This window comes from Psittacula echo (assembly GCF_963264785.1).
Source record: "Psittacula echo genome assembly, chromosome: 2".
NCBI lineage: Eukaryota > Metazoa > Chordata > Aves > Psittaciformes > Psittacidae > Psittacula > Psittacula echo.
The window spans coordinates 58,257,956-58,329,707 of NC_137737.1; the positions used below are offsets into that span (position 1 = coordinate 58,257,956).

The 71,752-nt window shown below is 44.9% G+C and overlaps 1 protein-coding gene across 1 annotated transcript; it reads left to right on the forward strand.

Annotated features, from left to right (window-relative positions):
- Nucleotides 1-2,184: 2,184 nt before the first annotated feature.
- On the forward strand, nt 2,185-54,125 carry WNT9A (Wnt family member 9A; the record flags this gene model as incomplete). The annotated part of the gene is made up of 4 exons (XM_080610759.1): nt 2,185-2,279; nt 36,960-37,219; nt 41,053-41,315; nt 53,652-54,125. 4 exons carry the CDS (start codon nt 2,185-2,187, stop codon nt 54,123-54,125), a joined length of 1,092 nt encoding a protein of 363 aa, XP_080466885.1.
- Between the last annotated feature and the right edge of the window lie 17,627 nt (nt 54,126-71,752).

Sequence of the window (71,752 nt, forward strand, 5' to 3'; positions counted from 1 at the left end):
CTTTGACACTTCCCTCCCGGGTGTGTGCATGTGGATGTGCACACAGTGCTTTTCCACAAGGCTGTTTTGCAAAGGTTCCGTCAGGGATTGGGCTGAGATATTTTACATAGTAAAAATTAAAGCAGCCCCTCCCCCCCATCCCCCCCCATTTTCCCCTGGGTTTTATTTTGCAATAATAATAAATAAGCGGAACCCAAATAGTTTGCATGGTTCTGGGAATGCTGGAAATGCCCCAGCTCATGGTCAGTGGTGAGCATAAATGTACCGAGCTCTCAGTGTCACTCCAGGGGCTATTCCAAGACAAAAGGTTCATCCGCATTAACCCAACCACTGCGTGCTTTCTTCCATAGAGTATGGGGATCAGAAACATAAACAGCCTTGCCAGGATTGTCCAAGAGTCCCTCTGTCTCATCATGCACCCAGCTGTCACCTTTGCAGAGCTGACTACCTTAAACTCCTGGGGACAGTGGCTTTTGATTCCAGTGACACATACCTACGTGTCCTCCTGTTTCTGTCCCTGTGGGGAACACGGGCAATTCAGCAGCGTCACACGCACACACACACACACATGCTTAGGAGGGAAACCTTTTTGTTCTTGGGTGGCAGTGGGTGCACAAATTACCTGCAGGATGACGATGAGTGACGTCAGCTGACCTGGAACAACACACTAGCCCCAAAGGGCTGACATTTAGGCATTTAGGGCATTAACTACTTCCCAGCTGGAGTGCTCATTGTCCTATCTGTGCTTTGGGGTCTCTGTGCTCCCCTCCACTGCGCTGGTCATTGTTGGGATGTGTCATTCTCACACACGGCTGGGAGTGTGTGTGTACTTGGAGTGCATGATGCCAGTGCCTTTTCACATCCAGCCTTTGGATTACTTGTGTGCTGGGATCAGCCCTTGCCCACCTTGCCTTTGCACAGCTGTCTAGCCCTTGAAACATTGAGTGGCATGTTTAACCCTTGGACAACCATCCAGCCCTTGCACAACTGCCCCGTTCTTGTATAATGGATCAGCACTTCCACCTGCAGCCCTTATGTGACCACCCAGCCACTGCACATTTAATGTTTGCCTGACTGATTGGTGCTTGCACATCTGGTCCATGCACAGCTGATGAGCCCTTGCTTACCCAACCCTTGCACAACTTTGCAGCTGCCCAGATGTGGCACATCTACCCTTTGCACAACTGCCTGACTCCAGCAAAACTGCCCATCTCTGGCACATTCAGGCCCTGCACAGTTGTACTGCTCTGGCATGTCCAGCCCTTGCATTCCCAGCACTGGCATGACCACTTCTTTCACATTCAGTCCTTGCACAACTGCTCATCTCAGGCATATCCAGCCCTTTGTATGATTGCCCTACTCTGGCACACCTGGCCCTTGCACACCCAACTCTTGCACGACAGCCCAACTCTCCAGATGTGGCACATCTGCACCTTACACAAATGTTTGACCTTTGCATGGCTACGCTCCCCTGGCAGATCCAACCCAACCCTTGTCAGCACAGAGCTGACACAGCCAAAAATTCCGTATGTGGCCGTTTCACACCTGGCTTCCCTAGCATATCCAGCCCTTGCACACCCAATGCTTGCACAACTGCCAAACCCTTGCACAGCTTCCTATCCCTGGCACATCCAGTCCTTATATGAATGCTCTGCCCTTGCACATCCAGATTTTGCAAAAGCATCCCTTTCACCACTGCCCAATCCTTCCCAGCTGCCCATTTGTGGCATAAGCAGCCCTTTCACATCTGGCCCTTACACGACTGCCCAGCTGTGGCACATGCATCCCTTGCACATCGGGCCCATGCAGGACTACCCAGCTGCCCCGCTGTGGTACACCTCTGTCACGCCCAGCCTGTGCACGTCCGGCCCTTGCCCTCCAGGCAATGTCACGCTCGCAGCCGGGGACGCCAGTGCCGGTCCCAGTCCTGATTCTGATCCCGCTCCCGGTGCCGGTCCCGGTCCACTCCCGTCCCGCTCTCCCCGCCCCTCCGGGCCGCACTGCACCGCCTCCCGGGGGCGTGTCCCCGCCTCCCGCCCCGCCTTCCTGCCGCGGCTCCGCCCCGCTCCGCCCGCCGCCGGCCGGGCGCTCGGGGCCGGCCGCGCTATAAGAAGCGGCGCGGGCGGCGGGGCCGTAGCGGGCGCGGCGGGGAAACGAGATGAGCAGCGCCGGCGCCGCTGCAAGATGCTGGATGGACACGTCCTGCTGGGATGGCTCTCCTCCTGCGCGCTCCTAGGGCTGCTCGCCTGCGCCCCGCGGCCCTCCGCCGCCTACTTCGGGTAGGTGCCCCGCGCCCGCAGCCCTGCTCTTGCTTCCCAACTTTGCGTTTGGTGGATTTTGTCTGTTTCTTTGCACCTTGCCCGTCCTGCCCGAGGTGGGGATGCTGCTGCGCGCCTGCTGACAGCCCCCCTCTCTCGGTGGGTGCGGGCATCCCCTCCTGCCGACGCTGACAACCGCTCTGGGTGAGGCACGAGGCAGCTCCGTCCCCCCGCCGTCCCGGGCTGTCCTGCCGCTGACGGTCTCCAGGGCTCCAGCCTGCCCGGGGCTGCCGAGCTCTGCCCTGGGGCCGCGGGTACAAGCCGCTAAGGGCAGGGAACGGACTGTCTCGTTCGGCCCTTTCTCAGCGGCAGCTCGCAGGAGGAGACCCGTGGTGAGGTGGCTGGGGAGCTCTGACCTCCACCGTAATGGAACAGCCCCGAAAAAACTTTTTCCCTCAAATTTAAGCGCGTACTTCAGCATCAGGTGCTAGGAAGCGAATCCCGACATTATCCCGGCGGCTTTATTAGTTGTTTGGGTGTTTTTTGGAGGGGTGTGCATGATGCTGTCACCAGCCCGGGAGGGGACAAAGCTTATTCCCAAAGGAGATAAGGGTCCCGTCCTGTTTGGGCGCGGAGCTGGGCATCCCGCCGTGCTCACCTGTGCGCGAGGCAGGAGCGCGGCCGGCAGGGTGCGCTACCAGTCCGGCCCGCGCCGCGCAGGTGAATGCCGCTCCTTCCCCATCGCCCCTGCCGGGACCCCCCTATCCCCATTCCTTGAGCTGTAGGAAGCCAGATAAACGCCTTCACCCACCCTCTTTTAAGCTCCCTGCAACCAGAGCCTCATTGAGAAGCCGCAGCCTTGTGAAGGGTCTGCTGATTTCCTTCTGTGCAGCCCCGCTCTGCTTGGGTGTCAGTGTAGCTGCATCTTCGCCCGTCCCCCTTTTGTTAAAAAAATAAACAAACAAAAACCCACCAAAAAAACCCCCCCAAAACTTGTTCCAAAATAGGGTCCGTTTGCCAGTGGAGTGGGATGCGAGCACCTGGTGAAGAGCTTTCAGTGTAAGTTCACTCAAGAGTGATGGTTCTTGCTGCTTTTTGGGATGCTGTGCTGTGACCGCTGGAAGGAGCCACTGAATCGGCCCTGGAGAACGCTTTACCAGACCTGAGGTTTTCCCCCCCTCTTTCCAGTAAAACAAATCCTGGTGTTGAGGCTTGTCCATCACTTGTGGTCTGGCAAAGTTTTCCAAACAGTGCTACTTACATCTTCTGTTTCCAACTCAAGAACCATTGAACTTCCTGCTGCTGGGGCTGGTTTTCTGAGGAAACAGCCTCTCCTATGCGTAGGTTTTCAGGAAAAGCCCTCTTTTCCCCCAGCAGCACACAGGGCTGTGCTGAGCCCGTTAGCTCGTGTGTCTGCCGGAGACCACCAGCACTGCAGTTGTACTGTGCCTCAGGGACTGGCAGGGCTTGTAAGGAGCTTGGCTGTAGCTTTCCTGTTAATCCATGTGGTGCTCGTATCTGCTGTAAGGCAGCAGGTAACTCATTCCAGTTGCTCCTGGGATTTCTCTTCTGGCCTTGTGTGGCTGGTGTAGGTATCAACTTAAGAGCAAACAGGTCGAGCCAAGGGAGTTGTACTGCTAAGTCTGTTCTGACTGCTTTGGGTTATTCTCTTGGTCTCAATACAACTGCTGTTTCTGATTTGAGACTCCCTATCTGGCAATAAGGAGGGGAGAAGAGATGCTGCCAGAAGTGCATCCAGCCAGATGTGCAGTCCAACTGTCCAGGGCTGCTGTGGTGCACAGTGAAGTTTGCTTATGCAAAGCATCCTGCTGTCTGGTAAGAGCCACAGTTGAAGGAGCAGCATCTGTGCTAATCTCCTCTTTGTTCTTCGAAAAGGCCTAAAGCAGAGATTGCACTTGCTGAGCTGCTGAGGTCCCAGGGGAATGGGTGCTGCTGAGGTCCAGGGGGAGTGGGCAGTGCTGAGGTCCAGGGTCCCTGCTAATCCCTGGTGATATGTGATTAAGTGTGTGTGGAAGAGCAGGGCCCTTCTTGCTGTGGGCTTCTGTATATAAGGAAAGAAAACTTACCTGCTAAAAGCTGTATGTTCCTGCAAGTGCCCTTTGAAGGTGGGTATTAACCCTTCATGCTATGCTTGGAAAGGTAGGAAAAACTGTTCCATATGAGGAATCATATCTGTTCATTCTAATACAAATCTTTCCTAAAAACCTGGAGGCACCACCCTTTGTTCAGGGACTGAGCTGAAATACTGAAGTGGGCTCAGTTAATGTGGCACACTTTCTAGGCAGGGGAAGATGTGCTCCTTCAGGTCCAAGGCATCATCAAAGCCATCCTGATGCCTTTTTGTGGCCTGCTAGACCCTCTGCTCTCAGTGTTAATATCCCTGTTGCAGGAGGTGGTGGGGTACAGAGTGTGATGGGCAGCTGTGCTAAACAGATGTCACACTGTAGCTGTAGCTTATCTGCTCTGTTCCGCAGTCTGGTAGGGGATAGGGACAGCTGTGGATGATCCCTTCCCTCTTCATCCCTAACGTCTTATTTCAGGGAAAGAATTTGGTGTCTCTAAATGTGTGGCCTGGTGGGGAATTAATACATGGGGACAGGAGTCGGGCATGGTTACATGATAACAAGATTGTGTCAGCATGTAGTTATGTCTGTGTCTGTCCCACTGGGGCAGCTAGTGAGCGGCAGGGATGCTGGGGTAGGAAGGCCATGGCTGGAGGCTGCTGCTTCTCTATATGTCTGGATCTGGGGTTCGGGGCAGGGGTGGGGTGGGGGGATGCACAAGCAACCAAAAATGAAAAATACCCTCTGGTAGTGGAGCTTGTTACATGTGCCAGGAAGTGTTGGTGCAGGTGGGGCTCTTGCTGCTTTCTTGTTCCATCCCTAAGCTGCCTGGTTAGGATGTATGATGAGGGTAACAGTTCACTGTCTGGGGTAAAGGGAGGGATGGGCTTGTCCCTTGAAAAGGGTTACACTGCCTACCTCAGTGCTGCTCCCTGTGTGTTGCTTTCTTCCTGCCTGGTGCAGGAGGGAAGCAGGTGCCAGCGTGACCTGAAGCTGGTACACAGTGAAGGACCCAAAGTGATGCTGATGATTAGGGACTCAGCTCTGCTCACTCCTATAGGCAGCTGCCCAGGGGGTTTGCTAGCCCTAATAACTGGAAGGCAGCTGAAAGAGCCTGGCTTCAGGGATGTAGTGGTGGTACAGCTCATAAACCTTGTCTGATATGGGACTTTTTGATGCTGAAGAGGAGAAAGCATGCTTGCAAATCTGAGCAGGACCATGTGGCTTGTGGTAGGTTTGGAGTTGACCATCAAGATGCCTGATGATGACTTTTTTTAGGGTGGGAGTGTGTAAGGGAGACTGTTACTGGCTCAGTCTACACCAGAGGGGGAAGCATTGCCTTAAGATAAACGTTAGCTGAGCCTGGCTTGTAGGAGATACACTGGCTGCTCTGAAAGTGATCCCGCTTTCATGTTCAGCCATCTCCTCTGCAGCTGGGCTGTCTGAAAATTAATTTGCACCATATTATAACTGGCTGATGGGGTAGCTTGGAGCAGCCCCAGACTGATGGGATCCCTGAGAAAGCATTGCATTTCACTTCTCCTCCCTGCTCTGCTTTTCTTGTGCCTTAGGCTTTTGGTGTGAGTACCTCCCCTCCCTCCCTTTCCTCTCACAAATGTGGGTAGAAAATGGGTGGTGGAAATGCTGTAGCAGCTTCTGGGGACTGTATTGGGTCTTGCACTACTGGTCTTTAGAAGTGGCAGATGACAGGATTAGCTGTGCTGGGGTGACAGGAGATTCAGTCCTGCTGTGCCCTGGTGCTAGTGGTAAGGCAAACTGTCCTGGAGGAGCTTGCTGCTTTCCTGAGCTTCCTGGTCTGTGGATCTGAGCTTGCAACATGTCCAGCCTATAAATCAAACCCCCCCCTCTATCTTTCTATGTGTTCTGATTTATAGCCTGATTTAGTTTTAATGTACCCCTCCTTTTCCTTGCTGGAAGAAGTGCTGCTTTCTGCAGATTGGGGTTTGCTCTGCTTCCCTCCAGGCAGCAGGAGCCCCCTCTGCAAACACTTGTCAAGACAGTAGTAAGGTTACAAGTGGCTCATGCTTACATAGTGTTTATATTGACAGATTGCAATGTTCTTCATAAATGTAACTGATCTGTACACTGCACGCAGGCAACAGGAACCCTTAAATGCTCGCGTGGGGGAGAGGGAGGGAGGGGAAGCATAGTTTGCCCTAATTTACCAACACATCACTATTGAGAGCAGGTTGCTCATTGCACAGTGGGTTTTTTTTTTTTGGTGTGGGAAGTGCAGGGTATTTTTGTTCACATTGGCATGTGCAGAATAGGTACCCTGCTATGCTTTAGGTGCTGTTGGGGTAGAAACCCTGCAATTCAGGGTGTGATTTATTGATAAAATTACTTAGAAAACATCTGAATACTGGACTTGAAGGGGTATTCAGGGGTTGAGGGCTCTTGGGGGGGGGGGCGGGGCAGTTAACATGAGTTTCTGAACTCTGTTTCTACGAGTGTGTGGCATCAGCTTGCATGTCATCTCCATTAAAAGCAAGCCCAGTAGCAGGCTGTGCTGCCTGTTTTCTCCAGCCTGTGGGCTATGCTAGGTGCTAACATGGCTGTTGCATATCATGCATTTCTGTACCTGTCACTTGATGGTAGTGTGGGGCCATGCGCTCGTGCCTGCGGCTCCGACGAAAGCCGTGTGAACTTCCCAGGAAGCTGTTGCGTAGCCAGGCCGCAGCGTGCTGGCTTTGCAGACGCGCCGGTCGTCTCTGGCGTGTGTGAGATGGAGCAGCTGGTTCTCAGTGCAACCCAAAAAAACAAAACCTGGGCTCGGGTGGCGAGGGAGGAATGTGGCACACAGGCAAACACAGCTGGAGCGTGAGAAGGCAGCTCCTGGGGCTGGGAGGGTGGCTTTGCCATCCCACTCGGTGGCGTTCTGCCTTCTCTAGGCAGCGATGCTGGATTTCTGCTGTTCTTTGGAATAAGAAGGGTGTGCCTGGTGTGGATATTTTCCTCCCATGATTCTTTTGAGCTGGGTGAATTGTCACGTAGAGACTGATCTGTCTGAGTCCTGACTGGCGCTTCTCCCAGAGTTGGCTCTCTGGGTCAGTTCAAACCAATGTTTAACCTCCATTCATTTGTGAAGGAGACCCCCATGCCCAGAAGCAGCATTTCCTCTGTAGATGCTTGAAGATGGCACTGGATTTGAAGTGCCTAAGGGTGGTGACAAACCCAGGAGCATTGTGAAAAGAGCTGTACATGCAGCTAAGACCTTCCAGACCTGAATCTTCAGCCTTGGTGACCAGGATCTGTCCAAAATCGGGCAGGAAGTACCCAAAAGCCCCTTCCACCTGCAGTGTACTTAGAGGATGGAGCAAAACAGGGGTTAGTACGTCTCAGACTTATCTCTATTGATCATGTTGCTTGAGATGGGGGACCAGCTACCTCCTGCCTCTGTTTCCCTTATTTGCAATGATGCAGGGACTTCTTTCTGAACCTGACTTAATGGTGAGCATTGCATGCAGCCTCTGTGTCCCAATATTGCATGGTTTCTGTTGTTTTCTTTTATTGCAGAGGTTATGAGTGCTACAGATGACTTCCTAGGGGGAGAAGATGGCTTTTTAGGAGAATGCTGAGTGTATACTTGGCAGAGCAGGAGGCTAGTGGCTAGCTTTAGTGTGACTGTTGATGCAGAACTAGAGATCAGGAATCTATAGGACTCTGGTCTCTTGGTGAAAGGTTTGGTCAATTATTAACTTGCTTTCTGGAAGCTGCTAACAACAGTAAGAGGGAGTCCAGCCCCACAACCCTAACACAAGAAGCCCAGGAGTGTTTAATAATTAAAGGTCTTGTGCTTTATTGTGGAGTAATGAGAATCACCTTAAGGCATATTCAGTGGTGGGTAATTGAATTAGGTTGTGGGATTGAGCAGGGTGAGAATTATATGGAAGATCTGGAAAACTGCACAGATAAGCCAATGTGATGCTTCTTAGTTTGAATCTTTCTGTCTGTACTGGATTTTGTCACACTCTCACTGCTTTCTTCATTTTTCTGTTTGTTTAATCCACTGTGGTGGCAGACTTGGTGTAATTGTCTCCTAAGGATGTTCGTGCCCTAGGGATGCTCCATTCCTCCACTGAGGGAGATGCTGACTGTAGTTTTTATTCCTAATGTTTTCCTTAGTGATATGCTGCTATTTAAAGGCTCCTTAAGACTTTTTCTGGTGGAAAAGCCAAGCCAGAAGACACTGCTGAGCTAAGCAATTGTGGAAGTGTCTGAGTAGCCAGGGGAGGTGCTGGACCATCAAGCATCACCAGAGTGTCCACTGCATGAGGCAGTTTCTGGTGCAGAGCTGATCAGAGCTGCAAAGGGGTGGCTTGTGGAGCTGAAGGCCAGACTTGCCTGCCCTGTCTCACTATTACATCCCTGTGCATAGTTTACCTGTTGGAAAGGGATCTTGAAGCTTTTTTTGAGATGCTACATTAGAATATTTCCACTGGGGAGACAGTCTTGAATATGGTCTCAGGTCACCAGAGGTGTAGTGACTTCTGCTGCCAGAAGTTCCATATCATGGAGTGGTTTGGGTTGGAAGGGACCTTGAAACTCATCCAGTCCTAAACCCCTGCCATGGGCAGGGACACCTTCCACTAGATCAGGTTGCTTCAGGCCCCGTCCAACCTGAACTTGAACACTGCCAGGGATGGGGCAGCCACAGCTGCTCTTGGTAACCTGTGCCTGTGCCTCATGACTCACTCCAGCTACCTTGGGCGATTTGACACCTTTAGGCCTTGGATTCTCTGGTGACTTGGGTTTTGTAGAATACAAATGGGTCAACTATTATCCTAATGTGTGTCTGAGGCATTTAAGGAGAGGGCTCAATGCACTAAAACTGTCCTAATGTGCTGTATGTGAAGGCATGCTCTCTATGCCCAGTCATTTGGCTACAGCTGCCTCCTGAAGAGGAGTGCTATTAGGTGGGATGGCACTTGCTTAGTTCATACTAAAAGCCTATGTTAAACATGAACTTCTTTACCTCAAGTTCCCTGGCTGGCCAGGTAGCAACATGTCATCTTTCCTGAGGATGTGTGCTGAAGCAATTCAAGAAGCCCCATGTACCTGGCTTTCCAGACTTGCAAACAGGCTGAGCCTTTGGCTTCCCTCTATAATGAAGAAGCCTTTCTCCCTGCAGCCAGAATAGCTCTCTAGTGGCTTGTAGCATGTTAATGTAATTGGTTTCTCAATCTGAGCAGTCCTCAAGCAGAGGGCCTTTTGCTTGCAGGGAGACTGGTGCTGCAGTTCCTGAACCAGCACATGTCTGGCTGCAGGCTGAACAGGCAGGATGCATTTTCCTGATTTACTGGACCGAGAGCTGGCTCTGGTCAAGTTAAATAGGAGCTAGAAATTATTATGGTGCTGAATGGAAAGGGTTAACCGTTTTGAAGCTTTTTTTGACATCTAGTGGCAATTTTTCTTCTGTTTTTAACTGTGCTTTTTAAGGTTCCCTCAGATTGTGGCTGTAAGTGCTAATGAGTCTTATCTCTGGAGATATTGTCATAAAATACATTTATGAAGTTTATCAGCTCAGTAAGCTTTACATTTTATTGTAATGCATGTTTGCACTGTGCTAAGTGGAACAGGGAGTATTTTGACTACATGGATAAACATAGCAGTTATGGGATTTGCTTTAGCTGATAGAAGAATCTATTCTGACTTTTCCCTTAGCTGTTGCAAAGAACTCTATTTCAAATGGATCAAGCAGCTCCTGCATGTGCTATGTGGTCCTTCAGTCTGCTTGTGACCTTAAATCATTCTTCTGTATGGTGCGAGGAGTATTTTTTTAATTCAGTTGCTGAAGGATTTCTTTTAGGGAAAGAGGAAATGACAGGTTAACAAAACTTGAACTCTTCCTTTGGAAGGAACACAGAGCAAAACAGCTCTTCTATACATCAATCTAGAACATGCAAACTCAACACTATCTGACATTAATGCTGAGTCTGTGCTGGCTTCGAAGGCACCATGGAGTGTGATTCATGTTGATGGCCTGTCAGGCTGTATGGGAGTTGATGTGAGTTTTATAAGCAGATTCATTTGGCCTAGCTCATTAAAATAGTATTAATTGGATAGCCGGATGCTCATGGAGTTTGGGTTGAAAAACTAGCTTGCTCTGACTTCTGTGTTTGTTGTGCACTGGGTGGACAAGTTTCACAATTGTAGCAAAAGCTTCCTTTCTTGGAAAGACTGCTGAGTCTTCCAGAGACTGAAGTAGCATAATTGGCCATTTACTGTGCATGGTAGGAGGTAGCTGCTTATGTTGTGGAGCAGCATGTGTTTCCCCTAGATGTGAATGAATACTAGATGCTCATAGGAATATCTGAGCTTAGCTTAATCTTTTAAATGGCCCTGTTTGGCTAGGGCAATCCTGGGAGGAATGGGTGTAAGTCTAGTCAGAACCTTGGTCTGCTGTTGAACTTCTCTGAAACCAAATTGTAAAGCAGCCTCCTAAAGCAACTCTTGCTTTCAAGACCAAGTCCTCTTTGAAGAAGTCAGATGAGCAAAAGGATTAACCTCCCTCTGCTCTTGGTCTACCTATTTTTTTTCATCTCTAATAGAGTCCAGAAAAATTAAGCTTACTTTGAGGTACACAAGGGCGTCTATCTTGAGTCTGATCCCTGGGTGATGCTTTCATGTGTAACATACAGATAGGTGAGACAGGTTGCCAAGGTGAATTGCTTTGAAGCCCAGTGTCAAACTGCTGCTTTATCTTAAGCACCTTTTAACTTCTTCCCAAAAGGAACTGGTCATGACTCTGCTCCAAAAGCATCAGTGCTGCCAGATGAGCACCTACTAGGGTGGGCTTACGTATGTCTTCAATAATACCTGTTCCAGCTTCCAGTCAGAGCAAGTTGCTACCCGTTAAATTCCACCTCCACAAAGTTCTTTATTTATGTTCCCTCTTGTTATCAATCAGCTGTATGTGACAGCTTCCCCAGCTCTGCATGTGGGAGCATGTTGTGTGTTGCCACAGCATGTGCAGGAGTGTTCCGGTGCTAGCTGACCCATCTGTAGGCTTGGCCAGTGGTGGGGGACTTCAGGATCGCCAAGTGCTGGTGTTAAGAGGAGTGCCTGTCTGCTGAGCTGTAGCACACACAGCCTGGCAGGCTGCTGTCATGGCTTGCTGCGATCTTCGTAGACTTCCCCACTTGACTGCTTAAACTGCACAGAGGCATTGCTATGCCCTAGTCCTCATGGTTTGCCCAGAGCTAGTTCTCAGTGCTGTGTGAACCCCTGCTGAGTTGGGTACGTTGACTGGCTTTCACTGTTAGGGTGAGCTCAGATCTCTAAATATCCTCATTGTAATGTCTTCTCTGCTGGTTGATGATTAAAGATTGGTGATCTCATGGTTGGTATTGCAACAAAACAAAGCTAGGCAGCCCTGGGGAGGGGGGGGGGGGCATAACTGCAGTTCTGTTAGATTGCAAATGAAGATTGTGGGTGAAGCTGGTTCTACATGTTGCAGGGGACCTCTTGTAGGGCTTCCCAGCTCCATGTGTTATGATTACTGTCACTAAACACCTTGCTCTCTGAAGTTGCTAAGGCGGAGTGTTTAGTCTTCTTGGTGTTGAGATAGGGTTCCTTGGCTATGCCTGAAGCTGAGCTTACGGGAGCTTCATTTTACCATGGTGACCAATGCAATGCCTCACTTTGAATCAGAGCAAAGACCTCTGGTCACTGACTGCTTGTAGGATGTAGGTTTTGTGGGGTTGTTTTGTTTGTTTGTTTATTTTATTTTTTTTTTTTTAGGTTTTTTTTTTTTTTTTTTTTAGGTTTTTTTGGGGCTTTTTTTTGGGGGGGGAGATCAACCCTGCTTGGCCTTAACACTGATTGCCCCAATTTCCATGAAAAATCAGTCAGTCATGACTCCTGTGGGAGCACAGCCTCTTCTAAGGCAGTGCCTTTCAGTGTTACGAAGTGTGGGTGAGGGCACATGAGTCAAAGCATTGCAATACTCAGGCAAGCAAAGAAAATGTGTTTCCACTTGGGCTTAGCATAGGAAGGACACTGTGTTATTTTAGCGGTTCGCAGCTTCTTTGCATCCTACTGCTCTTTAGCCTCAAGCACAGGTATCCCAAAACACCCAGGTCTGAGCAGGCCCAGGTATCACCTTCAGTAATCTCAAAGGAGGCTTCTAGTATGAGGTATTGGAGCATCTATACCCCACTGATGTGGGGCATGTTGCAGCGCTGCATGCTCCTGCCTTTTGCAGCAGCACTGCTTGTACAGATGGGCTTTTCCAGTGTGTGGAACCAGCTTTAGTCTTGCTCAGGTATATGCTGTGAATGAATAACCAATGACATGCTAGGACATCAAAGTGTCCAGGAGTCAAGTCCAGCTCAGAATGCGGTATTCACCTGGGAGCTGGGGTAGCTGATGGGATTGGGTACCTGGAAGACAGCTGAACACTTAGGATAAGGACTCAACTTGGGCCAGTCGTTTGGAGCTGGCTCCATTGGCATTGGCTACTGGTACCTCTCCCAGTGCAATCAATGACTCAGTGGAGCTTGTGCTTCTTGGGGATGCAAGTTTAGCTTACTACTCTGCTGTAAGCCCTGCTGTGCCACAGCTCTCCATCTCCTCTGATGAGAAACCCTATCCTGGAGGCCAAACCCCTCTGGGGACAGTTCACCAGCACTGATACTTTATTTAAAAGAACTGGCTTGTTTTGCTTAATCTTGACAAAGTTCTTTTCTAGCCCTAATCCTCTTCCAGTGTAAGGTGAGATCTTGAAATACCTGGCAAACTTATAGCATAGCTCTCTGTGTCTCTGGGCCCCTCTGTAATCAAAGGTGTGTGTTGGGGGGGGTAGGGATGCCAAAGATAAATCTCCTGCTGGGAGCTATCGGGGAGCTATTTCCCAGTCTGCGGTTAGCAAGTTGACCTGACAGGCCAGAGGTGAAACAGCCAAGTGAGCTGAATTACAGGATCCAACCAAAGATCCAGCACTTCATTTGGCTCATTAGCTCAGCTGTGTTGCATCCCTGGTGACTATTTCTATCTTCTGGCTTGTCCCATTTTGACTCTGGTAATCCAGAGTCTTAGTGTGAGTTTGAAGAGAAGACTGAAGTTGAAGAGCTGCTCTTGGGAAAGTGGACTGGACTACACAAGGCTTTGAGCAGTTGCTGTGGTCAGTGTTACAAGCCATCATATCCATGCTGGTTTCTGTAGCTGATGAAAATGTGTTTATAAGCAGTGACCTGTCTCTGCAAGGTGCAGGACAGAAGATGGGCTAATGAGGAGGAGAGTGGGACCAGGCATGATTCTGCATTTTCCTCTTAAGCTTGCAGAGGGATCAACATCCATGCAGAAATGAATCTCACTTGATGCAGTGGAGATGCCTTAAAACTAACTGCAGTTTGTCTTTGTGAAGCCTGTGGTACCAGTATTCCCCAGTGCAAGGACAAGGCTCTGTGTGGGATGTCCCAAACACCCTGGTACATCCCACAAGGCAGTAAGAGCATCATCCTTCAGTGATGCATCCCTTGAGGCACTTACTTGGCCTGCTGCAAGACTGATGGGAAACCTAAGAGCTGGAGCAGGCACTGTGAGCAGGAAGGTAAGCTTGGCCTTTTCTGATTCATTGTAGTTTGGGACCATGTCAGGCTTCATGATCCTGTTATGTGGTGACAGCATATTTTTATCATGTCCTCTCACAACTGGCTGGGGTTGGGTGCCCTCCCTTGCTGTGGTAGGGAGGACCCTTGTGATGTGGAGGTGGGTGGTGACCCCATCTGCTCCCAGAAGCGAACTGCTCCAGCACTGAGTGTAGTGTGAGGCTGAAGCTTCCCTTGGGGATGCTGTGCTTCAGCTGCTGTTGGACAGATCAGCAGCACAGGGTCAGAGGCAGGGCTAGTTGAGTAGCCTAGTCCAAACAAGATGCTCTTGCCTGCTTGCATGGGGTATTTTACCAGATTATTACCAGATATTTACCAGTATATTACCAGAGCTCTTTGGAGCTCTCCTTTCAAGTGCTTTCAATTCAAGTGGCTCCAGAGCTGGAGTCTCCTCTGTCTCAATGTGTTCAGAGGCCTGGAGCAAGTTTTACCTTTTTGCTCCATAGGGGGTAAAGGGAGCAGAGATTGCCAAGCATTCTGCATGGCTTTGGGCATATTTTTTAACCTCAGAATACTTCAGCTGGTAAAACAGAGCTGTTTTCACAGGAAGCAGGCTGTAAGCTGAGTCAGGGACTTGATGCATATCCTTTTGCTCTTCTTAGGACCCCAGAGGGCTGTTGGACTATGGACCATATCTGAATGGTCTTCTATGATGAAGCAGAATCATCTGAGTTGGAGTTACTTCTCCTATTGCAGCAAAAAAGGGGGGTCAAAGACACATGTACAGGGGATCTACTGATGGCTTAGTGAATGCTGAAATCCTAATAAGAGGGAAACACCTATCTTCAGCCTGCAAGATCTGATGGCAAAGCAAGCTGAGCAATTGACGCTTCATTTTAGGGGTGCACTGTTGCACCTGCTATCCTTTTCCAGAGCCTTGCTGGGAGATACATGGCTGGATTTTCAGTGCAGCTGCTGCCTTTGCTTAAAGCACCATCCACGCATTGCTTTTGCTACTGTCAGCTGCCTGAGCGCCTCTGTTTATGTTTCTAAGACTTGAAGGCTAGAGAAGGAAGAAACCTGACCAGTGCAATGGAAACCTTCAATTCCCTGCAGTCCCAGGAGAAGAGTAGCTTCAGGCTGGGGCTAGGAATGAACTTCATTTGTACACTGCCTTGCCTCTCCAGGAGGATCAGCCAGGAAAAATATCAACAGTTCCATTAAAAAGTCTGCTGGTTTGCTAAAGTAGTGGAATAAACATACCTGTAGGCATAATGTCTTGAACCACACAGGAAACATTAACCAGAATGAACACACGCAGACTTGCTCCCTCTCCCCCTGTATATCTACCAGATAAAAAACACTGTGTCCATGGTAATGTGTAAATCAAACAGCAGCTGGGGGGATTATTCTTAGCTGGGGAAGAAGTGGCTTGGATCAGAGGGGCTTGGTGCTTTCCTAGAAAGGCAAAACCTTTGCTGAGCCTGGTCTGAGGAGGGACCTGCAATAGAAACTGAGGCAGGATGGGGGTTAGTGGGGTTGTTATTCCTCTCTTTGATTTCTGTTGTTCTTTCTTAGCTTCTTTTCCCCTGTTTCTCTGGGACTGGATTGCTTTTGCTCTAACCACTTGCATCCAGTTGAAAAGCTGGGGTGGAAATTGTGAGAAGTGGATAAACACCCTTGGAACTTGAAGAGTGGGATGGGTCTGATAACACTAAATAGGGAAACCAGCCACCCCAGCCATTAATGTACGATGGAGATGATCCCTTCAGTCTGCCACTGAGCCCACAAATGTCTCCTGACATCTCTGGGATGGTTGAGTGGAAACCTGCAAACTTGCATTTCCCATTTCAGTGAGGGAGTGTGAGCTTCAAGCATGGCTTGAATGAGAAATGTTTGCCAGCACTCCTTGGACAAGTAGCTTGGTCCCTGAGCTGCCCATAAAAACAGCTTCCCCATGGCTATATCCAGCACATGTTAGGTATAGAAAATACATGAGGAAAATGCTTTCAGTTTCAACCAGATGGCACCTGTCAAGCACAAGTAGACATTTCTATTAGTGTTTATATTTGAGTGTCTTGGACCACTCCCAGCCTCTGGATTGAAAACTAGTCCTGCTATGGCTGTCCTCCCAGAGCAGCCCCAGGGGTAGACTGATGTGTTATTGCATGCTAGTGACAGTCCCTGTGCTCCCAGGCCTCATCTGCACAGCCACTTAACACAACTAATCTGAATTGACTTTTAAAGTGGATTAGTTCAATTATTCTTAACTAGCCCCAGTGGAAACACTCTCCTTGGGGATTAAGCATCCTTAATTCACTTTAGCATACTTGATTTCAATGCAAATCAGGCTAAACTGAATTAAGGGCTCTTTAGAGTCTTGTACAGAGGTGCTTCTTCAAAACTGATGTGGTCTAACCACCCCACTTTGCATTCCTGTGCTCAGTTCATTCCAGTTAGCATTGCTGAAGTGTCCCCTTACAGATGACTAATATAGGCAGCCTCTCAGATATAAAGCTGCAAGCACATTGCCTAGGCTAATGTGTGAACCAGCTTCTGTGAAGAGCTCTGGTATCTGCTGATTCAGTGCTTAAAAGTGCCCAAACAGGGTGTTTTAGAGGTGTTTTCTCTGCTTTGTTTTTTAACTCTTTTTTTTCTTCTTCTTTTTTTCTTTTGTTTTAGTTCTTCAAACCAAGCTCTTTGCTTTTGCACTAAAAATGCATGAAAATGAGTCACACACCAGTTTTTCTCTACTGCCCTTAACTCACTGGATGAAATGGCAGTACTTTACCAACACTGCATTCATCCTCTTAGCTCAGTAATTTAACTTTCCAGTTGAAGATGAGCTGTGGTTGTAAAAGATTGGCCTCTGTTTTCCTTAAGCTTAAGTGAAAACAGTCACTACACGCAATGCCCTGGGCAAGCAGGCAGGGTAACTCTTGCTTTGGAGAGAGTGGGATGGGACAAGGTTTTCTTCTGTTTTAAGCATCATATGATGTGTGTGCTGGGAAGAAGAGGGGAATCCTGACATCACCATATGCAGGGAACATCATTGAGGGGTTTGTGTATGTAATATCACAACATAGAGTATTTTTTAGTGTTTTTTTTCCTTCATACTGACCCTTGGGTGGTCACAGGAGCAGCTGGCAGCTATATGAGGGTTTATTTTTTTGAGGGATGGTGGGTAACAAACCTTCAGTTTCTTTAGCTTGGGTTTTTCATGGCTCTCACAGGGTCCCCTGGTGCTCTGCAGGCTACAGAGAAGGGAACAGATGTTGCACACAAGCAGGACACGGATGCTGCTGCTATGCTGTTCCAGGGCTGTGAAACTGCTCTGTGTTGTAATGCTGCATCTCTGAAATCCCTCAAAAGGACCCTCTGTGCTGCTGTGCAAAGTCTGCATCTCACTTACAGCTCTGGCTGAACCATAAGCCAATTTAATCTTATTTTCTTAATGCCAAGGAACCCGTTCCCTCTCTGGAGCAGCTTGTGCATGGCTGAAAAACGTCACCACACTGCTCTTCATTCACTGGCCTCCAGACTTGGTCATGAGGTGGGCACAAACCATGACAACATGGATGTTGGATGTGTAGTTATGCATTAAATCTGGTTTCTCTGGCAAAGTTTCCTGGAGCAGTAATGTAAATTAGAGGCCAGGTTTTGGGAGGTCTTTTTCCTCTTTTGCTTGCTCAAAGAATACCCTCAAAAAAGAATACTTGGAATATTCTGTACCAGCATGGGCAAGAAGCAGTCTTATGTATTATAATCTTAGGTTTTTGATTACCTGAGCCAAGACCTCTGTCTTGCTATGTTTTGGTGGTAAGCTCTAATGAGTTTAGCACCACAAGGGTTGGTGTTTCTGCTTTTAAGATATGGGGTCATTAACTTAATCTTTAGTATCTGTTAAATGTTTCTGGGGGCTCTTGCTCTGGGCAGTACTGAAACAATGCCTACTGAGAACACATGTTTTACGTGAGTAGCTAGTTCATGATTTCACTCTTGAACACCAAGGTCTTCCTAAATGGCCAGGTTTCATCTAGGTGCAATTTTTTACTTGGGGATGATGCTTTTTATCAATCTCATAGTCTATGAAGAGCTGTGTTAATATATCCTGCCAAACTGTCCTATCTGCAGAACCTCCTCCTCTCCTAGGAACGCCTGGACAAGCCTGGGCAATCTTTTCAGGGTAGTTCTTTGGAGGTGTCTCAGAGGCTATACTTGGAGGCTTCAATAGAATAATTCTCAATAGAAGGCAACAAATAGGTTTTCAGGAGCTGGCAGAAATGTTACCCTAATAGAAAAGAGAGGCCAGGTCCCTGGAGGAATTGCCAACCCTCCATGCAGCAAGTTGGAGGTGAGGATCTGCTCTGTTTTAGCTAATTAGTTCTCTGCCTCTAATGTGAGGGTGTCACCTTCCTCAAAGCTTATGGCCAAAAGGTCTCAGACTTCATGATGGCAGGCAGCTGGCATTTTAGTTTGTAACCATTGTCTAAAAGAGGGAGGCTAACAAGCTGCCTTTGAAGTGGGGATGGCTCACATGTAAAAGCAACCCAGAATGTGGCTTTGCATCTCTTGTGACTTCCTGGAGTGGTGGCAGGGGCTCATTGTTCAGTCAGGAGTGCTGGGAACTGTGTCTACTTGTGTAGACCTGCAAGCTGTGTTTTAGACCCATATGAGCTGCTTGAGGTGGGACTTCTTCTGTTGTGTATTGCTATGACCATTAGGCAAAATGGTAAAGGATCTGCTGGAGTGGCCCTTATAATGGGCTTTCATTAGGTGGAAGAGATCTGGCAATATCTAAATGGAATTCTCCCTTCTGTGAGCCTTCACTCTGAGGTATGCTGTCTGGTGGCATTCATGGGGTCTGTGGGGTTTCCTTGCTTTGTTTTCAGGCTTTGTAAATTGACCTTTTGTTTCTACTCCTGCAACTTGTCCATGAGGTTAGAAAGTATCTGCTGCCAAAGATGCCCAACTTCCATCTACAAAAATGAACTAAGCAGTGTCAAAATTGGGAGTAATGGATCAAGTTAGATACTAGTGTAAGGGTTTTATGGCTTTCTGTGATTTCAGGTTGGTAAGTACAAACCTCAGAAGCTAAATTCTTGTTTTAATCAAGTGATGAATAGAAGGGTTGGGTGGAGCAGCTGACAAGAATAAATCTGGGGTAGTATTTAGGCTGCTACCATGGTCTGTTTCTGTGGCTATGAGGACTGGTTTATAGGATACCCAAAGGGCAGGTTTCTTTGCAGACTAAGCTCTTGCACAGTTAGGTGATGCCAGCATCATTTTTGGTACTTAAAAATGTACCTTTAACAGAAATGGTGTTCTCAAAATAATTCAAAACTTTTAAAATCAATAAAAATGTTGTGGAATTTTTACATCTTGCTTAAGGGGTTCAGACTGGAATATTTCTTGATCTTTTGCTGCCCTGTTTTTAGCAGCCTCTGGACACCCTGTAGGCCACTGCACTTAGATGCCAGTATAATTTGGTAGGGATTTGTCCTTTTTAATGGTTTCTTTCCCACCTCACTTCTTAAAGCTGCTCTAATTCCATATTGCCCTAATTGTGATATGCAAACTTTAAAAGGAAAATTGCAGCCAGTGTATTTTAAGATTCTTATGGGCAAGCAGCCCCTGCTTAACCTGGCAAATTTGGACAGCTTTTCTCACTAAGGCAGATAAAAAACCTTCCAAATCAAGAAAATTATATAAGCAAATCCAATGAGTGTGCTCTAAAATTAAACCTGCCTTACAAGTTCTGGGGCTTTCATTGTGAAACCAATGAAGATTATTCTGGGAAGGCTGTAAAGCCTTGCCTGGGTTGAATGTTCAGTGGCATCCTGAAACTCTCCCCCTCTGATCAGCTTGCCCCTTTGTTGTGACCAAATGACTAGGAATGTAAAATTGCCAGGGACCGTCCTTGCCCAGGACCAGCTCCCTGTTGTCCTAACTGAGCCACAATAGTTATTGTGCCCAGAAACTTCACAGAAGAACTGGGTAAGTTGTCCTCTGTCATCATGCAGCACCCAACTCAAAGGCAAGACTCTGTAGCACAGTTGTAGCTTGGTGTGGCTTTGCCGTGGTGGTGCGAAGCAATGTCTCATCTGTGACCAAAGATGCCTGCTGTGAGCTTCTGAACCCTGGAATTTGCAAGCTGTGCTATGTGCACTCTGCAAAGGAGAGTTATTCTGGAGTGAAGGTGACAAGCTGAGTTAGGCTTTTACTTGTTGTCTTGCCGTAAAATCCTGTCCTCACTTGATGTTCATTGTGAGGAATGCTCTGTTCTTCCTGCTGTCTTCTCACCATCTCTCCTGATGTATTACCTAAACTTTCCTCCGCTTTGCCATCATATAAAGCATGTTTTTCTGTGGTACATGACCAAACCTTCTTTAGAGACCCTCACGCCCATGCTGCAAGCTGTGCTTGGAAAAGGTCAGCATTATCCTCCAGGGATTTGAGTATTCTGAGCTTTCCTGTGGGGACATTGGTGCCTAATTCCCTTCCAGTTTGTGATGGGAGAAGGGAAGACCCTTGTCTCTGCTTGTTGCTAGCACAGTGTCTCCAGCCACAGTGAGAATTAATTGACCTCTTAGCATTTGTGCTGATACAGCTTTGGGCTGTTGATAGGCTGGGGTGATCTTGAGGGGTTCATGGCACTTCTGGCTGAAGCCAGATATAAACAAGTGGAAAATTTTAGCAGGGAGCACCTGTTTAGTTATACCCAATACAGCTGTCAACTCAGCTGTACAAGGTATTTCCATTTGGGAAAACATCCCCCCTGATTTTGTTTTACTGTTATTTGCAGACTGATGAAAGTTTTGGTTTTTTTTTAAAAAACATACCAAGCATCTGTTAGTGTTGCTATGATTTCCCTTTCTCTGAATTGTTCTTTCTTTCTTGGCCCTTGGTCCTCTGGAGCTCTTGCAGCCAAAAGATACTGAAATCTCAAATGTGCAAAATACAAGATGGATAAACATCTTAATCTCATGGATAATTCAACCTAAATGTTTTCTGAAGCCCTCCTTCAAGGAGGATTAGCCACTAAAGCATTTGAAAGGTCGTAGCCTTGCTTTGACTTGTGCTGCTGCTCAAGATGCTAAATGCGTGTGAAAGCTTCAGCAAAAGGCCTGAGATGCCATCACCGTTTTCTAAGGCTCCGGGGAGCATCTCTGTCCTCTTGGGCTTTGGACATTCATCTTGGAGCTCTGCCTGCCTGTATTAGCCATTGTGATAGTGTTGCCTGGAGCACTTAAATGTGACATGTATCAACTGGCATTTTGGCTGCACTAAGTGTAAGATTTTTGCAGTGTAGGTTTATATCTGGTTTTTTTTTTTTTTCCTTTTTGTTTTGTTTTCTCAAGTGTGTGCATATTACTGTTATGATTTATTTTCAGGCTGTAACTTTGGTTTTGTCACTTGAAATACTTTGGAAACTTTGAGGGCTTTTTCAATTAGTTACAAGCCCTCTAACTTGGAGGAAAATTCCAGTGTGAAGCATGCTTTTGATTCACAAAGAAATTGATACAGAGCTCTGGTAGAAAGGTTTCCTCCCATTTTTGTTATTTGGGCCTTACTTTCCTCTCTGAAGCTGCCTTTGGTTCTTGGCAGCTTCAGAACAGATCAGAGGTTGTTATTGAAATGTCAAGACTTACAATGCTGATATCCTTCAACAGAAAGCTGGGTGAGAAATGATGAGTCCAGGAAACTAGTTTTGACTACTTAAACTTTTTGACACAGTATAGAAGACATTAATACAAATAGTGGTTTTGATAAATCATAGTAATATTTGTGTGCTAGGATGTTATTCTTGCTCCCTTCTGTAATGAGACCTGCTAGTCAGCCTTGTAACAAAAAAAGCATGAAAGTCTCATGGGTGTTTCTTTGCTATAAAATGTGTTTCCCTGATTTTTAGTTTCAGTATTGCTTATTGCTCCAGCTGTGTATGTAAGTTATATGCTGTTGGGGCACTTTCAACCGCTGCTATTTTGGGGCTGGAGAGGGGTAAACTAAAGGGATTCCTTTCTCCACCACCAAGAAAATGAATGTCACTCTGGGGATTGTGGTGGACAGAAAGCTGGCAAGGCAAGTGAGATCCTGCCACTCTTGTTCCTGTGGGTTCAGCCTGCAGAATTGCAAAGTGTAACCCATGCTCGCAGGGTTTCAAGGAAGTGAGGTGTGAGACTTGTGGTTTAGCATCCCTTGGGGATGCAGGTCAGGAGATGCTGGATGCCTCTGTAACCTCAGGAGCCAGGGAGGTTGGTGCAAGGCTTGGCAGAAGGCATGTGCTTTTGCAGGGATGGGAGACCAAGGCTGGGGGTGGGACAGCTTCCTTGACATGGAGCCAACTGAAAAGTCTCAAGTGCAGATGAAGAAAAAGGGATGGGAATTCGATACTGTCTACCAGGGAAGATGTAAAACCTAAGAGAAGGACATAGCCAAGTTTTGTTGCAGTGCTATAAGGTTTCAGCTGCTGCTTCAGCAATGCTGTTGTGCAGTGATTTGCTTAGTGCTGTGAATTCTAGTTCAGTTTGTACAAGAAGCCAAGGAGATCTCATTTTGGTGTACGTATCTATTTAAGCTTAAATGTCTTGAACCACCTCGTTATTTCCCTTCAACTTGCATTCATATCGTTCATTTCAAATACGCTTTACCGCAGGATTCAAGGGAAAGGTAACTCATGCTAAACTGGAGTGCAAGCAGGGTACGGTTGGTGGTTCAGACAGCTTTTAACTTCTTTTGCTATGATTTTTGTCTTCTGCATGTTATCTAGTATTGGATGGACAGCTTTGCTGCTGCTTATCCCCTGTGGTGAGAGAACCTGCTGGGAAGGCTTCTTCACCAACAGTTGTTTCTTTTCTTGGGAACATAAGCCTACTCTTGCTCCAGTATCATTATCCATAGGTTTTAGGGATTTTGCTGTAGAGCTGAGCACCTTTGTGACGCTTGGAAATAAGTTAGATCCTTCTGCTTTAATTTTCTGGGTTTTTTTGGTTTTTTTTTTTTTTTTTTTTTTTTGTTGTTTTTGGTTTTTTTTTCGTCCTATTGGCTCGAATTCTGACAGACTCCATGTAGTTGTGCCCTGTATTAACCTGGGAATGATGACTCAGTCTCCAGACCTGCTGAAAGAGGTGGGATGTGGGAATTGTAAAGCAATCCCACATGTGTTTTGAAGACAGATTGGAAACTCCATTTCAGGCTGCTCTGGGTGTGATTAGCTCTAATGAGCATCTGTTGATGGAGTAATCCAGGGAGAGGGTTCTTGGTGTTCTTTATCACTGATCACATTAGGTTATGAAGGGCTAAGCAGAAAAGGAAGATACAGGTTGTTTGTGCAAGCTTACAGCAAAGATATTTTGCTTACAGAGTGTTCAATGTGTTCATTTTTCTTTTCCTTTTTGTAGTACTTCAGTGTTGGACAAATTTCATCAGCACTAAAGCATTGTCAGAAATAAACTTATCTGATTGTTTATACATGCCACAGGACTTCCCTAATGTGTATATAGCCCCACAGGTATAGGCTAGAGTCCTTGGAATTTGCTTGTCCCTTGCAGTAGTGAACACAGTTTCTGACAATCCAGCCCTGGACTCCACACAATTAATGTTGTAAGTGCAGAAAGTGCACTGAAAGTGCACTGTTTTTTTGTTCTTCCCTGTTTTTTTCCAAATGTGTAGATTAATGGGAAACTTCTGAAGCTTCTGATCTTGCTATAGTTTCTACAATCAGCTCAAACCTTAAACCATTCATTCAACTATAACTTGATAATATTTTTAAAGAAAAATACTCAAAATACTGCACTGTAGGTTTGTTGGAGAATGGACCCAGTGACACTTCTGGGGTCTAAGGAGTAGAACTGTTAAGACAAAGGGGAATAGGAAATATTTTCCTTTCTCCTCAAGTTCTTTGGATCTTTATGCTGCATTAGACACATGGCCACCATTTTCCCTCTCAGTCCTTGGAAATGGCTGTTATATGGCATCTTGATGGGGCATGCTCAGTGTTATGCCATGGCAGTTTTACATATCTCTTAATGCTAGTCAGTAGGTATGGATAGGGAATTATGAAATGTGCACCCATACAGCTCACAGCTTAGTTCCACAGGCTTTTTTGGGTAACTAATGATTTAAGGACTGTCTTTCAGCTCTGCTTGTTTTGCTAATTGTTGGTGTGTGATTTAGGAAATGGGAACTTGCACGAATTGGTTGATGGTGTCTTGGATAGGGTTTGCATGCTGGGATAACTCTGAGCATGTGGATTCTCTTCCCATGAGACAGTTTTTCCTCAAAATGCTTTCTAGCATGTTTTCTTGCACTTTTTACTTAGAATGGAAAATGTTTCTCCCTTTAGAAGTCTGCAGGCCCTGGGAAAGATTGGTGTAAGACTTGGCATATAAATAATATTGTAGCATTTGTTGGGACTTCCATGTCAAACATGAGCAACTTGCAAATCAAATGGTTTCCTTACCTGATTTGCTGCTTCTGAGGCCTTATTTTATAGGCTGAGGTTGTAACTCAAGGCTTGCTCTGAGCTACTTCTTGGAAACGAGGTGGAACAGTCCCAGCTTCATGAAGCATGTGTATCATGGAGCTGGAGACCAGTTCTCTGCTAAATGAATATGGATACAGATGTGGCATTCCACAGTGCTACATCTTTATGTCCAGTCTTAGTGAGGCTCTATCGCCCCCAGAGTGACTTCAAATATGTCAAAATGCTGTGGACAGCTTCCACATTCAGTGAGGATTGGTCTGGTTTGAGGTACAGTGTGACATAATGTCTTTCCCCTCTGTAATCTTTTACCCCTTCTAACATCCAGGCACACAAGAGCCGATTCAATTCTTAATCTTGGTGTAACAAAACCACCTCGTGGTTTCTGTATTTGAGTTGATCTAAATTGGGATGGCAGGAGTTCTTGAATCCAACAGCTTTAGGCTATTTTAGGTGGTGAAAATCTGCCATTGGCACTATGGAGGGCATTTATGAGTAACAAGCTAATTACGTAAAATGCACACTGTCCGCTTGTTAAGATCTTAAAGTTTCATAATATAATCAGAATTTGCTATGTATAACACTTGGCTTGTTGTCCTCCCCTCTGCCTTTTTAATGCAGCTTGATTAGATGGATAGATGAATGATCAATACAGGAAGGAAACTATTTCCTTAATACTAGTTGATTGAGTGTGCCCCCACATGCCCTTTAATGCAATGCAGAAATGATTTTTCTTTTAATTGCTGAGCACAAATGCATTGCTTTGAAGATGGATAATATGCAGTCCTGTCTGCTCAACAGCACTCATAAAACAAAGCTTTGGCTCTGCCTTGGATATAGTATTTTGGTTAATATGGCTCTTTATTCATATAGACTTTATATAGTATGATAAACAAGATGTGTATGCTGAAGTCACCAGGGCTTCTGAGGGTATTTACCTGAAGCATTGGCAGAGATGTGTCTGGCTGAGGTCATACCAAAATTCTGTAGTTCAGTCACTTTCAAAAGGCGAAGGTCCTGCTAGCAGCACAGGTCTGTTAAAGACATCTTGGCTATGAATAGCAATTTATCCATCACCTGTGTTTAATTGGCTTATGGTTTAGCCAGAGCTGTAAGTGAGATGCAGACTTTGCACAGCAGCACAGAGGGTCCTTTTGAGGGATTTCAGAGATGCAGCATTACAACACAGAGCAGTTTCACAGCCCTGGAACAGCATGGCAGCAGCATCTGTGTCCTGCTTGTGTGCAACATCTGTTCCCTTCTCTGTAGCCTGTTACAGCATCTGCTTCCCTTCCAGAAAACTGCATGGATTCAATCCTTTCAGGAAGCGTTGCACCATTCGTATAATGGTGTGGGACCTGGGCCTTTCTTGATGATGGTGAATGGACATTGGGAGATTGATGGCAGATGTTTGCATTGCTTGTTCAATCTTCCTTTTGGTGGGACAAACTGAGATGTGGAGGAGCAGTGTTTTGGAGTGCTGGGGGAGATGAAGGGAAAGAGGATGCCATCAGTGGATGGCAGTGAGGGAAAGACAATGCAGTGCCCTTGCATCTGCAGCAGAAGACCAGTAAGATTTATGATGTTGGCTGGCTCCATGGGAACCTGTTCTAGAATACTTCAAGAGCATAGTCTCCTGCACTGGTAGTTTACTCTAACGTGATGCTTTTAAAACCTTAGCCAGATCTATTTTCCTTAGCTGGAGATCTGACCATTGAGGCTTCATCGGAGGCTTGCAAAACCTCAGGACTGCAAAATGCCTTCAGATAGACATTTGTGAAACACCTTTTGTCAGGGGAGGACCTTTATGCAAGAGCCTTTGGTTATCCTTCTGTTGAGTTTTGTAAGGAACCAGCCTATGTTCACAGTTCATTCCCACAATCTCTGTTGGGGTCTCAGAATGAGGATAAACTTCTACCTTCCCATCACCAGAATATCTCTTGTATCCTGCTCTCTCCAGTGCCCAGAAAGTTTGTTTTTTCACCTGTTTAGTTTTTAAACCTGCCACGAGGATAATATGACATTAGAGTGGAAAAGCTATCGCTGCTGTGCAGGGGAGGAATTGCAGAGCAGTAAACTGCTCCCAAAATAGATCAGATGATGTGTCAAACCGCCCAACCATCTAAATACTCCATGAACTGACCTCCATGCGATATATAATAGGGGCTGGGTAAAATGTTTTGAGAGGAGGGGGAGGTGAAACCCCCCTTCTGCCTGAATCTACATGCTTGTTTCTGCAAGTTGTCATTTGTCCAGAAGTTGATTAGGAGCCAGTCTCTGCCTCCAGCTGGGACCTTCAGGTCCTGAATATAAAATCTGGGGCTGGGAAAGGAGGGAGAAACTCTGCTTCTCTCAGAGGTTCAATTTCAAATGCCTAGCTCCTGGATTTGTCTGGAAACTAACCTTTATTTTCTCTTTAGCTGCTGTACTACTTGAGTGTGTGTGCATAGGGATATCTCCAGACAGTGAGGGAAGCTGTCTTCCTTGGCTACAAGAAGTTTCTTCCCTGGCTGCCAGTCTCTGTGGTCTGGGCAAGGGCAGCTATATAACTGCAGCATCTGCTGAGAACAGACCAGACAGTGTTCAGGAGGGACAGCACGATTTATCTGACAGACAGGACGGGGAGGAGGAAAGCAACAGGCCAAGTCCTGCTGTATGATGAGTGCTGTGGAGCTGTTGAGCCTTTATCTCTCAGATTTAACAAACGTGCTGTCTGAGGTGTTAGGAAGACAAATGGGCGATTCATTATGAAGTCAGATGTGTTCCCTGGCAGGGGCGGGTGGGAGAGACTGACACTAACACATGGCTGGCTGTGCTGTTGCTGGAGCTGTGCGAGGCATGCCCACGTCCCGATGAGCTGAGGGCTGTTGTGGGTGGGAGGCTTGCTGGGGATGTGGAAGGACTGCTGCTGGGACCATGCAGGTGGGGCTGCTGACAGCGAGCACAGCAGTGATAGCCTCTCCAAGGAAAGAGCAGGGTGCACTGCATGTATGAGTCCAGCAATGTGCTAGTGTGGTGTGTGCTTGACACCACTGGGCAGTTCTTGCTGTCATCCAAAGGGTTGGAGAGTGCAGGAGGGTTAAATGCTGCAGCTGAAGCAAGGTCCTGTAGTGCATTGTACAGGTTCCTGTCATGGTGCTGAGAACATAACTGCTATGAAGGGTTGAACCAAAGTTTTCTTCAGTCAGGCGTGGACATCTGGGGAAGCCAAGGAGAAGTGGGACAAGTGAGGTGTCTCCTGGCATGTCCTGCTTGCTCCTGGCAGTCAGTGGTTTAGAACCTTCCTAAGCCAGAGGCTGTGTTCAAGCCCTCATGTTTCATCACCCACCTGAATGAACCTCCCTTTCCTAAATTTGTCTAATCCCTTCTGGAATCTATTCATAGTTTTGGGCTTCACAACATCCGGTGGCAATAAGCCTTCAGTTTAATGATGTGCTGTTTGGAAAAAAGGCTCCAATCTCAGTGTGCAGTATCTATTATTTGTTTCATATTGTGCCTTGCCTGAGTCAAAAGGTCTGATCCATGCATTGCCCTGAGTGAGGTGCTCCTGTGGAGCCCCCAGCCCCTGGGCAGATCTGCAGGACTTGGTCAGCCTTCATGTCAGTAGCTTGAGCTGGAGAGAGCCAGAAGGATGGGTGGGAGGTGTTTTGGGAGCTAGGAGTGCCCTTACCCATGACTGATGCTTTCCAATCCTACCTCCATAAACCTGCTGGAATAAAGCAGCAGCAGTACAAAAATCAATAAATAAAATGGGGGGGGGAGGGGGGTTGGTTCTCTTTGTTTAGATTTCAAATGCTAAATATCCTTTGCTATGTGCATCTCCCCTCTCCCAAGACAAGGAAAGTTACTGAGAAAGAACGTGGACTTGGATTTTCTATGCTTGGAACAGAAAAACAAACCTATTGGTGCAGGCTTATAGCACTGATAACTTTCCGGCTTTTAGAAATTCAGGCTTTGTGTTAGGTGCAGATGCAGATTCGTTGCAAGAATATCATCCTGTTGAGCAGCTGGCCTGTTTCCTTTGGTATGCTGGCTTTAAAATCTGGTATAAATTCTTTTTCTGTAGTCCCCTGTGTGATCCACTACATCTTCTCCAGATCCTCAATGCCACCAAAACTATTCAAAAGCAAGGCATAGGAGGGATGGTTATGTATATTTTCTACAAGGAATGTCATTTTTCTGTCATGGAGATGTTGGGCAGGGTTTTCAACAGTGTAAAAATAAAAAAAGAAAAAAGAAAACACAATCAAACAAAATAAACCCAGCAAACCCCAAAACCTCCCCACAAAACATCTAGGCCACAAAACAACAAAAAAATACCCCACCACAATCAACCCTCCTACCTTATGGTAGTTTTGTCTTCCTCTTGTCAGAAGGTGTTATTATAGGGTGTGGATATATTGTGTATGTGTGTATCTTGCCTATTCCATCCTATCATGGAAAATATTCTGGAAATATTAATTTTCTTCCCTCCCTACCATATGGAGCTATAAATGGGTTAAATTAAACCATGCTTGTTTGGGGTTTTTTTGTTTGTTTTCGGTGTTTTTTTGGGGGAGGTTTGGTCTTTGTTTTTTTCTCAATTCTCTGGACTTCTCATCTTCCACCGCATTGCTCCCCTTTTAACTGCTTGCGTGCACCAAAGCGCACAGCTACACATTGCCAATGGTCTAGAGGGACTCATGCCAATATAAATGATGTTAAGCTAAATAAAATAAAAATAAGCAGTGATCAGGATATGGAGCACCAACGGGTCATAAGGTGGGGGTCCAGGAGCTGTCCAGCCAAGGAGAGGGGCACTGGTGGGGGGTTAATTCCTAGCACAGGCTGCCAAGGGCAAAGCTAATGCTATCTTAAATCAGGAGTGAAAGCCCCTGTTTCTGCCTAGCCCATGCATTCCACTGGCACCGCAGTTCACCGGCTGGTTTTAAGTTGAGTTGAAAATCCTTTGTAAATCTTGCTGATTGCTGTTTCATTCTTGAGAGGATGTAGGGGAGAGGAAACAACCTTCCCCTCCCCTCTTCCTTTCTCCACCTCTGCTTGCTTATGGGCAAAATTGCACCAGCAGGATTAGTATGCAGGCAGCTCTTGGGCCAAGCTACCTGGGACCTTCCAATCAAAGGCAGCTAATAGTTATTGAGCTGTAAAAACTGAACACCTCAAAAAAACAGCAGAGTTTTTTAAAGGTGGCTTGGTGCTGGAGCTGTTCAGCACAAGCCATGGAACTGCAAGTGCCTGTACAGCTGGTGCTGATATTTGCCTTCTCTTTGTATAATTTCTATGCTAGTGAATCTTAATGTTGTAACTGAGATATTTACCTAAAATAAAAAAGTTTTCCTCTGATGAACTGGAAACTTCTTGAATAAGGTTTGTTGTAAGGAGAGGGTGGGGGGAGGAGGAGGAGAGGTAATTCAGCCTTGTGGTTCAGGAACACCACCAAGAGTTGAAAGACCCAAGTCTGATTCCTTCTTCTGCTGTGGGGTGCTTCTGTGCTTGTGCCCTCCTCACTAGGCTGAAGTGAAGGCAATGCATAGTTCAGTAGAGTGCTGCTAGCTCTAATTCATAACCTGTGTAGGTCTTATGCCTTTGCATGAGTGGGAAGTGCTGCAGCAGCTTGAAGTATTTGCTTGTGATGCTTCTGATTGCCACAGTGCAAAAATAGTTGTTCCTCATGGCATCTTGGCCCCATGAATCCTGTGCAGGATTTCACCGTACGGAGGACATCTCCAGCCTTCCACATCTGAACTGAGTCACGTATTCCCTGCTCATTCACTGAAGTATTTTTCCTTCAGTTGCTAAATTTTGCCCTTATAGACTCTGTGCCAAACTTCTTTTTGGTAATTTGTACAGGAGAAGTTGAGGGCATGTTTTGGCAGGAAAATTGCATGGCAGCTTATTTATACATGCAGGAACTATCCTGCATCTGGGAGGTAACCATCTGTGTCTTGCCTCATTCACAGAAACATCCCTTCTGAAGTGATGTGACAACTCTGTTAAGGGTGTTGGGGGTCCAGCCCTCTTAAGACAGGACAGCTGGTCTCGGGAGATTTCACTTGGGCTGCTGTATTCAGCAGCCTGGGAGAAGTCCTCTGACTTCAGGGTGATCTTCAGCTATAAGGCTGAAATGAGAAACTTGGCCATAAATTGTCTCTGTGGTAACACCTGGGCCTGAAAATAGCTTAATTATTTGAGATCAGAGTAGCTGCTGTAAATGCTAGTAGCATTCAGGGAGGTGGTGTTGGAAGGGGAAGAGCTGGAGATTTGTACCAGCAAATTCTTTCTTCCAGAAGCAGCTGTTAGTCCTCTCTTTGCAGGACACTGGAAATAACTCTTGATAGGACTCAGAAGCCTGGCAGGTTTGTGTAGCAGATGCTTACAAGCCCACTTGCCTATCCCCTTGCCCACAATCCTCAGAGAAAAGGCCCAGAGAGAGCCACTGTCTAGATCTATCTAGGCAGAGAACTGATTGAAGACAAGTTTGAATGACTGAAGCCTACAAGAATCTGCACCTTTGTGTCTTACAAAAAGAAAATCTGTTTAAGCATACTTCAGGAGTCTGATGGAGTTGAGTGCTTTCTTGCCTGTTAAGTGGGATCTGTTGGGTTGGAAATTCCCCCATTCTGTAGCTTTTCTCCTCTCTCTATCCTCAAAATTGCCACTCCTCAGAAACTAATCCAAGAAGTTGAAACTGATGTTCTCTGGAACATGTGCGAGTTACGGCTGCTTTCTACCTGCATGCAGGGAGGTTGCTTACAAGCCCACTTGCCTATCCCCTTGCCCACAATCCTCAGAGAAAAGGCCCAGAGAGAGCCACTGTCTAGATCTATCTAGGCAGAGAACTGATTGAAGACAAGTTTGAATGACTGAAGCCTACAAGAATCTGCACCTTTGTGTCTTACAAAAAGAAAATCTGTTTAAGCATACTTCAGGAGTCTGATGGAGTTGAGTGCTTTCTTGCCTGTTAAGTGGGATCTGTTGGGTTGGAAATTCCCCCATTCTGTAGCTTTTCTCCTCTCTCTATCCTCAAAATTGCCACTCCTCAGAAACTAATCCAAGAAGTTGAAACTGATGTTCTCTGGAACATGTGCGAGTTACGGCTGCTTTCTACCTGCATGCAGGGAGGTTGCAAGGCCCTATTGCTTCTACCATGTGTTGGTGAAAGCACGTAATATTGTAGTGGTCCCCATGGTGGGAGCTGTTAATTGCTTTTTTTGCAAGTGGGAGCTTCAGCTGAGATTTTGGCACTATTAAGTAGCCCATGTTTGAGGGGTTACCATCTAAAGAATAGCTTTGGGTATGTGTAGTGTGCTATCAAAAGGAAAATAAAGATCAAAATAGCGATTGGGAAAAAACTGCAATGACAATAGCTGTATTCTGTTGCTGGAGTTTCCAGATGTATTTGCCTTTTTAATGGTCCTCAGCAGCAAGACATTGCTGTTTATAGTGAATGATGCGAACAGCAAAAAGGAGAGGTGAGCCCGGAGCATAGATGTCTTGGAGTGACCTTGGAGGAAAACAACCAGCATGTGCAAAAAGTACAGTGTCTGTGGATAAGGGGAGGAAACCTTGTAAACTGCCAGCATAGATGGAGTTTTAGCAAACATGTTTTTGATTTCTAGGTGGAGTGCAGTCTGTTTAGCTCTGCCCTGTAAAGCCCTGCATGGTCTACATCTTGGGCTGGGAGAAACAATTATCCTCCTGTCATGACTCCCACAATGTTATACTACCAATCCAGAGGAGATCAGTGGAAAAACTGCACTGAAGAAGGGTTAGGATAGAAGTGAATAACTCTAACAGAGCAATTTTCATGAAGTGACTTAACACTTGCTGAGATGGCAGGACATTGTGGAAGCCAAGAAATCCTTGCTGAGGTTTGGAGAATGCATTGCCTTATTTTTTGAAAGGACTTAATGGGATATGCATTCTTTTTTGCACATGTATGCATTAGTCAAAGTAGGAAACCTTTGGCTTTCTAGCTCAGAATGGTAAAGAATTTAAAACCTAGCATGTGTGGCTCTGGATTTTGTGGTTTAAGCAAGGCAGCGATAAACATGAATGTCTGCATGCTGGAGTGAGCAATGTATTTTGGAGCAAGCATACTTAGATTTGACTTTAAGGGGTAGAAAGAAAATAGAGAACTAATTATTTAGTAGCAAAGAGAAGAAAGCTGCCTCTTATCCCAGATGGCATTGGGGATCCTTGGGTAACATGGTCTAGTGTGAGGTGTCCCTGCCCATGGCAGGGGGGTTGGAACTAGATGATCTCAAGATCTTTTCCAACCCTAACCATTTTATGATCCTGATAGCTCTGGGAGGAGCAGAGCTGAGGCTGGTTTCCTCCAAAGGGTGTTGAGTTAGTGTGAGCACAATGGTGGTACTTGTATCTCTGAACACTTAAAAACCCAAACATAGTGCAGAATGAGGCAGGTGATTCTTCAATGGCCAGCTCTTGCTCCAAATACCAGGTTTTCATCACTTGCCATGGAATTCAGAATTTTCTTGGACTTTTGGCTTCTTGCACTTCAGATAGCAATTAGCCTTTGTGGGATGGGGGAAAACTTCTTCACAGTGTGGGAGAGCGACTGTGAGGGAGAGATGGCAACTCAAGGTTGTTGGATACAAAAGAAATGTAGGCCTGGTGTGCAGCATAACTCACCCACTTGAGTCATTAATTTATGTATTGCAGTGAAGGTTATTGTTCAAGTTGCAAACTTTTTGTAACTTTTTAATTATTGAAAGGAAGAAGTGGTGGAAAGAGAAGGAAAAGGGTTTGAAGAGTAGCAATATTGCAGAGAAAACATTAATGTAAGAAGGGAAAATAGAAATCAATTTGATCATTGTACAGATGTACCAAAGATTAATCCCCTAACAGAGAAGGAAGTGCCGGGACAGGAATGCAATATTTCAGCAGGCCTGTCATTCCAGGCGGGTAGAGCAGAGGTATTTCCTTGCAGGAAAGCAGCTCACCTTGGCTCACATCTCTGGCGGCACTTGCAAAGGAAACTCTTGAGCATGTCAAAAACGAGAATGCGCTCACAGGTCTATGCAGGCGCCTTACTTCTGTCTCATCCCCCTCAAATTCTCATTGGGAAAATCCCCAGTTAAACAAGGGAAAATACAGGGACACTGATGAAAGTGTGAACTGACGAGGCAATAAAATATCTTGACTTCTGAGATGAGCTGAAAGTAGGATTCAGTTTGAATTGCCTCTCTGGGAGAGCAATATTTCCCTGGTGCTACAGATAAAACTTGGCTATTCAGCTATCGGTGCGAGTTGTGCAGTGGCAGGGACTCCAAAATAACACAATTGCAGAGTGCTGGCTGGCAGTTTAATCCCAACAGTTGTGGATAGGGTGTGTGTAAAATAAAATATATAAAATATAAAATAAAAACCACCCCCCTTTCCTGAAAAATTTCCTTGGAAAGAACAGCTTGGTCTTTGTGAGGCGCTGAGAAAGCATCAGACTGACACCGTTGCCTTACAGGACCTCACTCAGCCTAGGTTGCATAAAAGGGCTTTATAGGATTATAAAGGTTCCATGCAGCGGCAGCTCCAAGGCAATGTGTCAGGTGGGGCACAGGCGCTCCCTGGCTCTGCCTACACTTGTTTGTTGGTGCCATGCTCTGAAAAGTGCCACCTCACCCCTGGAACAGGTCTACAGAGCTGAGGCTGCTGCGTTGGTCCCCCCGCTGCTGAAATAGGCATCCATCCAGTGCTAGGGAGGGGAATGTATGGGTGTGCATGCACATATGCTGCTTTTGCTCATGGAGGTCTTAGCCTGGAAGAGCTTCATTGCTTGCTGGCTAGTAAAAGCCCCTTTCCTCTAAATTTACTTCTTGTCTCTTTTTCGAGATGCTTTCTGAATATATTTGCCTCACTCTGATTCAGATCAGCTTGAAAGCCAGTGAAATTAGTCTGAGCAGTAAGCCAGGCAGTGGTGATGGGTCTGTTCAGCATGTGCACTGCATATGCATTGTTTTTTACTGATTTGGACTTTCAAGTCCTCTTTGCTGATGGATGAGGACAGGGAAGAGTTGAGTCGGGAAACAGGAGGTGGGAAAAGGTGTATTTTGCTTTTACAGGGCATCATCTTGGTGTCTTGTCTTTGGGTGTGTTTTTCAGGAAGGGGTGAAAGGCATGCTGGCACTGCTTCTCAGCTCACTGTGGCTGTTGTCAATGTGTCCCAGATATTGGGTGAGCTCCTACCAAAGCCTTTTGCAGAAAGCAATGGAAATGTACATTGCTGACAATTAGTCAATTTAATGCTTCAATTTTCTGTTGTTTCTCAGGGCTTCCCAACCATTCAAAGTGGGTGTTGGAGGCCAAGAAAAATTCTATTTTTCATTCTTTTCCCTCTTCCTCGATCTTCATTTTTATTTAGATGTCTTCTATTGAAGATACATGCAATTGGGCTGTGCTATCAGCAAGTTTTGCAGGGCTGATCTGTAGGAAGCCATACTTTGAATTATTTCAATGCCAAGCACCTAACAGGGAAGGTGGGGAAGAGGTTCAAGATCAGCAGTTGCTCTGCAGAGATCTTTCTATAGCATCCATTCCTGTATCCCTCCTCACTGCAATAGACATCTCCAACATGATACTTGGAGCTTAGGTTTTCCAGAACACTTAGCTGAACAGTATCTGCTTAGTTGGAAAGGTTAACTGGGGAGGGGGGAGCTGTAGAAAATGCTTTTATGCCTCCCTCTGTCTTTGCCATCTGAGGATATCTCTTGTGCCAACTGTGAAAGCTTGCAGAAATGAATCTCCAAAGCAGAAGAATTGATGAAGGCCAGGAATGAATGTCCTGGAGATTTTGTTACAGGTGTTTACTACTGTGAAGTTCAGACCAAGCCACCTTTCTCATGAACAAACCTGCTTGGAGCTTTGGTTAACAAGGTGCCAGGGCTGGATGATATCCTGTCTCCTTGGGAAGCAGTTGTGACCAAATCCACACACTGTCCGAGTTGAAACGGAGCAAAAATATAAGGGCTAAAACTTGTCAGTGCTTCAGATGAAGCTTGCTGTTTGGCCTTTGGATATTTTTATATTTTTTCTGTTGAGCAGAATTTGGGGAAGAACTATTTTTTGGAAGTTCTTCACTGGGTTACACTAGCTTTCCATGTTCCCCACAAATCACCGACTTTTCACTTTTACCATTGCAGTTTTTCTGCGAATCGTAATTTCCAGAAATTACCTGAAAGTAGCTGAAGGAGAACATTTCCCTGCTTGCCTTTTTAGTCTCTCCTGTGGAGACAGGCTGAGAGAGCTGGGCTTCTTCAGCCTGGAGAAGAGAAGGCTCCAGGGACACCTTAGAGAACTTCCAGTGCCTAAAAGGGCTGACAAGAAAGCTGGAGAGTGGCTTTTTGACAAGGGGCAGGTAGGGACAGGAGAAGAGAGAGAAATCATCATTAAAAAAGGAAAGCACAAACTGCCACTGGGTGGAGATTTAAATGCTTTCCAGGATTCCTCTACATTCAGTGAAGGGGGGTGAGTGTGTGCTCCCCTCCTATGCCTATCACCCCATTTTCCCCAGTGGTTCTGCAGCAATGGAGATGTTTGAACCTGCTGCCCATCCCCATGCTCACCTGTGCAGGATTGCAGCATTCCAGCATGTTTTCAATTCAGGCTTTAAGCAATTATTCCTTTTTGGCTTGGGAAATATCTTCAGGTCCTTCAAAACCCTGCATAGTGATTCTCATTGACTGCGTGGACTGGCACCTGGCCGGAAAAGGGCAAAGCCAGGAGAGTGGGGTGTGGGCAGCCTGGCCAACTAAACGGCTCATGAGCCCAGCAGATGTTTCTGAAGTCTCTCTGCTCGCTGGGGCTGATGCCAGCCTGGTCCTCTTCCAGCAGCTCATCACTTGATACTGGGAACAATACGCTGGCTTCTTTTGTTGCACATTGTATGAGTCAAGGACCTTGGGTTTGGAGAAGGCAATGGGACATGCATTTATTTCTTAAGGCCATGTTTTAGGTTTCTGAGCTAATTCTGCCTTGCAAAAGCTTTTGGCAGATTCTCCTGGAAAGCGTCTCCTGCTCTCAAGCCTCAGGCTGTGGCTCACTAAGTTTTATGTCAGAATCAATCCTGCTGAAGGCAAGGTGGCTATACATGCTTTCCTGATGTGTCTCTTGGTTTGGTGGGGCAAATCATCCTCTATACCTTCACAAGCCAGTTCTAGCTCTGCTTGATGTGCTAAAATGATTTTTTGTTTATGCACAGGAAAGTGACTATAGTGCTCTTATTTTTGCTAGTTTCCAAAGTTCATGCAGCTAGGTACCTTCAATTTTTTCTTTCCTATTTCAGTTTTCAATACAGTCCTGGGGTGAAGACTGCCAAGGACTTATGTCCAAGCAAGATGTGAGAGCTGGTAGAGAACATAAATCCTAATATTGCTTCTTACCCTTCTCTTGCTCCCACCTTGCACATTCACTGCAAAGAGCCTTGCCTAGACATCAGCAAGCCCCATGTGGCTGCTCAACCAGGGAAAACCCACCACGGCTCCCACTTGTACCGCAGGCTGTATTTTCTCTATCTTCACTGCTGCGCTGCTCTTTTCCTCTGCAGGCTGACAGGGAACGAACCCTTGACCATCCTCCCTCTGACCTCAGAAATGGAGGAAGCTGCTGTCAAAGCCCACTACAAAGTCTGTGACCGCCTGAAGCTGGAGAAGAAGCAGCGCAGGATGTGCCGGCGGGACCCCGGCGTGGCTGAGACCCTGATGGAGGCAATCAGCATGAGTGCACTGGAGTGCCAGTACCAGTTTCGCTTTGAGCGCTGGAACTGCACCCTTGAGGGTCGCTACCGGGCCAGCTTGCTAAAGAGAGGTGAGTAGGGTGGGGAGGTCTTAGTTGAAGGTGCTGACACCCCCTGCACACATTGGCTTCCCTGGCATTTTGCAGGGTGGTCATCCTGGTGCATCCTTTGCCAGTGATGGGTCACCACCTCACCAGGAGCTTGTAGAAGGTAGCCGCTAAGCTCAGCTCATCCTTGAAAATTCACACCAAGCAAAAGATGTGCTATATGGTAGTATTGTATATTTTTGTATTACTTAAGCAACCCGTCTGATTCCCATGGCCTCTTTCCTTAGAGGCTGGAGGTGTTCATGCGTGTGTCTGTAGTTACACAGTTGCTTCTCACTTCTGATGGAAGTTGAGCTGTTGCTGGAGAGGAAGGTGTTGAAGTTCCCAAAGCTGTTCCATTCCTCCCCCACCCCCATTTATTGTATCGACTTTTCAGGAAAGAAGTTGAGAAAATGCCTCAAGGGGAATAAACCGAAATGAACTGTTCTGTGCTGCCCTGTTAGTGGCGGCAAGGGGACTCCTATCATAGTGCAGGGCAAAATGGGCAAATGCTTGTGTCCTGTTGTTGCTCTACCCAGGGAAAAGCTCCCTGAATGCAAGGGATGGGTAATTTCCACAACCCTTCCAGCAGCTCAGGTGGAGATGACCAGAAGCTGAGAGAGTATTGGAGGACCAGGTGATATTTTTATCTCCTTCCTTTGTGCTACCTCATAATCCAGTTTCCTGCACCCTTCCAGTAAAATCCAGTTCTTATTTCTGGACTGCAGCTAATGGTGCAGCAGGACTGTTTTACAAATAGCTTGCGTGGGTCTTCAGGACTTTAGTGACTTCTAGAAAGTCCCATGCTCAGCAATGGACCTGGACTTAGAAATCCAGAATCTGATGTACTCAAAGATAAGAACAGATGTTTGCAAGGTGCCCTCCCTCCCTTGCTAATTAGTGAGGAGAAGTAATTCAGAAGTGCTAGGGCTTAACTAATGCACTGTCACTGATTGCAATGGAAACAAGGAAAGTCCTTATGAAACCCAAGAGGTCCAGCCAGAGCTGCAAGACATTTAAAAATAGCCCCGCATGCCAGAGGAGTCCCTGGATTAGTGTCGTCTTGGGAAAGCCAAGCACTTTCTCATGCTGACACCTGGAGGCCACAGCTTGTTCCTTCAGACGTGCCTGCCCCTGAGGGTAGCCCTTGGCAAGGGGTATTTTAAAGCAGCCTGAACGTGAGCTGCCTTAAAACACCCTTGAGAACCCCCCTCCCTTGTCAGGACCCCGTGTAATAAATACAACTCTGAAGGTTGCAAGGTTCTGCCTGCTGTCTCATTCTTCCATGTTTTATGCCCCTGCAACATCTCTGCTCTCCACTGATGCTGTAAATCCTTCAGAAGTTGTTCCTGCAGCATAACACACTACCTTGTAAATCTTTCTACTTCTCTCCGGGAGCTGCTGGTTCCTGGTTCAGCATTGCAGCAAGTGATACCCCAGGGCAAAGGTGCACATGTATCACCCACTAAGACACAGTTATCCAAATATGCTGGTGTGGGCTTTCTTCCTTTCCTTCAGGACCATTGCAGCTTTTAAAGGAGAAAAGGGGGGAGGGGGGGAGGGAAGGGATCCCAACCCTCCCCCCCATTTCACTTGAGTTCCTCCCTCCATTTTTACACTTGGTCACCGGAACAGCCCGGCTGCTGGTTTGCAACTTGGGCTGATGCAGCCTGTTTCTTAAAATAACAGGGGATTGTTTAAGGGACTTGTTATCCTCTTTGGATACTCACAAACAATTTTGGAAATGTCTGAAACTGGATAGCTGCGGATGGCAGGCTGTCAATGCACCGGGGGTTAGAATGCCTGCATTGATTTAAAGCTCATTATCTTGTTACAAAATATCTCGGTGCAATCAAATAGTGCATGGCGGAGATGGCTTTAAATCTGGCTGGAGCCAAATGTCACATGGACTTGCTTGGAAGCTGCCTGAGCTGGCTGTGGGCAAGATGATGCCCGTGCTGATGGGCACTGGGAATCTGTGAAGCTTTAGGTGATGGGGAATGGGAGGAGTAGAGCCAAAGCTGATTGGGAGATTCATGGAGGGGGAAAGTCTGGCAACTGAACCATTCCTTCTGTCTTTCCATCGAACACGGTATGCAGTGTGGTTGCTTGGCACTGGCTTTGTGCTGAGATTTCACAACCGCTCTGAATTCAGTCCTTCTACAACCTACTTGAAGGCCCCCTGGCTTGATCTGGGGCTGTCTACTAAACTGGACCATAGCCAGGCTGTTTGCTGCTAGTTGCAGTGCCTCAGAGGAAGGTTTACACACCCTGTTCTATCAAGGACTTTCTGTTAGCAAACTGGTGCCCCTCCATTTCATAGCACAAACTGTAGGACTGGCCTCTTGCCACCACTATCAGGAGAACGGAGGCTTGGGAGCATCTGTCTCTAGCATCAGCATCCCTCGATAGGCATGTGGGCAGTCTGACCTAGGGTGCAACCTAGAAAAAGCTGAACACTGCTTAGAAGGCATTTTCTATCTAGAGGAGTTTGGTGGTCTGCACACCCATGAGTTTTATTGAGTGATTTAAGTAAGGACTTCTCCTGCCACTCTCAGTGAGGTTTGCAATGCTGAAGGCTTTTCTGGGGTGCCAGAGGACATGATCTAGCCTGAGGAGAAAACAAGGAGGGGAAAACCCCCAAAATTTGCTTTCTTGACCTCGACCACTCTTTACAGTGTCCTGGTAAGTGTGTTCCTTCCAGTGAGGGAAAGGTTCCTGCTCTCTTTTTCCAGGTAAGCAATAGGAATGATTGGACAACTTCAACCACAATCTGGTTTGAGTCAGCCCCATTGAGGACTAGACCTCAGTCTCCTGGACTGGATTTTGGTCACTCTCCTGCTGAAGTTCAACATCACGCACCTGAGAGTGCTTTGAGAAGGCAGACTCTGGGTATGGGCCAGGGCAGTGCCCTGTGAGCTTGCTTGGATGACCATGCACCTCCCAAGGAACAGTTCCAAAAATGACCTGGCAGTGTCTCTGCATGTCCTTGGTTGACACACCAGTTTACAGATATATCCACTACTGTCACCATCCACTTGTGTTATTTTTGAGTGGGGGATTTCTTGAGTCAGATCCAAAGCTGTTCTGGAATTGCATCTCAAATATGCAGTTGTTTATGGCTTCCATAGCTGGAGAACAAGGAGCTATAAATACTGGCATGTTTGCTTTTTATTTCTGGGTTTTATAATTTGGGTTGAAATCATGGGGGTCTCTGGACCTCAGTTACTGGGGGCATCAGATGCTGTTGCATTCTTACAGGTGAGCATGGAGGTGTAGAAAAAAGTTGTACATTAAAAGCTTGAGTGGTAAGCTGCTTTTTGAGGCATTTGAGGTGCTGTGACAGGTTGCCTACTGTGTGCTTCCAAGCCCTCAGGTGTCTTGTTAACAACTGTGTTGAACTGCAGTAGGACCTAGTGATTATTTTTATTTCAGGGGGTATGGAAAGAACGAATGCTCATGGCTTCTTTCCCAACCATCAGACTGAAAATCTATGCTGGATTCCTGCTATTCGGTGTCACTTTGGTCGCAGTATTTCTGTACCATGGTGATGGTACCTCCATGGTCCAGCTCTTGCTCGCCTCTATCTGTTTTCAGGCAGAGACTGTAGAGTGACAGTTACAGAGATGGCTGGATTTAATTTGCGTTCTTGAATCCTGGCTCATGCCACCTCTATCTATCGTTCCTTGGCCTCCACCACTAGTAATGCTTTATCACTCAAGTTTTTCTCACAATGGATTTTGCCGTGATTTCCTCACTTTCTTTTTTTAACCCTTGCTCCAGCTGTAACTAAAGCTGCTGCCTTCTCTCTCCTGCAGGTTTTAAAGAGACAGCCTTCTTGTACGCCATCTCCTCCGCAGGGCTGACGCATGCCATGGCCAAGGCATGCAGCGCAGGGCGGATGGAGCGTTGCACTTGTGATGAGGCCCCTGATCTGGAGAACCGCGAGGCTTGGCAGTGGGGTGGCTGCGGTGACAACCTGAAATACAGCAACAAGTTTGTCAAGGAGTTCCTGGGGAGGAAACCCAACAAGGATCTGCGAGCCAGAGTGGACTTCCACAATAACCTTGTGGGCATGAAGGTGTGTTGCAGACTGCTTGGGGCTTATGGGAGGCAATAAGATGTGTGAAAATAAGGAGTGTTGGATAGAAAATGTATGGAGTGGTCCTTCTGCTGGACAAGTGAAGTCTTAGTTACTGGACTATGCCCTGGTTTTGTTACTGTTCTTCAAGAGTTGTGGAAAATGGGATGAGATCAGAGGGAAAGAAACAGGACTGTCCAGGTCTAGAAAACATGAGATGGTGACAGATATTGCTGGCTCTCCATAGGAAGGAGAGGGTCTTATGCTGCAAAGGGATGGAAGTACAGATTCTTCAGGCTTACATGAGGAAGGGAGTTATGCTGCCACACACAGGTTGACGGATGCTTTTCTTGCAGCAGTTCAGTAGAACATGGAAAGTCTATCATGTTCTTAGCATAAAGGTTTCTTAAACTGTCTGGACAAACAGCTGGCAGGAAACCAGGCTGGAGATTACTCTCTGACCTCAGTCCTAAAAGTCCGTTCTGCCTTGTTTTCTGGCAGAGCCTTTCACATTGCCTAGAGCTGCTGGACTTGCAGCAGATAGTGCTTGGGTGTATAGTCCCTTTGTTTCCTTTTCCTATCCTTATCCTTCCTGCTGGAGGACTTTCTAATCTCTATGCCATGTTCTTCCTATAAGGCTTTACCCTCCTGCCTGAGGGCCTCCCTGCAGGACTGATGTAAAGGACAAAGTGACTGCAATTGCTGGGTCATCCCAGCAAGAGAGGGGAAAGGGACTTTCCACCTTCTCCCATAATCTGCTTAGCTGTACCTAGCCTAGATTTGCTTGAACACTAAAATTCTGCAGATTGGCCAGCACAGGTGCCTAGGATCAGTGTTTCATTGCACCAACCTCGGAGGGGGACATACTGTAAGGCTATAAATAACTTTTCAGCCTTGTTATTGTCTGTGTGATTGGATGGATGGTTGGGACTGGGATGGGGGGGACCTGTGTCTCTAGTTTCCCAGGCAAATGCAGCCCAGCCAGTTGTGCATTCTAGGAATCACCACCCCAGCTCAGTTGTTCCTGTGCGTATGCGTAAAATGCCATTCCTCACGGTGGAGTTGAGGCATTGGAGAATGCCACCAGTGAGTGCTGGCCAGCAAAATGTCTCCCCCTCTCTCCACCACCAGCTAGTCCTAGACAGCGCAGAGATCAGGATTAGACATGTCCTGGATTTAGCTGGTGTCTGGCTTTGGCTGACAGCTTTTCTGCCTCTGAATTAAAAGGCTCAGTGCCTCTGAACTCATGTTGCAGCTCTTTGACATGTGAAACAGGCTTTGCAGGGTGAGGAAATTTGTTTTAATCCTTGTGGTTGGTTGTTCCCTAGGGCCTGTCCCAATTCTTTGTAGCTGGCTATGTAGCAGATGGGACTGAAAATGGAGAAAGTGGTCCATAGAGGCTGTGATTTCATGCTGGATAGGGCTGTGAGATATTCCAGCTTTCCTCTCTTTCCAGAGTCATCATAATATAGTCTTGCCAACACCTACAAGGCTGTGGCTTGAGGGGCCATTGACATGTTCTCGTAACTCCATGGATGTCTCCCTTCCACAGTGGTGGGGCTAAATAACTTGCCCAATAGATTTGACTCCCCTGCTCTCCACCCCAGTAGCTGTAGTCAGGATGCATGTATGGCTGAGATTCAGTCTTGGATTTAGGTTAGATGCCCTTATTTGTCATCGCTGCTCTACACATTGCCTATATAACTTTGAGCTTAAACTCCAAGAGTGAGCTGGAGGGAGTGAATATCCTCTTCCTTTCTGCCCTCCCTTGTCTTCATCCCACTGAGCTAGTGGTAGTCTCTTGCATCTTCTGCCCCCCCCCCCCCCCTTTACTTGGCTTAGTCAGGTTCTGGTCATTTGCAGTTTTTTCTAAGCACTAAACAGCTGCGTAAATTGTGGTGGTTGTCCAGAGACTGAGAGCCCTTATAACCATCCAAGTCAAAGACCTTTGCTCTGCAGGTCAGTAATCCAGTGTTCCTATTTTTGTTCACCCATACTGTGTCTGTTGAGTTGGTATTACTGTCTGACAGCTTTCCTTGCCTATTTGCAGCAGCAGTTAGAAGGATTTATCTGTCTATGCTCTTAAAAATAATTCTATCATAGTCTGGTTGACAGGCAAGGCAAGCAGCCCACCAGATTCACAACACTATCATTGAAGCCAGGCAGACTGCTTGTTGAAAAGGAAGGTTTTTGGAGGGTGGTGGTCCAAGATTAAGAGAACATATGTCTAAATAATCAGGGTATGGTGACCTAAACCAATGGCACAGCATAGTGTCATTAAGGTCATAATCAGATGTCGGATGGGGCTGGCTTTATAATTGCAAGGTCAGAATTGAAGCACTTGCTTCAGACTTCAAAATATTGAATCTAATTTGAAGCCTGAGCATTAACTTTGGTGGGGTTGATGGATTGTCTCTGACATTGCTTACACTTGGGTGTAGATTACTATGAGGTTCAATTTGCTTCCTTCCTCCTGGTCCCACTGCAAGTGCAGCATTGGTGGAAGATGAGGGTTGCTCACTAGGCAGTACTAGGTTCTCTCACTGAATTTATTGATGTTTTCCTTGATGAAGGTAGTGGGTTAAATGTGATGCTCATCATGTTTCCTCTACTTATCTTTCTCCAACAAAGCTAACATCATACATCAACTAACTGCTGCTGTATAGACTTTCCAAACACCGAGTCGCAGGAGATATTATGACAGTCTAAACCCACTAGTTTGGTTATTGAATAAGTCATATATATTTGATTTGATGTGAACCAAAGGCAATGTAGGAGGAGCACAAATAGCCTTTGTTTGTGACAATTTGCAACTGAACAATTTTGAATATTATATAGCTAGGTTGCTCTTATGGCCTCTAATGTGTGAAAATGTCCCTGTGAGTTCCAAAAAGATGATTATGGTCATTTCAAGCAGGATGTGAGATGCAAACTGAATGGCTTTCCCAAGGTTGTGCAGCAAACTGATGGTGGAACAAGAGATTGAAGCCAGTTGTCCTGAATGCCTACTCAGCACCTGCTGTGTTTTTTCTCTAACCAAACCACAGATTATATGCTTTAGTGAAGCCACACATACATGAACCAAAATCTTTGCTACGCTACAGGCTGGTTTGGACTGAGCTAAGAATGGACAAAGACTTTCTTTTCCAGTACTTGGTTTTGCTATGGGAGCCTGCTCCAGTGCCAGCCTATGCTGGTGTACTTACAGTGTACGTATGGATGTGCATGTGTGTGTTTGCTGAGGGAGTGGAGAAATACCTATTAAAGATATAGCCCAAGCTTGGTGTTCTCTCACTGATTCTTAACAACATGTAATCCTTCTCATCTAATTACTCCCAACCATGGCAAAAATATAAATATTCCCTTGAGACCCAGAAAAAAGACCTGTGCTTAATTGACTGATTTGGCAACCAACCCTACACTCTTCTGGTCAACATGGCATTTTCTCCATGGTGTCATACTGACAAACAATCTGTGTATTTCTGTGAGGGTGACATTATCCTATCCCGCCTAGTTTTAATGTCTCTTGGTAGATGTTCTCATTTAATTATTATTTTACTTCTGTTTTTTTATAACCTTGATGGGCCGACTCCAATTTTGCTGCCTCCAATGAAATAATCACTGAGCATGTTGTGCCCATGATGGCTCACAAAGTTATATGATATGACCTCAATTGCTAAAGAAAGGGCAAGCTTGTCTAGTGTGAGGATGAGGTAATTAGACCAGGACTTCTCCAGCCTCCTCTTTATTGAAAAGTAGGAGCTCTGAATAGGCCACTTATTAAAAAAGCAATTTCCTTTCCTTTGCCAAATCTACTTGGGCTCATTCAGCTATTCTTTCAGAGGGGTCTTGGGTGGAGAGAGTGTGTGTTGTGGGGGGAGATGTGAGTATGTGTCAAGGGGATGGGGGGCGGCAGTGGTGGTGAGAGAAGTCAACTGTATTAAAGCTCTGTTACCAGCAATGAAGTTTCTTGGTTATATTAAATGAAACACGGGCAGCCTTGCTAAAACTCTTCTCTACATCCTCCTCCCCCAACCCCCTTTTTTTTCCCCCTTGTACACACAAGTGCAGCCCTCTTTTGTAACCCATTAATGAAAAGTCAGAATATTAGAGCACTCAATTAGTTCCACTGGGCTTGAGTAAGTGATGTTTTAATTAAATTTGCCCAGTTTCTCAGCAAAGTATCATTAAACATGACTTTCCAACTCCCTCTCTGGAGCGTTGCTAAGTTTCTTAATCCCAGGAGTGCTGACCTCTTTCAGAGGTATGTCTGGTCAAGCATGTCTTACAGATCCAAGGGGCACTAATAAAGGGGGCTGCTGTTACCCAAGGGAACAAAAATTGTCATGTTCCCATTCCCTTTTCCCTTTATTCTTCCAGAATGAGAGACATAAATGAGCCTTTGCTTTCAGGACCCTGAAGTCAGGGCTATAACCACAGTCTCCCTCTGAGCCAAGAGTGTTTAGTGCACAACTATGAGAGGGCAGAAATGAAGAACAAAATTCCTCCCTCCTCAAAGGTATCTCTTTAGGCAATAATCCCCCTTTGAAACTGGTTCCCTTCATGATGCTTCCTTAATTGTATTCACACAGTATCAACCCATATGTTTTGGTTTGCACAGACAATGTGTGTATTCCTGGAGGATCTGTCACTCTCGTTGCTGTAGGGTTCAAGTCCAGACTTGTCTTGAGGCAGGTTATACCTGCATCTCTGAAACCATGTGGGATGCTCTTTAGAAGACAGTGGGAGGTGCATGGACTTTTTCTTGCTGTTGACTTATTTTGGAAGTCCATGCAAGGAATGACTTTTCCCCTTAGGCGGTGCTGGCAGGGATCTATCTCAAAGGCTGAACGTGCCTTCTGCACTGGAGACGGACTTTCCATATCAGGTAGATGTTTGCCCAGCTATCATCTGTCTGAGGAACTTCATGAGCTATCACATAACGTGTTATCAGAGCATACCACCCTCTTCATTTCTGTATCTCCATTTTACAGAGGGGAAATTGAGACCCAGAAAGATTAAGTGACTTACTAAAGGTCACACACAAGCATAGCAAAGCAGAGACTAGAAATCTGGTCTCCTGTTGCAGAGGCAGTGTTTACAAGCACTGCCCATCCTGTCTCTTATGGTTCCTACTAGCAAACATAATTCCGGTCAAGCTCCAGAACTGTTGAACCAGCAAGTTTAAGTGCTAATACCTCTGTTTTTCTATAACCTCAGAAAGTGTAATAATTGCTCTTTTTTTGAGATAAATCTGTATGAGCTTACTAATACAGTTGGTGCATGGAAAAAAGGAGATAAAATGCATCCTCTAGGCAGTTTCTTTAGGGGTATGTTTGCAGTTAGAAATCTAGCATCACACTTTGCTGGGTTTTATTTGTACCTCAGTATAATAGCAGCTTCTCTGAGACTAGCTCTTGACTTTGTGTGTACAGATCAGTTTGCAGGGCCACCACCAGTATTAATTGCACCAGGTTATGACAGGTAGGAATGTCTAAGTATGCTCTTTATGTTTTCCCCTCCTTTCATGCTGAGATTGGCTCAGGCAAAGTCTTTCTAAGGCCTGGAAATCAACAGTATGGAAAAAATTGCTTGCAGTGTCCCATAAGTAATTGCAGTTGTTTATGTGGAGCTTTTTTAGTATGTGAAGCACTCTAGGAATACTGAAGTGGGAAAAATACTTCTAAAAGTTATCAATTTAAAATAGAGTTATGTTATTCTATGCTTAAATTTATTTTAATGCATATTTCACTGAAATCTGAGTGTTCATATTTTTAAAGGGTAGTGGAAATGAAGAACTTCTGAAAAAACCAGGGTCAGAAAGGCTTGGTTTTTGTGTTTTGTTTTTTTTTTTTGGTTTTTTTTTTTTTTGGTTTTTTTTTAAAAAAAAAAAAAAAACAAAACACCAAGATAAAAGAGAAAAATGGAAGGAAAAAGAAAACTTCTAACAATGTGTGAAACTTTTATAATTCAACCAAGGACAATGGCCAGTGTTAAGGAACAAGTCTGATCTTTGGGCCCTGTAAAGAAATGGGGACCATGGCTGCTGTCCAAACATTTGTACTTGAACTGAGAGAATAACTAAGCCTTTTTAAATTGAAAAAGGGTATGTACCTAGAGGATGGAAGAGATCTGATTTGTACAGAAGCATCCCAAAGACCTTTCTGAAGTAAGACAAGATGAGGGCAGGCTTTTTCCTGGATGACCTGACTCTAAGCAGGTTCATTTGCTCCCTCCTCTGCCCCAAACCATAGCGAATGGTTTGAAGCCTTGAAGCCGCAGACCAGCCATGACGACAGCGGGGCTATAACTGAGGAATTCCCACGGCTGTGTGTCCGCTCTGGACTGCTGCTGCCCAGACAAGAGTTGTCTGAAAAGCACTGCCAGAGCCCCATGACCCAGCTGGGAATGAATGGGAATCTGTCCTTGGTGTTTCATCTGAAACACTGAGAAATTGTGTGTTGCAGCATGTCTGAGAATGATCATTATGGGGGCACTTAGTCTGAGCTTCGTAGCAAGCCATTGTTGTAAGGAAGGATTACATGTTGCATAGCAATGCTCTGCTGTGATCCCTTTTCCCTATGGCTCTTGTAAAGCCATTTGGGCAGGCGCTCCTGTGGTGCTATCTGATTTCCTCTTAGCAGCAAGTACCAATAAAGACTGTTCAGTCTTGCTCTATCATAATTGTTTTCCTCATTGTGCCTTTGTCAGTATTTGGTATTCTCACGACAAGATCAATGGCAGTTTGTGTTCCTAAGTTGAACAAACTAATTTGCTCAAAGAGCTTTATTTTCCTCCCAAACTGTTCTCTTATTGTGAGATTGCCAGACCAGGTGGTTGTTCAGAGGAGAGTGGGAGGACATAATTTCAGTATGTTGCTATCCCTGACCCACTAGTTTTCTTAATTGCATTTTGCTTAGAAGCTCTCTACAGCATATGCTATAATAAGGATTCAAATGTGTTGTTACTCCTGAGTTACTATAGCTCTGCTGACATGTGGTAGCTATGGGGTATTTAAGCCATAGCGAGCACGAAATATTTTGTGCTTTGGATTTAAGGTAGTGCCTTTTGCTTCACATCTGTGATGACACAGAATCGTAGAATCAGCTAGGTTGGAAAAGACCTGTAAGATCATCAAATCCAACCATTGCCCTAGGATTGTAATGACCACCACTAGACTATGTCACTGAAGGCCTCATTTAAACTGTTTTTGAATACTTCCAGGGACGGTGACTCTACTACTTCCCTGGGCAGCCTGTTCCAATGCCTGAGAACCCTCTCTGCGGAGAGATTTTTCTTAATACCCAATCTAAACCTTCCCAGGTGCAGCTTCAGGCTGTTGCCCCTTGTCCTATTGCTTGTTGCATGTGAGAAGAGACTGACCCCACCTTGCTACAACCTCCTTTCAGGTGGTTGTAGCGAGGGATAATGTCCCCCCTGAGTCTTCTCCAGACTAAAAAACCCCAGTTCCCTCAGCCATTGCTCATCAGACTTATTCTTCAGACCCTTCACCAGCCTTTTTGCCCTTTTCTGGACCTGCTCCAGTACCTCACTGTCTGTCTTGCTGTGAAGGGCCCAGAACTGAACACCGTATTTGAGGTGCAGCTTCATCAGCATTCATGTGGCCACTTATCTTGCTGTAGATGCAATGCAGTTATTTAATAAGTGGTGATGCCATGGGTGTTCAGGAGAAGTTCAGGTCGATGTAGGATGGAGGCACATTAGGCTCTGAACTGTGATGTGCCTTTAAAAGAAAACAGGAGCTACTTCTGGCTCTTGAAATAAGCCTTTTTTTTTCTTTTTTTTTTTTTTTTTAATAATGAAGTCTTATTCTGCCTTAGGTACTCTAAAATCATTTGGTAATAAAGCTAAGTTATTCTACCCTGTGAACCCCTCCACATTTGAAAGCATGACTTAGACATTTACCCATTTGTCCCATGGCCCAGCCAGAAAAGGTTTCTCTGACACTGTTCCAAGCAACCTGCTGACTTGAATAAGTCTTGCTCTGCTTCCTGGAGGAATGAGGTGGATTTAAGTGTCTCTGACAGGAGCGTGCATCAAGAGGAGAAACGTCTTTGTGGAAGCTGGAGAATGAGACTGGAAACAGAAGGGCTTTGCCAAGATTCATTTTGGCTTGTGGGTGGTTAGGGGCCTGTAGGCAGCAGTTCTCCATCGTGCATCACCCTGAGTAGCTGCATCGTGACTGACAGCAGCAGGGGAGGCTGGCTGAGGAAGAAATTTTTCTAGTATTTTCACTGTAGCTGCCTCGTAACATTCTTGAGCCCTTCTCTATGCTTCAAGGAGAAGGTTTATGGGGCGGTTGGGATGCACCAAACTTGCACAGTGGCCATATGAAAATCCATATGCTGGATTTCATGAACTGATGCATTTATGAGAATGAGGACAATGGAAACCTTTTATGCTTTGGTCTACCAGTGCATGACGTCTAAGCTATCCTAGCCACTGCTTAACGAGGAGCTAAAAGTAAGTCAGGAAAAGAATGAGCTGGGAGTCATTAGGGGCTTTGTTCATCACTGTTTAAGCACAGAAGGAGAATAGGATTCATCTACCTAAATATATGCATTGGTACCCTTTGAGAGACTTTTATGGTCCTGCAGGGGCAGTTGGTGAAAAGCAGTGTTTTACAGTACCACAAATAATGGTAGATGCTGATATTTAGACAGCTGCATTAGTCCCAGAATGTGGGATTCTCCTTGCAGGTTAAGATATCTAAACTGAAGTGCCTCTGTGTGAGGTGGGTCCCTAGACTTGTGTAAGCAAGTAGAGATGTGGTCAGTCGGTGGAGCCTGAAGAGCTACTCAGTGGAGCATGTGCATGTGTCTGATTTGGCTCCACTGAGTCAGGCTGCGATTTAGAGGTGTCTCTCAAATGTAGGCATTTAAACTCATATGCCTTAGTTAAGTCAACCCAAGCTTGATGGTGTGATTCAGGTGCCTAAACCTACACACCTGTTCCTGACTGAAGGTTTGCTACCATCTGCTAGTTGCCAATCCATCAGCATTTGTATCTCCCATTTGTGTTGTGCCATATTTTTTGTTCAACATCTTTGTCGGTGACATGGACAGTGGGATTGAGTGCGCCCTCAGCAAGTTTGCCGATGACACCAAGCTGTGTGGTTCGGTTGATACGCCGGAGGGAAGGGATGCCATCCAGAGGGACCTCAACACACTTGCGAGGTGGGCTGATGCCAACCTTATGAAGTTTAACCATGCCAAGTGTAAGGTCCTACACCTGGGTCGGAGCAATCCCAGGCACGGCTACAGGTTGGGCAAAGAAGAGATTCAGAGCAGCCCTGCAGAGAAGGACTTGGGGGGGTGTTGGTCGATGAGAAACTTAACATGAGCTGGCTTCAGTGTGTGCTCACAGCCCAGAAAGCCAACTGTATCCTGGGCTGCATCAAGAGGAGTGTGACCAGCAGGTCAAAGGAGGTGATCCTGCCCCTCTACTCTGCTCTCATGAGACCTCACTTGGAGTATTGTGTGCAGTTCTGGTGTCCTCAACATAAAAAGGACATGGAACTGTTGGAACAAGTCCAGAGGAGGGCCACGAGGACGATCAGGGGACTGGAGCACCTCCCATATGAAGACAGGCTGAGAAAGTTGTGGCTGTTCAACCTGGAGAAGAGAAGGCTGCGTGGAGACCTCATAGCAGCCTTCCAGTATCTGAAGGGGGCCTACAAGGATGCTGGGGATGGACTATTTGATCAGGGACTGTAGTGACAGGACAAGGGGGTAATGGGTTAAAACTTAAACAGGGGAAGTTTAGATTGGATATAAGGAAGAAATTCTTTACTGTGAGGGTGGTGAGGCACTGGAATGGGTTGCCCAGGGAGGTTGTGAATGCTCCATGCTTGGCAGTGTTCAAGGCCAGGTTGGATGAAGCCTTGGGTGGCATGGTTTAGTGTGAGGTGTCCCTGCTCATGGCAGGGGGTTTGGAACTAGATGATCTTAAGGTCCTTTCCAGCCCTAACCATTCTATGATTCTATATCTACCAGCCAATGTGAATACCTTAAATATGCTGTGTATATATGTATCGTATATATACACAATACTGGCAATGTCAGCTTTCCAATTGAGCCCTGGAGAGGTGGCTACTGTCAAAAATAGCCCTGTCTCCAGGTTCTCTTCCTGTGTTTCATGACTATGCCGTGTTCAACCAGCTCTGAATCCAGTCAAGCCTCTGCACAGGAGTGGGTCTACCATCTGAGCCAATTCCTGCTGTTGTCTTGCTTTCTCATCTCCTGTTCAACAGTGGTTGTCTCCTGTTCGAGGTGGAGCAGATGCAAATGGGTTGGTGGAGGTGAGAGGGTTGAGAAAAGGCTGAGCTGATGAACGACTGCAGTGTGCAGCCGTTCTGCAAGTACCCGAGCAATTCTGCCCAATTTGCTGATGGTCTGGGTGTGAAATCAGGTACAGGAGCTTTGTTTCACATGAACTCAGCTCTCACTTCTGGACAACCAGTGAAATGTGACTTTACATAAGGGATAGTATGGGTGAGGGGTTTAGTTTTCTTTTTTTTTTTGGTGTTGAAACATGCTCTGTAAGCTCTTGTCTAACATTGTGGGATTTCTTGCAGAGTTGGCTAGACACTTTGGCACGCAGAGCGTGACAACCCCTGACCAAGCCGGCCCAGCTGAGTACTATAAGCAGTAACACATCTCTCTCTGTAACCCATCACTTGTTTGAATGCTACTGTGTATTATTGGATTGCATTTGAAAAGGTCTTGGCTGTCACAGGAATGAAGTGTGACCATTGGCCAGGCTTTGCTGAAGGCCGTATTATGCATATTGTCTTTCTAAAAACATCTCTGTAATATCAGGATTGGACCAAACCCCAATTCTGAGTCCATGACCTATTGCACATTTGCACATGGTGCTCAGCAGGACTCATGCAGCCAAATAATTAGGAACTGGATGGTCAGGAAATGGACTGGAGCCAGCTCTCTGCTGTCGTGAGGCCATAATATAGGCAGATGCCCTAATGGGCAGAGGAGGAAGATTTATTTTTTTCTTTTTTAAATACCTTAGATCCCCCAAAGAAGGGCACTTTCAGTAGTACTTTGACAGGAGGCAGCTCTGTAAAACAAACTCTGGTCTAACTTGCTATTTTAAGGGGTGGTTATACCTTACACATTTAAAGTCCAAATGTAACCTATTTTGGGGGAAGGGACAGGGAGGGAGGACTAGAACTATAAATATCTGTTTATAATCAGTGGACAAAATGCAGGTTATCTGCGACTGTCCAAATAATACGTCTGCTCTCATGTTGCCCATAGAGGAGTCCCAGGTATGAATCTCTCTCTGAAGAAGATGGTGGGGGTGTCTTGTTTTTTGTTTCTTCACATCTTAATTTTTCAGAGAAAGGGAGGACACAGAGAAGAATGAGGAAGCCTTAGGCTTTATCCTACATGAAAATGCGCTTTATCAAACGTGTGTGGCCAGCAAGCAATGAATCTTTTTGTTTTAAAAAACACATGCAGGCTTCTTCATTGCTAGCAGAAGAAAATTGACATGTCCTTTTGAACATACTACTACACTCTGGAATAGGATCCTGAACACAGGATGGAGAGGCAGAAGCTACCTGGATGTTTTTAGAGCTGCTGGTTTTGGTGAAGGTGAATTCGAGCTGTGTTCCTGAGAACTACATATATATTTCAGCTCCATGAAGCTCAGTCACAAAATGGGTGGGATGCTATACCTCATCGCTAGTGGTGGAAACAACATAGCTTAACCATGTTTCCACTGAGCCTGTGCTGCTAGTTGGGAGCTGTGTGAGTTTATGGTGGTATCCTATGTGATGCGGTATGGAGAAAGTTCCTACCCTCCACGCTCGTGTTCTGGAGCATGTGCCACCCAACATGTGTGTTTGTGTGTGTTACAGCAGCAATCTCCCTCTTTTCTCCACTAAACCAACTTCTTCCATGGTTGTTACATCTTATCTCCTTGTTCTTGCTAAAATAAGTAAGCGCTAAAACATGTACTGACCTCTTAGTTGCATCACAGCTTCCAACCTCTGTCTACATAAATGAGTGCCAGCACCAGACAGCCTTTGTATGCCTTACTAGTATAATTAACTAGCCAATAAAGCATTATCCTAGCAGGTAAATATCATATTCTGTATTATCATAACTGGGACCCCTTCTGAATCAAATATTTCTTGTAGTATGTGTTTTCTGTCCTCTTTCAACGGGTAGTTTTTGACTGCCATCAACTTTGTGTTCCAGGAGTATCTTCTAGCATGTTTTGTTTTTTTCGCTGTATCTTGATGGCTTTCTCCCATAACTGATTTTATTTTTGGGTTGTGTGTGTCTGCAGGTCATCAAAGCTGGAGTGGAGACAACCTGTAAATGCCATGGAGTATCCGGATCCTGTACTGTTCGAACGTGCTGGAGGCAGCTCTCCCCGTTCCATGAAATAGGGAAGCAGCTGAAGCAGAAGTACGAGACATCACTCAAAGTGGGCAGCACTACCAACGAGGCCACAGGAGAAGGAGACATCTCCCCACCCAAGAAGTCCATCCCTGGTCACAGTGATCAAATCCCAAGGACTACGGATCTTGTCTACATTGACGATTCCCCAAGCTTCTGTATGATGAGTAGATACTCACCTGGGACTTCGGGAAGGAAATGTTACAAAGACAAGAACTGTGACAGCATCTGCTGTGGGCGAGGGCACAATACACAGAGTCGGGTGGTCACTCGTCCATGCCAGTGCCAGGTCCGTTGGTGCTGCTATGTGGAATGCAAGCAATGCACCCAGAGAGAAGAGGTTTATACCTGCAAAGACTGACGTGTCTTCTGCTCGATGGTAACCCTTGGTGATGGGTGATGGCGATCTATAAGAACTGCATATGGAGACAAACAGGGTTTGATTGACCTTCTGGGATCTGAAAGCTATGTTGAGACATAAGCACTTTGTAGGGTACAGGTGACCCAGCTGTGTTGCTGTTTTGTTTTTGTTTTGTTTTGTTTTCTCATAGACTGAATTTTAATGAGGTCCAATTATGTGGAAATAAGTGCCTGTCACACTGGGGTTAGACACCAGTTGACCTTCACCTTAGTCTACACAGTTTGAAGAATCATTTATCCTTGGAACATCGTGATTGTTCCAACAACCCTCCATGAACTCCTAGGCTAGTATATTCTCTTTGTCATAAATAACCTATACTACTTTATTCCTGAAACTTACCCAGCAGCTTAGAGAGATAAGCAGATAGGAAAGAAAAATCTGCTTCAAATGTGATGGTACAGGAAGTGGTCATATATGTCCCCTTCTAAAACTGGAGAGATGTGTGTAGGGTAAGCAGCAATAGGCCTGATGGCTCCTTTAAGGGAGTTTCTGCACATTGAGCAAACAAGGCTCTGACAAAAAGACCCACTGGGAGGGTTAGCTTTTAACGATGGCTCCATAGCCACGTGCATTGATCACCAAATACAGCTCAAAAAATGTTGGGTCCACCATGTTGCAAACAGAAATATATCCAAGAAAGAAGTTGGGAAGACTGTAGAAAACCAGACGTGCCTGTCCCCTTCAGTCCAATCATGTGTTCTTTTTTACAACTGGTTTCTTCAAATGCAGTTTCTTTAGCACTATTGTTGCCTTTTTTTTTTTTTTTTTTTTAACAAAACCACTAGATATTTTTTAAATTTTATTTTCACTTTGTGCATGATTTATTTTTTTGTCCTCTTTCCACCTCTTGTTGATCAAATTCACCCTGTGGTAACTGCTTCAGAAATCTGAACTGGAACTTTCAAGTCTTATGCCAGCTGAATTTGGACATATATTTCTGAGTAGGACAAGAGAAATTTAAGGGCATCTTGGAACACAGTGCTGTCTTGCATTTTATAACAGCCATTTTGGACTGGATCAGACCTCTGGAGGAGTTGACTTTTCTGTTACCAGGTCATCATTCCATTTACTCTAAACCATGGCAGTGGTACATGACACAAGCTGTGTGTAAGCCCTATGACCTTAAGATTTTTCTTTTTTCTTTTTCTTTTTTTTTTTTTTTTTTTTTTTAACCACTAGATTGAGGACTGTATTTAAAAAAATATAACTGCTAAATGGTAACCAACAGATTCAGAACAATCAATTGACACAACGACAAACTATCAAGTGGCCAGAGAAGCCACAAATTGACTGCAGTGGTAGATCGCTCTGACGCTGTGAAATAGATGACAACCTTCAGCATTTCTTCTTTTGTTTGAAGAGGATATTTGCAATCCAGGACTTGATGCAACAATATTCTTCAGTCATATGAAAGTGGATTGGAAGCAGCCAGTGGATGCCTCAAAGAAGCTTTCTAAGGAGACATTGGAGAGCAGAGGGCATTTTGTTTTATTTTTGGTAGCAATTTTTGACTGTCCAGTAGTAGCAATTTCCACCAGTTCTATGTAAGTCATTGATCTGGTTCACAAAAGAGGAAAGCTGGCTGGAATTTTTCAACTGGTAGTAAATGTTAGCCAAGCAAAAAGAGAGCAGTTTTCCAAGATGGACCATTATATTTCAAGGTGGTTTTAGTTTTCCTTTTTTTTTTTTTTTTTTTTTTTTTCTCCCAAAATAGTAGCCACTAATATTTAAGCTGTTCATGTGCATCTACTGGGAGGAGAAAAGATATATTTAACAAATACCTGCAGTCCAGCCTGGCTTGTTGGCATGAAACCTTGAGGTGTGAACATGGGGATGGACAGGATGGTATTGTTAATAGCACTAAGGTCCTGCAAAGTGAAGTTACTGTCTCTTTTTTTGCTGTTTGCTTATTTGCTGTACAATTCTGGCGGTTGGGGTAGTGCTGGAGAAGGAGGAACCCACATACGGTGTTTGCCCCTTCCACAACAGCAAATGTGCAGCAGTGCATACAACGCAGGGAGTTCGCAAGAAGGTCTCGCAGCTTCTGGGAGATGCACCGCTTTGAGAGTCACCCACAAGCAGCTTATCTAATGATTTAAAAAATAAACTGACTAGAAACCTATTATTCAGCATGTGTGTGTATATACACACATGCCTTCACATAAATATATATATAAATATTGAATGAACATTAATTTATTGTAAAGCCCTTCAGAAGGACCTAGTAAATGGTTTTAATGTGGTATTATGTTAAATTGTTTCTCCCCCTGTCTCTCACACATATGTGCGAAGTCACTGTTACATTTGTGTGTGTGTGATAGAATAGCTCTTCCCCTCCAAAGTAAGGCCAGATCCAGACTTGCTCAAAATGTGAGAATTTTTGGGTCTGAATTACTATTTCTGGCTCCACTCTTTAAAAAAAAAAAAAACAACACAAAACAAAAAAGGTTCTTAATTAAAGAATCGACTGCAACTTATGTGCATTATTATTACTAATTATTGTTATATTTAAACCATGGGCCTCATTTTCCTTCTTTTCACTGGTGTCTCTGTCTCCATTGACCTCGCTGGAGTAATTCCACATTGCACTGGTGTGAGAGGAGAATGAGTCCCTAGATGTAGAAGAAAAGGCAGTGTGGGCATAAATATTGTTGTGGAGAAAATGCCTGAGTCGGATGGGATAGGGTAGCTTGGTGTGTTTGGCAGCGGGGGGAAGAGAGAGATGGGTGGGCTAAAAGACAGACTGTCAAAGCTTGACTAGAGGAAGGCAGCAAAGAGTGAATGAACTACTGAGTGAAAGAGCTCTTCTGTGTATTATAACTCACGCACTGAAGCCTGGATGCTTTCTGTAAGTATTTAAAAAAAAAAAAAAACAAACAAAAAAAAACAAAACCAGAAAAACCACAACAAAAAAAACCCACACAAAAAAGCAAATTGTATTTATGTTAATGTGGATAGATTACTTGCCTGTTATATATTGTAAATAGCAAGGTTTATTCTCCTGTGGTTAAAAAAAAATATAAATAACTAAATAGTAGCGAGGCACATGTGTTAAATGTATAGGCAGTGTATAAAATATACTAACACTCTGAAATCAGGAGAACTTGTCTTCTTGGCCTTTTGACCTAGGGTGGTAAAACATGTGGGTTATTTTTCTTCTTCCCCCCACCATGTTATATGCGTGTTGGGTGTTGGGGGGTGTTTAGTTCCAGCATTTTCCAATGTTTGCCTTATCTTTGAAGAACGAATGCGGGGAAAAGCCTCATTCTGGAAAAATCCAGTGGAGCTTGAGTAGGATGAAACAAGTAGCAGCTGGTAGAAAAGATGTCAGACCCTCTCAAAATTCTCTCAGGTGCTTCACTTGGGTTTTCTGCTGGTGATAATGTGTGTTGGGATTGAACTAACCCATGGAGCAGGAGATTCTGCTTCTGTTACTCCATATGTGAGTTCAGAAAACCCTATACAACAGACCCTGAAGTCCTCTATAAAACATTGGGCAGTGTCCTCTAAACTGCTTTATATTCCAGCTGCATGAAATTGGATTTTTCCAGAGGCTGATTCTACCACGACATCGCTGGATCTCCAGTGCAATTCAATTAAATTGCTCATTTTTGTAAAATTACTACAAGAATGCATTTGGGTCCCTGATCTTTCACAGTGTCATTTGATATATATATATAAAAAAAAAAAAGTGCAAAGCAACTTTTTTTCCTTTTTCTTACCCCCATAGAAACAGGTTTTTGCAGCAGATGTAACTTTAGAAGGACAGATGGGTGACCGGGGGATTCTCTGGTTTCCGATCCCCTTTCACCCGCTGTCTCCCAAAAGTGTCAAAGTGTTGGTTCTCCTAAGCTGATCCAGCAAAACTTGTGAGATCAGTTTTGGGGTGGGGTGGGGGGGTGCAACCATTATTTATATAACTTTTTAATTAATTTTTTTAAAAGAGAAGTTAGCTGATGGAAGAATATTTTTATTGAATAGTGCATTTAGTTATGTCAGAAATATAAAAAAATATATATAATATTTTTGTAAACAACGCAAACTGAAAATGTTTGCTGTTTTATATTAGAATTTTCTATTAAAAGAAATAAAAACCCACACAAATAATTGTTGCACCCGTCATCTGTTTTTTAACAAGCTTCTGTTCTGTGTGACTGACTCATATATGCCGGATGTGGAGATATGCAAAACAAGTCCTAAACATTACGTTCTCGTTGTTTTCCAGCTTTCAAAAGACTCCAGTTGGTGAATCAACTCAGGTTTAACAAAGGGGCACTTTTTTTTTATTCTTGACACTAAAAATGAGTTATGAAGAACAAGTAGCTTGTAAATAAGTACAAAAACCTATCCTGAAACTTCAAGCTTACCCTTTTTTAGTTACGCATCCTGGTTGTGAGATGGCTTGAAAGCCAAAACCTATTTATAATAACTAGATATTTGCTGTTGATCTCAGTTGTCCTGGGAAGAATGACTCTTAAAAAGGTTATTGTGGGGGGGAAAAATAAAAATCTGATACATGGGAAGGTTAAATGAAAAGGACCAAATCTCAGGCTTGACAACATAAGCAATTTTTATCTATTTGAATGGGGCAGTGTAAAACTTGGGAGCTGGGAACTTGGTGTGCTGTCGTTTAGGAAGCCTGTTGTTCACCTTGGGTAGCACCTTTGAGTTATGGACTGTCTGTTTTCAAAAGAGTTTTTGGAATTGGAGACCTGAGCAGGGGCAAGATAATTTCTGAGGATTTTTTGTGGTCAGTCAGCTCATACACATCTGCCTTCCTTCAGCCCAGGTCTCGAATTTCTGTATTAATCGTTTTTCAGCTGCCCTATTTTAGTGAACATATATTAGGTTGGTTTGGCCGTGGTAGGGTTCTATGAGAACCCAGATGAAGGGACAGATTTCTCAAGGGTACTTTCATGGAGTAGATGCTGCTTAAGGTAATTTCCTGGTGGATTATAGTGCCTGTGAAAAATTCCTCAGTTGATGTTGCAGTAAAATTAGGTCTGTTCTGTGCTCAATAAAACAGGTGCAGCAAAGCTCTCCATTCCCGGTTTATTTGACTCTGCATGCACATCTGCTGGGTAGACTCTGGCTTCCATGGTCAGCTTGTCCTGGCTTTCAGTTTTCAGAATGCTAACTAGGTGATGACTTTTGGAGAGCAACATTCTCCTGCAAGAGAAATAGTGCCTTTTATGACCGTTTACTGCTCATGTAACTTGAAGGATGCTCAATATGGCATAGGGTCAGGCCCATAAAAATCTGGCCATTGCTGAAGCAGTCAGGCTGAAGGCCATAGATATTAGTGTTGAATAGTTTTCAGGTCTATTTTTCACTGATGAGCACTGGATTTGGCCAAGCTCTTTACAGGTTCCAGGAAAGAGAGTGTTTCTGCACAACAATAAAAAAAAGGGAAATCTGTAGTACTTGTGAGCGGAGAGGAAAAGCAAATGGCTATTGCAAGCACAGTTTAGCTCTGGCATCATGGTAGGCTTCCTGTAACTACATTTATTCATGTGCAGGGAGTAAGTAGGGTGTAAGTTAAGGCCACAAATGATTTAGACAAATAAAATTCAGCAGGCTGTCTGAATAAATGGGCAAAACCCTTCCCAGCAGCATTGGATAACAAGGTTGATCCGGAAAGTTGGGAAAGGTGCTGACATGGTTGTTGTAGTGGGGCATTTGTAATGGGTCTGGAATTCTCCCCCTTTAGATAAGGAGCCTCTAGAAGGTGTTTTGGACCAGGCGGAGGTGCCAGTTTCTCACCACTGACAATGGAAGAGGATAAAAACATAGACATGCAAGTTAATAGATGTTTATAAATGTGGGGATGAATTCAGGACTAATCAATGTATGTATGGATATCTCAGCCGGCTCCCTTTGGGCAAAGACCTATCTGAAAGAGCAATCACCAAATTAGCACAGGAATTTTCCTTTGGTCCACCCCAGTCCCTAACAATGCCCTTTGAGGCCTGAATGTAAAGTCTAGGATTTGTTTTGCACACCTGGGATGGCATTTCTTTTTAAAGGGAGGTGGGAATACTAACATGAAGGATTAGTATTTTTCTTTTGTTTGTTTGTTCGTTTGTTTCTTTTTTTTTTCTTTCCAATGTCTTATGGGAGCCTAAGTTATTTTTCTCTACCTCATATGTACAGCTTGTAGGTATAAATCTGATTCTGAGTGACTGTTGAGAATGTATTTAAGTTATTTAACATCTTTGTATAACAAAAAAGCCAGAACAAATGAAACAATAAATGTATTTTAAATTATACTTGAAGTGTGCTCTTCTTTCTTTGCATCTTGAAGAACTTCTACTTTCAGTGGTTACGGAACTCCCTGTACTTCCCTCAGCACTAGTCTGGACCTCTGGTGCTGGAGCTAGCATGTCTCTTTCATGGGGTTGCATTAGTCATCATTCTTTGCTGGAGAAGTCATGATACCTTGGCAGAATGTCACTGTCATGATGTGATTGCAAAGGTACTCCAATCAAGTAACTGACTGGAGCTCAGAATAGGGAGGATGTGGCCAAATTTAGTCTGGCTGAATGACAACAATTAAAAAAATTGTCATTATCCTGGGCTATGTGTTGTCTTGCTTGACCAAATGTCTTTTTCTTCACAATGCCCCCCTGGAGATATTTACTATCTAAAATTCATTTCAGCTGAGCTTTAAATGGCCAGAGCATGTTGCTGTTCATCTTACAACTTAATAATGACTCAAACATGAGTGATTTGGGTTTGCAAAGCCTCTGAGAAACAACATGGTGCCCCATATGTGGATGCATGCAATGAGGTGCTGCTTCTCAGGACCATAGCTGTGGGATGGTTCACAGATACTGCTTTTTCATGTGGATGAGGAGAAAGCTTAGAGATCAACCTGAGGTCCAACTGCTCAAGATGTTTGAAACAAAGAAAGAAACAACCCAACTGAAACCCTAGCCCTGAAGCAGACAAAACTTGTGGCAGAAAAGATCTTATTGAGATAGCAGGTGGTGAACTATTAAGTAAGGAGCTGGTTAGATTAGAAGGCTACTATCTTTTGAGGCAGGCAACCAGGCACAAGCATCCTGTCATCTCCCTCAGTGGTCACCACTTTAACATAAAGCATCATCCTGGGAAAGGGTAAGAAAAATCACATGACCAATAATGATAGTTCATCTGACAGAAAGTAACTTCCTCCCCTGTGCTAACTTACTGGCTTTCACGCATATGTCCAGGTTCTTCTTTTCAATAGTTTGGCACTTTGTCAAGGCAGCAGGTCCAAATGATTCAAACAAGCTGCCAGCCAAGAAAAGTTGCTTGTCAGGCTGACTGGGCATGTGATAGAAGAACCAAACAGAATGAGCTTTAGCCACAGTTGTCCTTTCAGTGTATACCTTTGGCAGACTTCTATACATCCCTGGTTAGACTATTAAATGAGAGCCACTGTGCTCCTGATGGTGTGCTGGAGGACTTTGAAAACTCTGGTTTATGTCTCCAAAGTGCTTCACAAAGTCAGAAGTTGTTATCAAATTCCCTCCTTCGTATGCATGTAAAACTCTTGCGTTTATTTTACCTTCTGATCTCATTTTCTGCTATGGTGCACAAATTGCATCTAGACATTTAACTAACCCCTTAAGAGGTGGTTCCTCTGTACTTTACACAGAATCAGCAGTGTCCATTGTCAAACAGAGGTGCTGGTACCTTTATCCAGTATCATGTTAATGTTGGTATCATATCCCACTGTTGCACTCCTCACAGCTTAATATCTGTATCACCCACCCAAGGAAATATTTACTAAATTAGTGAGAACCTTGCTAAGCCAATGCACTTTCTGCTTTTGTTTTGCTTTGTTCCTTCTGTGATAAGAAATTTCAGCACAAAGCTCTGAGGAACCAGGCAGATACTTCGGTGAATGTTTGGTCTAGGTAGTTTAATGCAAGAATAGTGATGATTGGAGATGATGGGATTGGAGATGGGGATCCAAGGAGCTACTTTTGGTCTACATGCTGTCAAACCTTGCAGCATACCTCCCCGTCTTCTTCAGCTTCCCAACTGACCTTGTCTTACACTTCCTGGCAGTTGGGTAATGACAAATCGCAGGCTTGAAACCTCACAGCCAGCCTCCGCCAGACCCTTAAAGAGCTGCTAATGTGAGTCGTAAAGCCGCAGTAGCCTAGGATGTAACAGCGTTTTGACAGCTGTTCCCACAGAGGAAGTGGGTGAAGCTAGAATGCGTATTGTAAGAATTTGGGATTAAAAAAAAAAAAAAAAAAATAGAGAGCATCAAATGAGAAACTTCACCTCCAGAAAAATAAAATAGGTTTCCTTTCCTCTTCTCTCCCATTGATTTCCTCAGGGTTGCTGCTGCATCTTTGCAAGAAAGTGGTTTCGGCATCTGTAAATGTGCTGAGCAGCAGTGGAGTGTGAGAACTAGGTAATATCCAATAAAAAATAGAGGTGCTTTTAGCTTGGAAAGAAGAAAGGACTTGCCTGAATATCTTACAAACTTCTAGGTACATCTCTGAGAAATATGCTTTGTGTGAAATTGTGTGTGTAACGCAGCTAGGAATGTAGAAGAACATGTGCATTTGTGAGCAAAAGAAACCCAGAATGAGGAGAGGAAAAATAACAAGGAGACAAATTTTACATAGAGTTCCCTCTTAAATAAGCACTAAAGATGAAAATCTGACTGCTACTTGGGCAAAAATAAAGTTAACTCCCAAGAGATGTGAAGGGAGAGTCAGGTCCCCCACAACTTCCTACTACTGATTCATCATTATCATTGAGATAGCCCAAGCTCTGTAGGCACTTTGAACATCTCCTTTTACGAGTCCTGAGTTATTTAAGAGACATGAAATAGCTATTCTCTTTCAGTCTAAATAGAAGTACAAACTCAGAGTCAGAGATAAAAGAGGGCTAGAAAGATGTGACTTGCCCAAAATCATACCTTGGTCATTTTGAGACCTGGGCCTATAACCAGGTAGTGGTAAGTGCCCTCAACACTGTTTGAGGGTACCACAGGTGGCCAGGAAAGAGATGCATATCATGCTACATTTCGGTGTTCATACTCTGCTTTTCTGCAATGGGAAACAGATGGGATAGCAGCATGATTTGTCTGTTTCCCTATGGATTTGCTTCAAAGCTGGCTGGAGATGACACTAAATATATGACTCCCTCATGTGCTGTTGATAATAAAGGGTATAGCTGCTGTCAAATGAAAAATTGAACATTTCCTTCAGGACTTGGGTTATAGAGATAGTGAGAGAAGATGCTGCCAGTTGCTTGGAAAAGAGGAGGAGCCTTTTAACTTCCTACATCCTCTCCCAAGTCATCTCTGCTTCTGCTTGCAAGAGGCACAGTGTCAATATAGGGAGTGGATTAGACTTTCTGGCTACATCTCCAGTAAATACTGGATCTCATGCTGATGGCATAAAGCAGCCCACATCCAACCTATTAAATACTCTTGCCTTCCAGAACAGGGTGGCTCTATGCAAAATATCTCCTGGGAACAGACCTTGGCCCATGCCAACTTTTGAACCATACCCAGGAATTGCTTGGGAGTATGCTTTTACTTGAGCCAAAAGCACACCAGGGATTTTCTAATATGTTAACAATATACTTGACCAAGCTCCAGTGCCCAGGAATGTTACTTGCCACTCTTTAAATCTGATAAAATAGATGCAGAAGTTCAAGTGCTCTACAAATAATCCTCACACACTAACCCTGAAGTATTTCTTGATCTATTCTTTTGTTCTGTTGGTGGGGAAACCACATCTCAGGGAAGGCTGGCTTTCCTAGTTGGCCAGCACTAAAGCAAGATACAAGTCCATCACAGATGCTTCAGGACATCAGCCTCTAGTTACCTCTGAAGTGACTTCAGTAGTGGCAACTATAACTGAAGCTCACAAAACTCATCACTTTATGGTAAGACATAGCCAGACCTTGAAAAAGACCTTATGACAAGACATCCCTAGTTGCGGTAATCTATTTGAGTGCTTATCACTGACTGTAGGCCCTGCATAGCATTCCGCTGATTCATTCAACATGCTCAAGGACTGAATAGCCACAGCTTCCTTCAATTAACTGCAGTACCTATATAAGGAATGCAGGTAATATAACCTCCACCCATAGTTAATGGAGGGCTAATAAATCCTAGATGCTGACAGAGAGGGTAAGTGGTGCTTTTCATATGCTCCTTCTCTGTTCATACTTTGTATTATCTGTATGTGTCAGTGCTTGCACTCATATATTTACATCCACGTAACCTATAAGTTTAACGGGTGGCAGCATTCACTGCAAGAATGCCAAACCCAGGTACTGAAAAAAAATTTTCAGGAGTCAACAGAAAAACCCTAACGGTTCTGATCAGAGTATGAAGTCCCACATCCACATAACTAATATTAAAATATCAGATATACATTTTAGAATTCAAGTCCACAGCCTGTGTTTCAGTCTATTTTTCATCTCTCCTCTAATGGTGAACTACCCAAAATCTCTGACAGTAGCCTCAGTTTCCTAACTGCACTCTGTCCAGTGGTTTCCTCCCCTGAAGAGCTTGATATTACACCAGGTAAGACAAAGGAGTGAAGAGTTTCAAAGCTCTGGTTTCTGAGGCCATGCCCCCCATCTCTAAGCTATGCTATCCCTGTTTTCCACCAGCTTCTGCCGATTTTAACAAGAATTTAGACTTAACATCAGAATGACACTTCTGTCCTGGCTATGTTTGCATTTATAGCCTTCTCAGCTTCCCCAGGCAGCACTACTTTCCAAGTTGCTAATTGCAAGCGCACTCATCATAAATTACCACTCATTTCTCCCTCTAACTTGCATGGAAGAATCACTCAAGGGATTAGTCTCGGTTGGATGTGGCTTTGAGCAACCTGGTGTAGCAGAAGGTGTCCCTGATTATGTTGTAAGTGATGTCCCAGGAGAGCTGGGCAGCTTGCTGGGAGGGCTGAGGTAATAAAGAGAAAACCAAGGAGGCTGGGCACTGAGGTGTAAACTGGAGGAACCTCCAGCCCTAGGGAGTCTCCCAACATCTGCTGGGAAAGTCTACCAGTTAACCCTGCTTGATTCAGACTCTGTGTGCCTGAGATTTCACTGATTTTTGTAAGGATTAAAGATGAAAAAATTGGGTTAGTTACTTCTATCAAGTTAACACTTAAATTGAAGTATTAGACATAGATAGAAAAAAAAAAAAAAAAAAGGCATAAAGAAGATATTTGAGGCACTAATAGCTGCCGTTTACCTGATTTGGTGTCTTGGTTAATTTTACAGACTGGCAAAATGTCCCAAGTATCAAAGTTGATCTGTTATCGTTTTTTCCATGAGTGATCTCTCTTGTTCTTCTGTCCATTGTCTTCTTAGGCAAGGAAACCTCAACAAAACCAAAGTATTTTCTTCCCCAGCTGTGAATGACCTCACTTGCGCCTGTGAGCCTTTTTTATTCCTTGTGACAGGCCACTGGGATGTGTATCCAGCTCAGAAACACAGCCTGGCTGTACAAGGATGTGGTGAGGAAGGGGTATATTTATAACTGAGTTCTGTTTCTGGATTGCACTGGCTATTAACTTTGAATTTATGCTCTTTTATAAAATGTAATTCTACCAGCTGACATTTGGGAAAAAAACATGAAGAAGTCATTCTTAGCTCCTTTTTTTTGGATGCTCTGGGCAGCTCATCTCAAAGCCTGGGACTGATTGTGGTCTTGCTCAAATCATGCTTGGTTGAGTTTTGCATGATTCCCTCTCCCCGCTGGGCTGGCTCATCTCAGTTGCTACACTGCAATGGCAGTGAAATGTTGTTAGTCATCTGTCATCAAGAGAAGTGAAAGTCAAATCATTTGTTTCCTAATTTTCATGTCACAGCAAAGCATTCATGGTGGTTGCATACAACACATAGCAGTGCACATGATAGACTTGGCGTAAAGGTGCATGTCCTAAATTGTTTTTCTTTCATCGGTCAGTACATTAGAGGTGGTGAAAATCTTCAGTTAAGGAATCCCAGGTACTCCAGTGGGTGTCTTGTGCTGTAGATTCCTTCAAGGATAGTGATGCCTCTGAGTGAAATGAAAATGATTGTGAATGCTGGGTAAGTGAAAGGAAAGATAGTAAATGTCTGTTTTGTGTGGATATGGTTGGTGTCACCAAGGGAAGTTCGCTGTTGTTTTATTGTGACAGTAAATTGCACTGCAAATTGAAAGTGCTGCAGTGGAGTGATCTTCAGTGTGAGAAAAAGAAATTAGGAAACAAATTATTTGACTGTCATTTCTCTTGATGATAGATGGGAAGCTGGTAATATCAAGCAAGCTTTATGTTAGCTATTGAAGGGAAGGTTTCCACTCTCAGTCATGGCTTGAAGCTATAAAGGTGGGGAGGAAAAGGTACACATGAATTTTTCTGAAACTTCAGAGAGGTTCGGTGATAAAAAATGATCTAGAATGGGTTATTTCTACAGCATAAACGGGCTACTGGTGCTAGTGACTGAAGCTGATGGGGTAATGTTTTGTTTCACTTTTTTCTTCATAACGTTCAAAATGCAATTTTTGGTTGGAAAATTGAAAAGAATTTTTTTAGAATTAGGAAATGCAGTTGTGATGCCTTATGAAAATAAAAGTTCAGTTGCTTTTATTCCCGCTCTCTCTTGTAGTCTGGCCTTCTGGTCACACCAGACTCCCTTGGTGAATGCCCTGTTCCCTCTTTAGGCATTCTGGGAGATGAACTGGCCCTGGGAGCTTGGTCTGAATCTCAGAGCAGGGAGAAGAGGTAGCTAGCCCAGGGGGAAAAAAAGTATTTTCAGTGGATAGAAGTGCAAAGGAATGATGGCAGGCAGGAAATTTGATGAAAATAGCAATATTTTCCATGGAAATCAGAGCATGTTTTGTGAAAAAGGTAACTCAATTGAAACAAAAATTCTCCACTGAAAGCAAGCATTTAGCGAAATATTTTACCTGTGGTTATCTGCAAAAAAGGGGATCCTCAGAGAAGATTATCAGCATAATACTGAAGTCTCTCAATTCCATTTCTTGGCTCTTATTGCCATGCTCAACACAAGGCTACCCATCCCCACTCCACCTCAGTTTTACTTCTTGCTCACCTGGTGCCGCTTGATATACAGGAAGTGCTAGAGCACTCTTAGAAGGTGAAGGCTGGTAACATGTGAAACCGTATTTCAGTTTTATTTTGGGATTCTTTGTCATTTAATCCTGGCAGAAATCCAGAACCCATTCTATCAGGTTATACTCACTTAAAATGCAAAACAAACAGCTGTGTGGAAAGCCTTATAATTTAAGTATTCAAGGGTTATAGAGCTGAAGATATGATCCATGTTTTAGGAATTGTTTATTTTTAACCAGATACCATCTTTGATATTGTAACATTCTTACTTTACACAGGGCTCTGAGTTCACTTTTAAAAAGTACCTATCTGGTACATTTGTTTTAGGAATCACTAATGGTAAGAAACAGATGCTGTGATATACAATTAGTCTTAATGGCTTTGAGGAAAAGAATCTGCCCTTGTAAAAAGCATCAAATCTCAGTAGAGATCAAAATGCAAACTTCTTCCTAAATCTCCCTCCCTCAGTGCTGTATTAAGCCTGCCTTCCACTTGAGCTGTAGTTCAACTAGAGCTTTGGAATTAATGAGCAATTATGGACTTCATCTTGGTTATTTCCAAGAATCTTGTCTGATTCTGGAATTGGAAGACACAGCGTGGTCTCATACTTCTTTCTTGGGTTGAAAATGCCCTCTATGCTGTCCTTTGCCCCAGGAGGGAGCCAAATGCAGATTTTGTGTTACATCCTTGGTGCTTTGCTGTTTCTCACATCAGCACCTTGTCCTTCCCAACAGGATCTGCCCTTGTGGGTGGAGGACACCAAATGGCAGTGAACTGTCCTGTAGAACCTGATGGGCAGTGATTAGATTGGATATCTGCTTTGCTGGTCTCCATATGGCTTTAGCTTAATATATACTTGGGCCCTTTATGGAATAAGTGGGACTCCAGTGGGATGCAGCATTTTTTGAAGTGTCAGCAGCATGGCTTTGTCTCCTCTTTCCTTATACTGTATGGCTTTTATACAGCTTCATCAGTGTTTCTGAACCTGATGTTAGCTTTCTGTAGCTCCTGTAACTTCTTACACCCTGATGTTTTTTATACCAGTGATCTCAGCTCCTGGCATGTATAAGCCAGTACTATTACTTGTAAGCTAGGGGAGGATCCCTAGAGAATACACACTGCCTTGCAGAGAGTATTTTCAGCAACCATAAATAACAGTATTTGTAACCAGCTTTATGTTAGAAGTCAAAGTGTTACTTGGTTGTGTCTGTAGCATCTTAAACAGCTATGAGTCAGTCCCAGGACTTTTTGTTAGTTCTTGATTTTTGATGATTTTTGATAATTTTTAAAGTTTAGAGATCAGCTGTTGAATATTTAAAGGAAAACAAAAGCTGAGGCTTTCTAATGATCTTCTTTCTCTTTTTTTTTTTTTTTTTTCAGGAAAAGTATTCTTTAACATGTTTTAAAATACCAAATTTCTAGCATTCAGAAAAAAAGCTGTAACTAATTCCTGCTTTTAGGGGAGGGATGTTCTGCATTTGGTCTAAAACTACTGGGATTTTCTTTGCTTTTTTCTTCCTTTCTTCTTAGTTTCTTTCTTTCTCTCTCTTTGTGTTTTTGGTTTGCTTTTTCTTTCCTTCCCTCAGAAGGAAACACAGCAAAGCCCAAACCAGTCAATGATGCTATTGTTTTTCTGATTGTAGATGGAGACATTTGTGGTAAGGCCTGGCCTGAGCTGTATTTTGGACTCAGAGGTGGCAAAATCCTGGGCCTATCTTGATCAAGATTTTTTAACTGACTCATTCAAAAGATCAAGGCTTTTAAAGGTTCTGGACCAATACAATGTTATCTGAGCACATCTATAGCTATATCTTATCTTTTCACAACTCCTTATGATTATGGTGCTGATGGAGCTGAAGGTATCTTCACCAGCATGAGTTAACAGTGCGACTTCCACTCCATCATGAGAAGGAAAGTGGGACAGGTGAGACATTCCAGGTCATTTCATGCCTGTGTCTGGGCAATTGAGTTCAGCCATGGACTTAAATGCCAAGCTAGAAGGTACCACTGTTCTTAACCACAATCTTAGGAGACACTTGATGGTCTTTTGTGATCTTTGATGATCAGGAGTGGTTCAGCTCCAAAGCAAATACTGCAAACAACTGTCAGCTATGCCTGGCTGCCAGCACAAGGCTCCCTTTGCTTTCTTGCTAAGTGCCTTTCCCCAAGCTGTGATCTCCCCACTGTGCTGCTGTCATGATGCACACGTGTAGAAGACTGACTTTACTTACCTATGTATTGAAGGGCTGTTCCCACCTCATGAGAGGAGGCAAGCCAATGCCACACAGAAGAGCGGGCACTCATGCAAAATGGTAGCAGCAGAAACTTTATCCCAGTCCCTCGGAGCTCAATGCAATGCCCACAGCAATAGCCCGAACATCCTTTTTGCCACCAGGTGGAGCTGGGAGAGAGCTCCTTGGAAAGGGCCAGCTGACAGTACACTGGGAGGATTGCACAACGCCAGTGGCTAACCAAAAAAAGGAATTTTTTGCTTGGTCGGTTGGTTGGTCGTTCCTCCCTGCCCCCAGCCCAGGAAATTCATGTCTGTCTCACTGAGAAATTCCCTCCCGAAAATCAAATGAGGAAGAATTGCCTGTGGTTTTGTCAAAGATTTAACTCCTGCCGAGATATAAACCTGCCATTGCAACCGTTCCCTGGCATGGTTGTCCATTGGCTGGGAGAAACAGCTAATGTCATGCTGTCATTGATGTTTATCTCATGTGCGACTGCTAGGCTGGCTCCTAACTTCTGCCTGCAGTCACCTTGCAGCTTGGGACTGCCCATCCAGGAGCAAGGCTGGATTCAAATTAGTCTCATGGAGCTTCTATCCTCATCCCTCTGTAGCTGCTTGGATGATGGCTGCAGCATTCCTGACCACTTCTGTTATTTCAGCCCTGAGCCAAAGTGCATGGAAATGCTCTGCTGACATACTTCTCCCATCTATAAGAACTCTTAACCACTGAGGCAGCTTCTCCCACTTAACAGCTTATAGGAACCACTTAGAGTGCCCTACTGTGCCTCTCTTTCCTAAGCTGTATATTTTGTCCTCCACCACCACCTACACCACAGTGCTTATTTCCAGTATGACGGTTACACACATGCCCAATTTGCATGAATAAAATCAGATGTGGCCATCATCTGTTGGCCTCATGAGCTGCTGCTTTGTGACTTTCACCCTGGTGCTGAGGAACCTTACTGGGACTTAATATTAATATGCAATGTCAACAGCAGAAATACATTGCACAAGTTTCATCAGGCCTCCACAGATGAAGTCATCTCACATCTGTCTATCCCAGCTGTGAGCTGAAAGCCATTTGAACAGGTAAACATAATGCTGTATCTGTGCTAATATTTACTGCCTCTGAAAACAGAGCTCATCCCCACAAGATATATATCTACTGTAGCATGACTATTTGGAACCCAGAAAGGGCCCAATTCACCTGTAGCAGGTCAGACCCTGGGTCCATGGCATTCAGGTAGCAAGAGACCCTAAAGATTATCCAGTTCCAACCCCCTGCCATGGGCAGGGACACCTTCCACTAGACCAGGTTGCTCCAAGCCCCATCCAATCTGGCCTTGAACACTGCCAGGGATGGGGCAGCCACAGCTTCTCTGGGCACCCTGTGCCAGGGCCTCATCACCCTCACAGGGAAGAACTTCCTAAGATCTAATCTAAATCTACCCTCTAAAAGGTCCAGCAGCAGAAGTCGTGCTGCAGACAGAGGTTGATTCCTCAGAGGAGCCTCTCCAGATGGGATGTTTCCACCCTGCAGTCTGGTCCCATGTCCCTTCTGTTAGACCTACATTTAGCTAAGATATTAGGAAGTTCTTCCTTGTGAGGGTGGTAAGACACTGGCACAGGTTCTCTTGAGAAGCTGTGGCTGCCCCATCCCTGTCAGTGTTCAAGGCCAGGCTGGAGGGGGCTTGGAGCAACCTGGTCTAGTGGAAGGTGTCTAGTGGAAGGATGAGAGTGAAACTGGATGACGTTTAAGGTCCCTTCCGATCCAAACCGTCCTGTGATTCTATGATTCTGTGAACCTAGTGGTGTGGTTATCCTGAATGAACCTACATGGCTTGGCAGTACTATCAGGGCACCATCCCATTCCCTGGAACTAACACTACCTGCACCACGGGCTGTGAACCTCCTCAGATAGTGCCTCCCATGGCAGTGCCAGAAGAGTGTTTTTGTGGCCATGTCAGGGCTAGGAGGAAAGTCTGTGGTGGTGCTGAGTTACTGGTTGCCTACACCCAGATAGGAAGGAAAGAAAAAGGGGTTTTACAGCTCCCAGTGCCATCTCTCACCAACACCACCACTGTAAGATGAGACTGGTCCAGGAGCAGAAGTTGTGTTGCAGACAAAGGTTGATCCCTCAGAGGAGCCTCTCTAGAAGGGATGTTCTCACCCTGCAGCCTGGTCCCATGTCCCTTCAGTTAGGCTCAGATTTAGCTAAGATATTAGGAAGCTCTTTCCTG